The sequence below is a fragment of the Anguilla rostrata genome, chromosome 13 (genome assembly GCF_018555375.3).
Source record: "Anguilla rostrata isolate EN2019 chromosome 13, ASM1855537v3, whole genome shotgun sequence".
Classification (NCBI taxonomy): Eukaryota; Metazoa; Chordata; class Actinopteri; order Anguilliformes; family Anguillidae; genus Anguilla; species Anguilla rostrata.
In genome coordinates, this window is record NC_057945.1 from 25,024,452 (window position 1) to 25,096,540 (window position 72,089).

Sequence of the window (72,089 nt, forward strand, 5' to 3'; positions counted from 1 at the left end):
TTACTCAATTAGTTTTTTTTTTTTTTCATTAGCTTTTAATTCTTATTATTTTTTATTTTCTCATCATATTTCATAACAAATAGCAGGTCCTTTCACCTGCTGTGATGCAGTGCTGCTACATTGCATGACCATTGCAAGTCTGAAGCGTCTGTGCCCTTAACTCTTACATTTAGTCAGAGACCATTTACAGTGACATCATTACGCTCCATCAGTTGTAACACCTTCCCTAGAGGCCCTTCTAATAAAAACCTAACATCAAGGCTATGAAGGCTATGCACAGCCTAGGATTCCAGAGGGGCCTAAGAGGTGTTTGGTCAAGGTTAATGGTGTTTGGTCAATTCCATGGAATAGATTTATTCAGGAAAGGTCAGTTTTCAGCACAGAGGGCTACGACTCCTTCAGCTGTTGCCACTGACTTAGGAATCATTAGCACTGAGGCCCAGTGCAGTTCCATACATTTCAATTGTTTAAATCCTTTTATTTGTGTGATAGTTAACACAGCCCTCTCCCCAAAAATGGAGTAGTCCCTATCACATGAGAGCAATGCATCTGGTTAATCAGGTGCCTGCAGTCTGCCTACACTCACAGTACAGAGTGTGCAGTCTTCTAACACAAGGACTGCATTTTGGAATGAACATCTTACTTTTCTAATTGCCAAATCTTTTGAGACAGAACAATTCAGGCAGCACAGTATGCAGTCACAGCTCAAGGTAATTGAATTTACTAGACTTAAATTAAGCTTTTTTTAAGACCCTTGAGGGCTGGTTGTAAAATAATATTGTGCCACTTACGAACTTTCAGCCATTGCATGGTATTATCCAATTACAGGGTATAAGTCACCCTCTTATTTTTTTTCCCTTCCTTTCAAGAGGCTCGTCTGCCTCTACTGGAAACATTTCCCAAGACACAGCTCGGTCTCATCACAGACTGAATATCTTTCATCCAGCTGAAATGCTCTTCAAAGGACTCCCAATTAATTCATTTTAAGTTACTGATTACAATAGCACTTATAATAGCAAGTTTGCTGCTCAACTCTCAAGGTTCTATAGATTACAAATTCTAAGCTCTGGTGACAAGCTTTTTATGTTGGCACAGCAACTATAAATAAGTTATTAACTCATACTGTGCTGTTCAGCACACAAAATATTTATATCTTTGTGAACAAAATTTACATTACTTTGTTCAAATACAAAACCAAAATTTAATGTTCATGTAATTAAGTTAATGTAACTACGAATGTTACATTGGGCCAACATAAAAAATAAAAGTGTTTGTGGCATAAATAAACAAGGCATAGCAAAATTCTTCTTCTTTCTTCTATCCATCCATCCTTTTTTCCTTTTTCTATACAGTTTGCTCCTGGTCAAGATTGTGTGGGGCCTGGAGTGTTGTTTAATGTTTTTTTTTTTTTCAATTTCTTATGGAAAAAAGACTTCAATGTGGCATTGTACATTTGCAATAACAAATACATTTGACTTATTAATGGAAGCTTCGTAGACTGATGGGAAGCAAAAATGGTAGAATGAGTTTCAGGGGTCTGGCTGTAATTTTCCATTATTCATATGACCATTGATTGCCTTTTAAACCTGGCTGTGGTATGGCAGGTTTTTCTGAGCTGTGAAGCTGTGGATAACCTATAGACTCATTAACACCCCATGCTCAGCTATACACCATGAGTCACGGAGCCCAACAGGAGCACAGATCCTCTGACCTGCCAATACTGTCAGAGATCAATGACGTTTTTTCCCCTCTCTTGTGATTCCAGCAGACGTCAATCCAAACCTTACTCAAACCTTTCTAAGCCCCCCTCTGTTTATTCCTCCTGTCTGATTCTCTTCTTCCTGGTGGGCTAACATCTGAGCCTGAACAAGAGAGAGAATGTTTGGTTTGGTTTGACTCCCTGAAGAGTTGTTTGGGAAGGCCTTGTGGAAGCATTGCTTTATTCTTTCTTTCCTGAAACATCATATTTTAATTCTTTTGCTTGACTTCTCTCTCTGTTTTATAATACCTTTATTTTTCTTTCAGTTAAGATCAATTGTGCTTATGCTCATTTTATTCCCATATATTATCCACACTAGAGCAGTGCCATCAGAGGATAAGCCACCCAGCAGTCTCAGAATACATTTTGGGTGTTTAATTTTTTATAACTTGTTTACTTGTTTGTTTCATTTTTGGCAGTAACATTTATTCTTATTTTTTCTTAGCTCCAGGTTTGGAGTTGTCCATCCATTCATATTGCCGCAAAGCTCTCCATTAAATTGGAGGAGCACAAATAAGTAGCTACTCTCCTTTGATGTGAAGTCACTCCATTGGTGGAGTACATGGCAGACTGCAAGCATCCAGTCAACCAGAGAAGTGAGTCTTGATCAGTGAGACCTGCCTTCAGATTTAAACAGTCCTTTCCTAAGTAAAGCTATGGTCAATTATACACTAGTGTTCTATACGTGATCACTTCAAAAACAAATTGTTTTTTAGTTGGTAATTCATTCATTTATATGAAATGTAATATTTTTTGATAATGTGAGTCATTGCATGGAAAGGGGTTCAGGCTCAGAGGTCAAAATATGTTTTGCACCCGGTTGCTTTTATGCAGCATGAGCTAGCATAAGTCAATTTGAAAAGATTTCACACCCACTATGATTTTTCATTCTTCCTGTATTGAATTTCTCCACTGTTTCATCCATGCCATGCTATAATCACCCTCTCATTTTTTCCTATTTTTCTCACTTGAACATGGACATATTTTAAGCCAATGCTGCATATTTGTTTCAATGCAGCTTTTCATCTTATTTTCACCTTTAACATTGCACCACCATTGCTTAAATAAAATTTTTTTTAAGTCCTGTGGCTCAGCATTTTCAACCGCTATACAAGGTCACGAGGATGATTCGTTGCTTTTAGGAAATTAAAGTAAGTAAAAGATGAAGGAACAGGAACATTCCTCCATGTTATATGAATTTCTGTGGATTTACATAAATAAGCATGGCTATAGTTTCATTTGTGCCATGTTCATTTCCATAAATCGGTCAAAGGGAATAATCAAAGTAGAATAGATGATTTGTATGTGCAAAGGGTAGCCAGAGTATGTTGAATATACCTATCTCCATCTACAGAAATAACAGTCACACTTTGTAAAATTAGTCATACTTCAGTTAATCAGCAGAAGCACACACAGGTCTGTAGCATGATTCAGTTGAGGCAGGGTGGTATTATGCTCAATCCATGCAACACATGCAGACAATCTCTATTTTGGTCCATTGAGATAACTATGACACAGGAACAAGGTTTTTCTCGAAATGGAACAATTCATACTTATAGAATGGAACTTAAATGGATGGGCTGCTTTGTCTCTGTATGCCTGTGTAACATATTCTGCAGTAGATTTTAAGACCTGTCTGTGGTAATTCCTGACATCTTTCATTTACTGAAAAAAATCTTGTGACTGAATGTGCCTCTCACACATCATATGTGTCACATGTCCCTCCCGCATGTGATGCAAAGTCCTCCTGGCTGGCTGAAGAACTGCATTACATAATTGATCCCAGTCACTCTACAAGAGTGGCCAGTGGGTGCAGCTCTATCTCATCAACATTCATGCAGAAACAAGCCCACACTCTGACAGGAAGCAAGGTAATCGTTGTGGTCAGGCAAGTCTGGCCCCAGTGATTACAAACGCAGGGCTGGATGGGGCCTGCTGTGCCTCCTTGTGTTTATTGATGGAAAAGCATCAGGGTCAGTGGCAACAGTGGCTCTCACCTAACACATGGTGTCCTTCCTGCAACATGGTCATATACTACAGCAAGTTTTTCTGCAGTTCACTCTCCAGTTCAGGGGACCTCACCTCTAAATCCTTATTCTCTCCAGTTCAGGGACCTCTCCTGTAAATCCTTATTCTCTCCAGTTCAGGGGACCTCACCTGTAAATCCTTATTCTCTCCAGTTCAGGGACCTCACCTGTAAATCCTTATTATCTCCAGTTCAGGGGACCTCACCTGTAAATCCTTATTCTCTTCTGTTCAGGGGACCTCGCCTGTAAATCCTTATTTTCTCCAGTTCAGGGGCTTAACCTGTAAATCCTTATTCTCTACGGTTCAGGTAGCCTCACCTGTAAATCCTTATTCTCTCCAGTTCAGGGGCCTCATCTGTAAATCCTTATTCTCTCCAGTTCAGGGGACCTCACCTGTAAATCCTTATTCTCTCCAGTTCAGGGGCCTCACCTGTAAATCATTATTGTCTAGTTGTATGTCACTGACAACAATCACTGATGTCTGTTTGTGGTATCCACATTCATAGTCAATCTCTCCTTAAAATAACTATAGTTTTCTTAAATGTTTTAAATATAGTACTTGTATTATTCTGTTCACTCACTTGCATCATTACAGAAGAGGAAATTATGTAATTAGATGCTCTTTCTCTCTCTCTAGTTCTAGTGATGGATTAAAAAAAAAAAAAAACCTTGAACATTGCTGATGCAGGCCTGGTATTAACCTTTAGGTCATTTGGAGAAAAACTCAAACATTCAAACTCAAAGACAACAGCCCATATGACTCCAGAATAAAATAAAGAGAAAATATTGCTTTGTGAAGGAAAGGTATATTTTAAAACCCTTAGGCAATTTATTGCAACAGTACGAGCTCATCTAAATGCTGACTGTCCTGAAACAGTACAGGCAGATCTCTGTAAAAATATACTCACTGGTCTGCGGCAGAGACAACTTACTATGCAAATCTTTTGTTTCTTTGCTATGGATGCAGTCTGATGACACAAGTATGGTTGCAGATGATGTCCCATTTCACACAATGGGTCACCTCAGGAAGGTACAAAAGCCAAAAACATAAGAAGTCATGACAGACAGCTTTTTATATTGGTATATGTTTGTACCCAAAGTTCATGTTACATTTTATGTTTAATTGCAAAAAGACTCTAAGCTAAATTCTTCCAGCTCTATAAATAGATAGGGGTTTCAACCAAAAATGTACTATCAAGCATATTATGAAACATGCTACCATTATTGCGTGTGGGGAATTCAATTTGTCCACATTACATAATTTATTTAAGTGCGTCCAAGATCACTTGGTTCACAGGACTATGGAAATCATTAAACATGCAAGCTGAAAGGTTTGAATATCAGAATGTTCCATAGGACTATACATTCCCACATTTTTCTATATGTGTTTGTTTATTTATTACTTGACAGGTTGTATATTAGTGCACACCATACATCTCTGAACAAACGGTGTTTCATCTTGCAGTATGTAGGTATTTTATGTGCGGTATTGCTAATGGTACGGGATGTCAGTAGCTTTTCCAGAGCATTCAAACGAAAATAAGGCATGAACGACAGTAATGTAATACTTATCGAAGTGTGCAATGTGCTCAAGCCACTGATGAGATGGGGCTCAAGGGTCAGCCACAAGCAATAATCTTCCATTTGACTGGGGAGGGGGATCCCATCCCAATATGCACTCAAATAAATGTTCATGAAATGAAATGGAAAAACAGTGGCGTAAATCATGAATATAAAAGCAAGGCAGTTTTGCAAATGGCATGGGGACCAGCCCTTCGCCTTTTGCAGGAAGAGAGGTTTAATTTCCATGTCTCCCCAAGATTAAATGAGAACCCATAACCATAAGGGTCTTGTGGGAACAGATGCTAAATGACAATGAAGCCCTGCATGCGAATATTTCAGTCGGCACTGTGCGGTGCTTTCTGTTAGAATGCAATTTAGCAGAAAGCCTTCTTTACCCCCTGGAGTGGAGCTCTTATATCAAGAGAAGAAGCCCTGTGGTGTGCAGTGGTCTGGAAAAGCTGTACACACACATACACACACACACACACATGCTCACAGTACAGATGGACACACAAACACACACTTTCAGAAAATATTTTCTAAACTCTATAAGTGGGATTTACTGGAAAGCCTAAGTGAGAAAGTGCAGGAAGAATGCATGCTCTGACAGACGATCCTAATGCATTCTGCTCTGCTCCACTTGACTAAATTGCCAGGGTGTGAGACAGTTGGCCATGTCTGGCTGCTTAAGGGTCATGCTTAAGGTTTTGAAATCTCCATCTACAGACGCTCACCATAGCTGTGGAGGGGTGGGTATTTCTTTGGGATCAAACTTTAGACCTTTGCTAAATTCAATGCAACAATTTCCAACATGTAACATGGCAAGCTAAATGCACATAAGCCCCTAGCTGGGTGCACAGTGGAGCTAATCAACTAATCAGCATCACCATCTGGAGTGCACATATTCACATACGATAAATTGGCCCCACAATATACCATTCTCATGTCCATGGGGCACACTTCGCCTTGTGCAGGACATGGAGGTAAGCTCAGTGAAGCATGGAGTGGAGGGTGTGGGAACCAAATTAGAAGGACTGTAAGAAGTGCTTGAGATGATAGCAATAAAGAAACAACTAAACTCCACACATTTATGCACATTTTGAGGCTTGGTGCTATGCAGCCCATTGACAGCTTACTCACTTCACTTGCTAGTCAGAAACAAATTGGTATATTATTAGTTTTTTCTTTCAATATGAAATATATAAAATTACTTGTAAATTGTTCTCAACTGAAGTTAGTGGTGAATTTATTTGCCAGTATTTTCTTTCCCTATCAGAGGTCTACGACAATGTGCAACTGACTTATATAAACAGTGAGGTCATTGTACACCAAATACAAGAAGTTTTTATACATTTTGTTTTATGTTTTTACCTGCAGAAGTGCATTATGCATATATTATAATAATTTTTTTTTTCAATGTGAATGTGAACTTAGTTTAGTATCTGTTTTTAATGCATTTTTAATGCATGCTTTTTAATTATTTTGATATTGGTGGTGTTCTGATCTTCAGCCTTGCCCCAGTATGACGTCAAATAGCCTTTTTGGCTGATTTCTGCTTTAGCGAAAACTTTTTGCCCCCGATACTGTGAGAAAGATGCCACAAGTCCTTAAAATGACTCTGAGAAGCTACCAGCCAATAATAAAATGAGGTGAAGACTGATGGATGTAATGATGTCCTGTAGATGTAAATCTTCATCAGGCATTGGGCCTGGATCTCATTTCCCCATGACACTTGTAAATCCAGCCAAGAAAATTGGCTGAGAAACATTCTCATCTTGAGCAGTGTTTGTCAGCTATGGCATCTATAAGTGACCACAGGAATTGTTATGTTCTCTGGTATGGGACATAAGACATGACGAAGATGATATGAAGATAACTCCACATCAGCAATGCATGTTCAGTTCACAAGCACATGCAATGAATCAAACATGTGTGTCAAGGCTTAGCAGAACAGAATGGAAACTTCTCTTGAGTGGCAAGCTAATTTAACCTGTGCAGTCCTTTCAAAACACATTGGTAGTTCTGCGTAATGAATTTTGAATTGGTCAGTCACTCATTGGCAAAGCACATATCCCCTCTCCTTCCCCCACCTTGCACCTCTTTCTATTTTTGTCCACACGTTTTCTATCAGAGAAAGCGTTACATTGCATTTTGGCATTTAGCAGGCACTCTTTTCTTGACTTACAAAAAGCCAGCTGTGTGCATGACTCTCTGTGTGTGTGTGAGTGTGTGTGTGTGTGTGTGGTAGGGATTGAATTAAATGAACATAGCAAAACTTATTTTTGGCTGATAAATGCAACTGGAAATATATGTACCAGTGTCCTCACCATCATGTAAAATGCATAACCAGTTATTACTTTTTTTAATACTGGAAACAAAATATTTATTTAGATTGATCTTCGTGATTAGCATCTCCTGCATTAATAGCTTCATGTAATATTCAGGAGGCCATAAGAGCCAAGTCTCATTAAAGATGACTTACAGTAAGAACAGCGAGGGAATAAAGTCCAGCAGGCGGCTCCTGAGTGGCTCTGAATTCAGCGATGAATTTCCATGGGCCAGAATCACATCCTGACCTCGCATACAGGGGGCCCCACTGACAGATGCATCATTAGCCAAGCTGTAGCATTGCAGCAAAGAGGGTTTCAGTTGGAAGCATACTCTCAGGCTTGTTCTGCTATATATACTCCCCTGGCCCATCAGACCCCTCGCTGTCTGCCTGCTTAAATTGTACATTCCTGCAGCAAAGTGCCTGCCCAGCTAGGCTGGGGCATTGCAGGGTGAATTACAGCAGGCAGCTGGCTGCATGTGGTTCAGAGGATGTTGTAATGACTACACATTCTGGGATTTAGCCCTAGCAATTACCCACACAAATGCACATATTTACGTGACAACACAATTCATTCCTTCCTATAAGAAGTGTGGTGGGGCTCTTGTCTGTGGGCTGTGTGCGCCTTCCCACTGCTCAATGATAGGGGTAATGCTTGATCCACGTCTACCTACCTCCATGAGCACTAATTTAGCTGTACCTTGCACACGACTGAGCAAACCTGATGCTATTTCAGCTAAACTGCATGAAGTCGGATTCCAGCAGATACTAAATAACAGCTCAAAGACTACCAAACTGGCAATTTATTGCTTTGTTCACCATTGTAACCCTGCAGAGAAGCAGTGCCAAAAACTCTGTGTACATGCTAGCATGTGGTGTACCAAACTTATGATATAGCAGTGAGGGACAGGCCTATAATTATTGCTGGGCAGTTCAAACTGGGGAATTAAAATTGTGGATAAAAACAATTTTACTACCAGAGCCCAGCAGAATACTGATGTTTCCCTTTGGCACAAAGAGAGGCATAGGGCCCATTCAGACAGAAATAAAAAACATACCAAGTGAACAAAAAAAAAAAAAAATCACTAATAACTTATACAAAAGAAAATAACTTGTTGAAATCAAATAATTGTCGTATTATGAAATACATCAGTAGCGCAGACTTGCATTAAAAACATTTACTTGGAGCATAAACTGCAAGTATTTACAGTAAAGTGTAATGATCAAAGACTTAAATGACTCAACAACCGATTAAGCAAGTTAATTTTCCAATTCATGAAACATTATTTACAAATAAGAACCTTGTATAACTTCAACTTTGAAAATGTTTCCTAACTCTGAAAAGAGATCTACCTGTACATCAGAGAGACCCATTACATGGAAAATGGTACACACACACGCACATGCACATGCACGTGCACACACACAAACACACACACAAAATGACACGACTGCTTTTAGCAATTCAACAACATCTTCCATCTGTATTTCTGTGTTCCTTAAATTTACATCATAACACAGTGGTAACTAACCATGCTGTTCTGATCCTTAAAATGCAATGACCAGCTAAATCTTAATGTGCGGTATGTTTCTGTCACTTAGGAGCCACTAACTGACTCTGCACCGCTTATCACATGCCTCATGAGGGTCATTGAAAACCAGAATAACCAATGGGCAGGTGTTGCATATTGTCAGCAATAGGTGTGTTCTCACACAGTGCAAGCAATAGAAAAATGCAATACAAACACATGTAAATTAGCATAAAATGTCATTTCTATCATAGTAATAAAGGGATATGCGGGATTTGGTGTTTGCAATGCCTTTAAAAATGTACGGCACTTTACAGAACTTTAGTAGTCCTTTAATAACCAATAGTGTGGTATCTTTGCTCGAATAAACAAGTGATTATTTATCAGTAAGACCATATGCTCTGCATTCAGCCTTGATTCAGTTAAAATGATTCTGTGATGTTTGAAATATTTGAACTCAGGTTGCTCAGGGAGTCCAATATCTTGGCAACTGTTAGTACTGACTCACTGAAACAACCCCCAGAGAACTTTCTGCCAAATCACAGCCTGAAGGGGCTAAGTGTCTAAAAAACAGTCTGAAAAATAGAGGTGTAAAATCCAGGTTCATAAAGTAATAAAGTCCTCTCCAGTATTTTGTCCCAATCACCTGGATTTGCACAATTTGTCAACCAGGAAGTAGAACCACAGTAATTAGTGAAATCAGCTGACTGAGTTCATGGGTAAGAGAAACACACGGCAGGCCTTTTACTTTCTGAGCCTTGGACTTTCCACTTCTGCTGTAAACCCTTGAAAGACCGATGTTCCGCTCTGCCCTTCATTCGGGCCAGCTGCAGTCCTCTCTCCACCGCTCTGGTTCAGGGCCACTAATTGCCTTGGCACTCAGGCGGTGAGCACTGATGGTCCTGTGTTTACAAGATGAGCTTTCCAGTAGAAATTAGCACAGGCATAATCCAGAGGGACAGGTTCAGCCTTCAGTGCGAGTGTATGTCTATGTTGCTATGGGAGAACATGTCATCTCTGGGGGAGAGTTATGATTGAAAAGATGCTAAATCTGGCTTTTTTTTTTAGAGATGAAATGATTTATTTATTTATTTATTTTCCTGCTTGGAAATGGAAATGCCTTGGCTGTGTCCTTTTCACACTAAAATCTTGGAATTGATTTTGGTTTTTTGTAGCTAGCACATCTAAAAGTCACTAGAAGTTGCTAAAAGACATATATTAATTTGCATGTTATGATGTGATCACATATTCATTTACATATGAAAACATGTTAACTGCTTTGAATAGAATATCTAATTTCATGTTATATATTATGGCTGTATTATTTTATATATGTTGCTAGAATTGTTGCTAGGTTCTTTTTTGAAATAAAGTTGCTGAAGTGAAAAGTCACTAAATCAAGTGACAAAGTCACCAAGTTGGCTACAGTGCATTTGTCACGGATCCCGGCGCATTGGGTCAGACTGAATCACACTGAATTGTGATAAGGTTGCAGATTTGCATTCAGATATGTGTATTTCCATAAATAAACAACAATATTGGGATAAATAAATATAATTTTAGTCTTGCATTAATATTTATAAGACAAAGTGTTTTTAATGCACTTTGGCACAACATCAAACTTCATCTTCAGCTTCTTTTCACAGGAGCTGCCCATTCGTAGTTCATCAACCATTAAGCCTTCTGTCTCACCAGCTTCTGCAATTTATGATCCCCCATTTTTTCTGTAATGCTGCTCCCACATGACATAAGCACAATCATTCAGGCATGATGCTGTTTAATCAATAGCTTTTAATATTACTCTATTTCAAACTGTGCCTTAGAGACCCTCCTCCAATGCAGCTCAGTCAGCATGAATCTCTTTCCTCTTGCCAGGAGAGAGCCAAAAAAAAAAAAAAACTCTCTACCCTCTACCCCTGCCTCTTTCTTTTTTGGATACCTGTAAAATATTTATAGTGTATTTATAAATAATGCACAGTACATCTCCAGAGTCAAAAATGTTCTCCCAGATAAAGAAGAGAAGCCTCGCTCACTCTCTTCTCTGTACAGTGCAGAGGCCTTACGGCACTCTGTCAGGTATCCCACAGACTGACGGGCCAGTTTGACAGTACTTAGAACTTTCAGCTCAGCAAACCTGGATTCTGAATTCTTTCCCATAGCAAACTCCTAATAGTGATTTTACACATAAAGCCTGATTACCCTACAAACTACCCCTGAGCGTGACTGCAACTACAGTGGGGGAAATGGAGGTGTGTGCATCATCACTAAGCTCTGGCCTCCATCTGGAATACCTGATGTTCAGCACTACTGTACTGTATGCTTCTGTAATACAAAGATAGATTAATTGTTTGGCTAATATAAGTTTAATAGTGAGATTGAGACCACAAGAATGGCAGCCAACTAAATGGAAATAATGCAGGTGAAAGTCAGATTTATGGTTCGGTCATGGTTATGTGCTACAAACCTACACTGTAATTATGTGATATGTCTCACAAATAATGATGGACCAAATGGCAAACTGAGATTTCCATGTCATTAGATATTTCACTGAACGTGTATGGCTTTGCATAAATAATTTTGTATTGTATACATAACATCAACGAACAAAGTCTTCTCATCTTATGATTAAATTTAGCATTTTTACCAAGCTATGCATTGCAGAAAAAAAAACCCCAAAACAACAACGAGCGCTGCAATCGCATGCAACACAAGCAGAGCAGAGGCCCGCCTTTATCACGGGAGGAAATACAAGCCATCTCTGTTATCATTCACACGGCACAGAGCTGGCAAATCCCATTTTATTTTGAAATGGATTTTTAGAAAATGAATTTGAGTGGGTAGTTAACTCAAATGCCTAAAAAAGAGCAGTGTACGGCATTTCTTCTATCCATACGCTTAACCCTAACCATAAGGAGCTGGGCTCAAAGTCCATATCTTCTAGTAAAAGCAGAACACATCGTGTAAGATCTTCTACATTTCATCTTTTTAAAATATAAATTAGATTTGATCTTTGTGCATTGCTATGAAAAGCATGTGCAATATATTGTGACATTTCTCAGAAAAGCCGTACAGTAGCCAAGAGCCGGAACTGGACCCTGAGGCTATACTGTTAGGATGAGAGGGTGTGTGACTAGAATGGAATCTTACAGCGTGGTAGAACACAAGGCCTGTATCTCTGTCGCATGAGACGTTAAGCTCTGTCATTCTCTCCTGGGGTTAAGCACACCACAAATGCCTGATACTCTTCAGAACTGGGATGCAGTTAATGTTTGAAAGGTTTGAGTTTAGATTATGTATGTATTTATATTATATATGTTTTTTTAGTCTGCATGCCAAGACTATTCTTAGCCAAGATCACTTCTTGTTATTGTTTTAGTTTTTTTTTTTTCCAGCAAACTGATAACGTTTTTTTCAGAGTCTTTCATTACATCTTTTTGATTTTAGTATTTAAGAAAATACTTAAATATTTATTTGATGGGGTAAGGTCTTGATGAGTAGGACACAAAGAGGTCCTGATTCTTGCTCTTACAGTAAGTTATGAGTACCATTGGAGGTTAATTCTCCAACCCTTATATTTTTAATTGTTGAACATCTTTGGAACTACAGAGTAGTATGTTGAATATATTAAGAATTTGCTCTCTGAGTTTCACAACTCTGAGTGGACTCTAACATCATGGTGTTTAGGTATCGGCTCTGGGATAAACTGGGGAATATACTGACCTCTGGTGGGGAAAGGGAGCAAGGGATGTACCACTAAATGCAAGAGAAGCAGGCACAGAATTATATCATTTATGACAATGACTCAAAAGCTGACAATATTAAAATTGCTTTTATTTAGCTGATCCTTGAATTACTACAGTCTTACGCATGTAACTCCATTTATGCACAGGTCCATATGTGTTTGTGTGCACCTGTATATGTGCTTGGGTGTGGACAGCCATGTTTATATTTGTACCCAGCTTGGCAAAAGAAAATGCTTACATGACTAACCAGAGCAAGTCAATGAGCTAACACTTTTATTCTGAACCTAACATTTGACTATCCTTTCAGGTGTCACACAGTGTTCTCAGAGTCTTAAACACTGTGCCCGGTCTTGCTCAGAAGGCTGCTGGTTCCTAGCCACATGTAAGCACAGCAATAATAGCACATCACTGAACCCATAAAATGAGCTGAGAATGTGTGAGTGAGGAGTTTCTGTTGGTTTACCACATAATCCTTCAGCCACATGCCACAATAAGCGACCAAATAAATAAGAAAAAAATAAAAAATAAAGAAGGTCAACTCATTCAAACACTTCTTTTGCAAGAACAGCAGGGGCATAGCGAGGTGCCACAAATATAGTTTTCATATTTTTTAAATAAAAAGTCCATTCTTTTAGCATTCCATTCCTTGATTCAAAATATACAATCAAAATATTTAACTACACACATACATACACACACACACACACACACACATCATGAAAGTTCACACATTGATACAACCACATTTACAATAGACTGCTATATATATATATATATATATATATATATATATGCAATACAGGCCACAAATATTAGGCCACCAGTGGTCTTTAAATGACTTTGAGCAGAAAAGTATTCTGTTAGTATATGCTCATTTATTAAATAAATAAGCAAAGTATATGCATTTATTTTCAGTTTCTACCTATAATAATGCAAAAAGATGAGTTTTGCTTTAAAAATAATCTTAGGCATGACTTTCCTCAAAATAGCCTCCTTTGGCAATTAAACAAATTACTTGAAGTCTGTCCAATCATTTGTGTAAGTAAAGCCAAAGGAGAGTCATATCTAAGATTATGTTTTAAGTAAAACTCATATTTTTGTGCTATTGTAGACAGAAATAATAAAAAATATGTTTGTGTTTGTTATTCAATAAATGTGCACAAATCAACTGAATTCTTCTCTACATTAAGTTTTCTTTTTTTCTTCTTTTTAAAACCACAGATGGCTAATACCTTTGGCCTATACTATTTACACACAATTACGAGAGAACAACAGGTTTAAATAGTGCTTTGGCACATTTGCCAGTTGAGTCCTACCAAGGAATGAACTAGCAGACAGACTCATTCCTTCTGTGCCGGGGAAGCCCCTCCATGTAGTTTCTTCTACTAACATTACAGACAGCCTGGCTATAGCCTGACATAACCATAGGTTTCCCTGTCTGTTTTAAACCCCTTTATTCAGGAGACAGGAGGCTTTGCACCACCTTTAATGATGACCATGCTGTGTTAGATAGGTTGACCTTGGGGTGTTGATCAATTGACCTTTTAGACAGTGTCTGAGTCATAGTCGCACGGGTCGGAGGAGTCATACTCGTCTGCGGACTCTGTGAGGGCAGGGTAAGGGCGGGGTTGGTCCAGGTTGACGTAGGTGACCTTGAGGCTGATGTAGTGTTCCCCCTCCAGGTTGGACAGAATGGACAGGACCTCCGAGACCAGCGTGGCGAAAGAGGGCCTCAGCTCTGGCTCAGGGTCCCAGCACTGGAGCATGACAGCATATCTGCACAGCCAGAATAACCATCATCATCCAATCACACCGCCTACTGCTTTCACCAACACCAGCCAGGCTCAAGATAACATTAATGCTACTAATTGAAAAAAAAACAAAAAAAAAACATTGGTAGCCTTTCTGCATGGTGCCCTACAACTCCAGTGATCATGCAGCAGAATAGATCAGAAAATTCAGAAAGAAAAGCCAAGACGTGACTTTATAAAAGTATAAACAATGTATAATGCACTATGCAAATATGCCAGCTAACCAAGTCCATTTACTAAAGGACAAATTTACACTAAAGCAAAAGCTGTGGATTGGCCATGGTTGCCATGAACTGGGTTTAGCATTACAATTTCTCATTATGCCCTTCTACACTAATCCATCACCAAACACTTCCTGTTATCACAAATTTCCAATGTGTTGACTTTCGCTCTAAGGACACTTACGCGAGGCCATGTAAGACCCTAGGGTTTATCAGTAATGTCCATTTGTAGACACAGAGCAGGGCGTGCTGTCTTTTTGGCGTGTTCCTGACTGCAGCGTTAATGTAGTTACAGTTTTCTAGCTTCCAGGGTGCTCATTAACTCCTGCAGTGCAGTGCCAACGGATGGCCTGAACACCTGTGTTGGACACACACTAAAGCAGTGCAATCCACTAACCCTTTCATGCTTTATATAGATTATGGTCCCACAGAGAGGCTCATTTATAGTGCAAATGAGCACAACTGTGAGATGTGATTGTTCACTGCCTTTTGGACAGGTGAAATTTACAACAGGATTTCCATCAGTGCAAGATACCGTTATCACTAACACACACAACTGTAAGGAGCTTTATGTGGCCTCTTAAATTTTCTACCCCATAAACCACCTACTCATACTCTTAAGTATAGGTTTGGGAATGGGAAAATCAGAAGACAGACAGCAGGAATATTTAATTAATAAAAAGGCAGAGGTTCAAAAAAGGGAAAACCAGAGTAGGACAATCTGTAAAGGCACCAACCAAGAGAGGAAGCTGGGCTCTATAGTAGCAAATTCAAGCCTCAATTTGTTATGACCAGAGGTCACATGCGGTGAGTAACAGTGGTGGGACACAGTTACACTCAAACTCAACCATAAAAATACATGGTGCTCTATGTCTATCCATGTATTTTCTGGGTTTTACATTGTCTACGAACAGAGCCGACAGCATTTTAAATGTATGCAAATATCACTGGTAGAAAAAAAGTCAGTTAGGAAGTCTTACAGAGGATCTGGGCAGTATTGTGGCTGTGGGAGTCTTCGGCCCTTCATTAGGTAATGAGTGACGTCATAGGGGTCGACCTCTGGGTAGGGACTGGCTCCTCTGGTCAGCATCTCCCACATTAGGACCCCGAAGGACCACTACAGAAGGGCAATCAACAGCATCAGGCAGTTAAACGCAACTCAGGACACAGACAATTCCTACTGGCTGAATTCTGGCACATGGTTCAAATTAAATACACAAAATGTAGAAAATTTAAATGGTGCTGAACTGACTTTTAGGTTGCTTAATATTCTCCAGCAAGACACTAATGGAAATATCATATGGGTAGAAGCTATATAATCACTACAAACATAGGGGAAATATTCTTAACATGTTTATATACAGTATACTGAGTGTGTGTGTGTGTGTGTGGTGTGTGTGTGCGTGTGTGTGCGTGTGTGTGAAACTGGCCAAACAAATGAATTCCCCTTATTGCTGAAAAATATGCACTGCTGCTGCAAAACTTGTTAAGTAATGACAAACATGCTGCGGGGGTCTGATCATCCAAAACTGGTGATTACATATGATTACATATGGTTGGCAACTACCGCTGAGTTGGTGATATGCTGGGACAAACATCTTTGCCATTTGGCAAGCATGAAAAACTAAAGAGAACTATCCATGAAGGGTGTTACAATTGGATATTTGTGAGTAAATAATTCATAGCACTACAAAATGTTACAACTTTTGAGTGCACTCCTTGATGTACGGTCACAATCCACCTGACTATGTCAACAATGTGGAGCAGTAGCTACATTCTGGAAATGTAGGCAAGGTACAAGGTACAAGTTACACAAACATATCAGACGCCCAAGTGAAATTCTAGCAGCATAAGTGGCCTGCAGTATATGCAACATGTTTAAATCCAAAGGCCTACTCTAGCAACTGATGACAGGCCCCCCAAATGAAATATACAAATATATATGGCATGTACTTTTCTGATTGGACAGCATTATGAGTCCATATGATTTCAAGCGCATCAAAATGAAGGAGTTGGTTATTCCTGTCTATTCAAACACTCACCACATCAGACTTGGTGGTGAACTTTTGCGTCTGCAGGCTCTCGATGGCCATCCATTTGACGGGCAGCTTGGCCTTCCTGTGGTCCTGCACGCTGTAGTACTCCTTGTCAAAGATGTCCCGCGCCATGCCAAAGTCTGCCACTTTCACCGTGTATGACTCATCCAGCCTGCCAAAGCAGTCATCCACAGAGGATAATGCTCATTACCGAAGCTCCCAGCACCCAAAAAACAATTTCACAGTCAAGTCACATTAAGTCCCTGTCAGAAAACACAGCACGCGTTTTCCAAACCCTGTCATCTCCGGTGGGCTGTGGCACCTGGCTGTGCCAGTGGTTCTGTGGTTGTGTGTGGAAGCAGGGGCTGTACAGACGGACTGTAAGGAGACATTCCTTTCGAGAAATAAAGCAGAAGCAGCACCTGCTCTCTGTGCTCCATGGACAGAGGTACATGGGACTGACTCACATGCAGTTACGTGCTGCCAGGTCTCTGTGCACAAACTTCTTCTGCGCCAAGTACTCCATTCCCTTGGCCACCTGAAGCCCGAAGCCAATCAGGTCCTTCACTGTGGGATTCTGGCATATGAGGTCACACAGTAAGTTACATAGATTCATTTGTACCAATAAAAAGAAGATAAGAATAAATTAACACTGATGACAGGAACCAGGTGATATGTATGTATAACTGAAATGGATCAGCACTGCTGTGTTGGTGCTAAAAAAAATCCATAATTGGACACATTCTGCCACCAACTTATCACATGACCCAGTGGATTGCTCTGAAGTCTCTCTCACTATGTCTAATAATTAAAATGAGAATAGAGCCTGGCCAGTTCACAATATATATAGTCATATGGTACAAAATCAGATAAACTATAACTGATTGAAGGCAAGCACATTACCAGTCAGCTAAAAGCAAAATTAATTTGCCCAAGATAAGGATAACGTCATTATTATGAAAGGGCTACGGTAACCTACTGGAAAGGCCTTTGCTTCACTGCACCCCACGGTGCTTACTACCAAACTAACTGAGCTACACCCGCTGCACTCAGCCCCCCTTTGACTCTGCAGCAACCATGTTTTTTATGATTCTGATCAGGGTCACAGCACCAATGTAACGAGTTAGAGAACCGCCCAAGGTGAGATTTGATACCGGGAACCTCACTCCAAAGATGAACGTGTTACCCGTCAGCTAAAGGTGAAATCGCCCCTAGCTAAGAGGGGGTGACGTCCTTATTTATGTCGCCAGAGAGTGTTGTCACGGTAACCTGCTATAAGGCCTTCATTTTTATTGCACTTGACAGTGCTTACTAGCAAATTACCTGAATTACATCTGCTACACCAGTCTGTGTAACAGAGACAGGATGAAAATTTTAAAAAATTATCTGAGCTACAAAACATACAGGACCGAAAAATCCATATTAAATAAATTCTTTATCAAATGTTTTGAGAAACTGCTCACCCTATTCTCACAGCGGATGAAGTGACGCAGGTCCCCATGCTTCATGTAGGGCAGCACCACTAGAGGGAGCCCTTCCTGGGGCAGCAGTATCCCCAGTAGGGACAGTACATTAGTGTGGTGGAAACCCTTCATCAAGATGCCCTCTTTCAGAAACTGCTCCACCTCCTCCACATCTGTGATCCCTGAAAACAGGACACAAGCACATAAAAGGGGCTGTTTGTCTGCATCTGGACCTACTACTGGAGGATTGGCATCCATTTCACTCTATAGACAAAAGTCTTTTGATTGGCTAAAACACAGTGATTGACAGGATGTGAGCACACCACCCATTATGGGGCTGACATGGCTCTTTTCATTACAGCCCTACAGTTCTCCTCAGGAAGCAGATGAGTACATGTAAAGACAGATATTTTGGGTCCACATTTTTATATTAGTTCAGCATCTCAACTAGACCTATGTGGTGCTCTAGACAATATGTCATGCCTTTTTCTTTACATCAGCATGTGTTAAAAGAGCTACTCACTGTTTAAGGATTTGACCGCGCAGTGGATTTCTCTGTCATTGTGGTCCATAAGATAACCGTGATAAACTGTCCCAAAGTGACCTAAGTAGGCAAAAAAAGGCCAGTGGTTCAGTAACAGAACAGTAAACTCTTTGAGAAAGGAATCATCGTCTGGCAAATATGCCCACGAGATGCAGAGATGTTCATTCTAAAGGGTTAAAGAATGGCCACAAGTGGAATCCACACATGCATGTGTTTATATATGTATGTATTGTGGGAGAGAGGTGGCAGTAGGACCCCCACCTTTGCCGATGATTTTGTGGTGATGCACATTGAGCATCTCTGCAGGGATGAGCACGTCCTTCACCTCCTCCAGAAGCTCTGGCCGGAAGCTGGACATGGAGATCTTCTCCGGGGGCATAAGGGGGGTCAGAGTGCTGTCCAGGCTACCAGCGTAGGCCAGGCCGGGGAACACCACTGCACCCCCCCTGGCAGAAGTTAGGGGCAGGTCTGGGGGCGAGGTCAGGTGGGGTTACTCAGGGTCAGGTCACCTTTTTAAAACCACACTGTATAGCTCTGTCCATCTGTCATTCTTTCATTCTTTATTTCTCTCTATTTTATCAAAAAGTGATTCATTGGCAATACATAAACAGCAAATAATAAAAACGCAATACAGTACAATCACTAAATTATTTACTACGACAATAGAAAAAAATACTAGAATGAGTTTAGGTGTACTGTATCAAATGGATAAATAAAGTTATCACATTTGGATCGCAATCAAAGCAAACCTCTCTCCCTCTTCTCTCTCTCTCTGGCACAGAAAAATAATTCCTCTAGCAACCACCGCCTTTGTAACTTTATTGAGCAATAAGAACAAGTTTCTTCATGAAAATGTACTTTTGTAATTGCTTTGCTCCTTGCCTTCCATGCATTTACATTTCTGATTACCACTGGCTTTGGTCTATATTCTGGATTTGTCTGGGCTGTGATTGGCGGAATGACTGGCGGGCTCACCTCGTCTGTAGTCACCCACAGGAGATATGTCCGCATTGTTGTTAGCTTCAGTGTGATTACGAGGAAAATGAGACAAACGGTTCTCTGCCAAGGAGGCTGAAATTCCACAGGAGGTATACTAATTAGCCACTGGGACTGGATAGACCAAATGAACAGCATTCAAGACAATGTTTCCACTGGTACAGAGTAGGTGATAATTGTCTTTTCATTGAAATCGTGTGATGCTACCATTCAGCAACACAGCATTTCGCAGCGACACAAGTCATTGCCTATAGAGAGGTCATTGAACCAGCCAAAGGTAAGAACATAGCCCTGCCCGCACCTTTCTTCTTCTTTCTCAAGTGCTTCATCACAATGAAGGCCAGTACTGCACCAGCCACCAGTGCACCCAGAATGCCCAGCATGATGCCCACCATAGAGTGGTTACTGACAATGATCACCCGTCCGACGTCCTGCACCTGTCCATTTACGGAGATCTGGAGAAGGGGACACTCAGTCAGGACCCTGTTTATGTACTCACTGCAGTTAAGGTGTGTGTGTGCCTGTGTGCGTGTGTCTGCGAGTGTGTGTGTGTGTGTGTGTGTGTGTGTGGGTGTGTTTGTGTTTGTCTGAACTTGAAAATCATAAACGTACAACCGTATAAACCAATCACCCACACACACAGTCATCCATTGCTTTTTAGTCTAGTTGAGCCAGGGGCGAATCATTTACAATCTCACAGTGTTTATGTTGTCTGGAAAAGAAATCATTGCATAAACATTGCATCACTCTGGAATTCTGGGTTTGCTCAATCACATTCCTGGTAACCTCTAGATATACTGGTCTAAAGCCCAAGCTACTGGTGTAAAACATGGCACATGCTGGCATATCCCTACTGATTTTCTGTCTTCAGCAATGTTGGTGATTCAATTCCTATAGGGTCTTTGCATCCGAGAAAAAGTACTACTACTACTACTAATAATAATACTAATAATAATAATAATAATATAGTTGTTATTGTGGTTGTTGTTGGTCTTCTTCTTCTTATTATTATTATTATTATTATTATTATTATTATTATTATTAATTAATTAATTAATCTTATATATGAGAAACCCACTGTATAGAGGATGTCAACAATGAAAAACACAATAAGTTAGTAAAAAAAGTAGGAGTAAAAATATTTGCTAAACAGTTTCAAATGATTACGTTGATTTTTAAATCACTAAATAAGATGACATAATGAGTAACCATAAAACCAAGCCTCACCTTCACAGGTAAACCTTCACTGGGAAAGGTCAGGTTTTTGGGAATCCTACAGGTTATTTCATTGTCCAGGACTTTGGCATCACAGTCCACTCCTCCTATCGTCATGGTGATGGTCATACAGGAACTCACGAGGTTCAGCTTCTTGTGCTGTTAAAATTTAATATTAAAAAGCATCACAGCGGCACCAATGGCTCAAACCACAACCAAAGTGACCCCCTTGCTCAGCATATTTCAGGGCGATTGTGCTGTCACAGCTGGGTGCTGTGCCAAGCCGTTCCTCACAGTTTTTTTTATAGGTTTTGTTCTAAGGATTGCCAAATTCCCTGCAGATTCCACCTTTTCTATCAAGGCCTTAAATTATTTACTTCTACATCCGAGACACATTTCAACAGTCACGATGCCTTGTTGTTGCAATAGCAACATCCCAGTTTTACGTACATGTAGGGAAACTTCGTCCTGACCGGTGAACAGCCGCAGTACATGGCCCTCGTTTTCGAAAGGAATGGGTTCTGCATACGGGTGATATGAAAACTCTTTCTTCCAGAGCCCCTTAGCTCCGTCCATGTCAAAGGAGAGCTCCCCTTCCTCAGACTCATCCCTGTGGAATGAAGGGGCCAGGCACTCCCTGTGCGTGGGACTCGCCGTACCATTGCACTCCTGGAACAAGCAGGAAAACAGACAAACTTGGCAGGGTCCTCTAAGAACCAATCAAAGAGTGAAAGGCAGTGCCCTCAGTAGCTCTTACCCTCTGCACGGGCTTCAGGTGGTTCTCATTGGGCTTAAAGTGGACGATGGCCCTGTAGACTGAATCCAGATGCCTGCCTCTGATGGTGATCTTGGATCCTCTGGAGTTGACAGAGAAATGCTCAGTGTGATGGTTAATCAACAAATACAGACAAATAACACCACCCCGCCCTTTACAGCCAAGGGAATGGAATGCCCCAGAGGGCCCTGAAACACAGAACAGTGTCAGCTGAGTATATGGCAAGCCTTCCCAATAGACACTACTAATTACGGAGGAAGACCGTTGATCAAATAGGCTGCCACACCCAGAGTCAACAGCACTGCACAGAGGTGGGAAGCCCAACAGGATGTTTATTTTGCATTAGCAGTGTGCACATCTCACACCAAACGAATCCTCTGCACATTCCCTTGTCCTTCTCCAAAGAAAAGAATGCATTCATGTCTTGGCTAAGTTCTACACTGGGAGAGTGAGACCTTGTAAAACACGAAATGGGCAGACCTTTTTTTTTGCCCGATCAAAAGACTTAGCTCAGGGCATGACACTACGGGCTAGATTTACTAAAGGATTTTGACTGCTTTCCGGATGCATAAGCAGTTGCTACAAGGCCGCAATATCTATGTTGTGTTTACTAAAAGGTTGTAATGGGTGGAAGTACTTTTAGGATGTAATTTGTAGGGATTACGTCACTGCGACTTTCATTTTGACGCATAATTGAATGTGTTCATGCGTATGTATACCAGGAGTAAACCTGCTAAAACAGGGTGGAGATTGTTTACATAAGCTCAATTAAGTATTTCATCTAATTTATTAAAGCATGCATTAATTGCAACTCTGCAATCAAATCAGTTTCCTTTTTTGGCTGCATGGGGTAGAGACAAATGAATGCATCCCCTGATGCACAACACTCTAGAAAAGAGATGGGATTAAAATATGTTTCACATATTTTTACTAAATACTTCTAATTTATTTTCTGATAAATTGACGTATTTGACTGCGAAAACAGAACCAGTCTTGGTAAATCAATTGGTAATGTGTCAGTGTCTACAACCGCAACAGAGCCGCAATATTGTGAATGGCATTGCTGCTATTTCCTTAGTAAATCTGGCCATATGATTGGTTCATATAACTCATGGTAGCCCCAACCATTTTGGGTTAAGGTGGTTCATCTGTCCAGTACTGCTGAACCACTACCTCCTGAATAAAGCAAACATTTTCTCAGCCATGTGCACTTACCTGTCAAAGCTGCAGTCAGGGAGGACCTCGGTGATCTCTGGTGTCTCTTTGAAGTGGAATATCTTGGTGGAGAGACGGTGTTTATCAATATGCATCCTTAGAACAACATCTCTCACCTCGGACACGCGTGGAGACAGGCAGACAATGGACGAGATGTTTCCCTTCAAGACTGAAACACTGGAGGCACAGAGAGATATATTTAGAATCACAATACAGTAGTTGAAAGGTACATTGAACCAGTCTTTCTGGTCAACCTGAAACAGCTCTCTTTTTTGGACACTACAAGCAAAAACAGCAAATTGAACAAATATTTAAGCTGTAGAAAAATGTAAGTTTGCTAGAGACTCTTTAAGCTGTAATTCTTAGAGAGCAAATGGAAAAAGAAGCGTGAACAGCAATATAATATGCTGGTCAAACTATTGGTGTGTGTGTGTGTGTGTGTGTGTGCATGTGTGTGTGCATGTGTATGTGTGTGTAAGCCCTCATATAAATGTGGGGTTCATGCAGATAAGTATAGCTAAAACACGAATTAATTGGATGAACCAAGCATTCATGTACTATAAGGCACAAGGCATAGGACTTGACTGTTCATCAACAGACTGCAGATTCAAATCTGAATAGGCCCTTTACACCTAGCAACCTAATTATATGGAGACACATCTTTGCAAAAACAAAGTTATATGCACACACTATCTATGATCTAGGATGTTTTCTGTTACAATCTAGTTACAGTAGTGCAGACAAATGTAACAGAATTAGACTGAATCACATGGGGTTTCAATTTCAGGTGCATGAGACAGCCCATGTAAAATAGAGGGAAACACAAATATTACATTGTTCTAATCACTTTAGAAATAATCATTTCCACAACTAATGATTCTATGTGGATGAAGAGACCAGCTCTGTAGCACACGGTTTGACACCAGATCAATTCTTTTGTCAGCACACTTGTACCTATGCTGATCACAAACATCATTGCATTCTTTCTTTGTTAGAGTTTGTTTTCCATTCTCCATCAAAGCACTGCTAACAGAACAACCTTTGCAAACCGAATGCAGTAGATGCTCAGATAGACAGAAAGATAAATAAGACATCCACATGGACACAGGCACGTGGGCACTGTCTGTGCTCCTTCACCTTTTGATCAGACACGTAGCCTCACCCAGAGTGACTCCCCTGGTCTTCCCTGCGTTCAGGTGAGGCCCAGTCATGGTGATGAGGGTGCCCCCATCCCGGGGCCCATAGTCCGGATGGATCTTCACGATCTCCGGCACCTAGCAGGGGGAAAACAGACCATTAGAACTCACTAGCCATGGGTCCACCGTGCAACTTCCCCTTTTAAAAACTAACTACAGGAATATATAGGTATCTGGCCCTTTTTGTTATGACCTACTGTACATTGCACTGAATAATATTATTTATCCATTATTTCAGTACAATCCTGTGGTATAGGGTAGGGAACACTGCACCATTGGTCTGTAACAGTATAGACATCTACTTAAATGGGGACATTACCACAAAAGTGAAGCCCTGAATCTGAGCTTTCCCGTCGATGGAATAGCGGCCCTCCACCTTCCCTTCATGCACCTCTGCTACGATATCGACGGGCTGAAGGAGTTCCTTTGCGCCCGTGTGAATCTCACACACCAAGCTAGGGGACATCAGAACATACATTTAACCCAAATCCCCAAATCTTACAATTTAACACAAAGGTCTGTATTTTAACACAAATACCCTCCATTTCTTACCCCTTATCTTTAATCTAGTCACATCCCCTACATCCCAAAATGTAAAGGTAAATTTAAATCTTACTTTAATTTGCTAATACTAATTTTGATTAATAATACTATTAATGTGTTATTTATAATTTTATAATTTTGGCACACACAGCTATACTGCTAATGCTGCAATGTTTACATGTGCAAAACAAACATGGCTAGCATTCCAGGGCCAATGGTAGTACTATCAGAACAGGGAGAAACTTATAACTAACACTATTGAAATAAGCAAATTGCTAAGACCATTAACACCTGAATATTGTTATTATGAGGAATATTAATTTCATAACCAAATAGCAGGCTGTTACTTACTGTGTGCTGTTGCTCTTCTCTGGCATCACAGTGCAAGTGGTCTGTCCCACTCTCACCTTGTGGGTTTTGGGACTGATGACGGGCCGCAGAGGTGACTGGAATTCCCAACCACACAGGGTCAACTCTGTCTGACCATCAGGGGGCGCTGTCTTGGGGAAGAACTGTGCCAATCGAGAGATAATATTCAGTGGTCATTATTAGCTGTGGTAATAACAGCTGCTCTGCAAACCACTTCTTACCCTTTTTCTTTTAAACAATGATAGGGCAGGTATGGAATTAAAATGTTAAGAAGTCTAAGTTAGTGCATTATACAGTATTCCAAGAAATATCTGTTGAAAGGTTAATTAAATAATTATTGAAGGTCGTTTGCCCAACATTGCAGAAAAACCAAAAAATAACTAGAAGCAAGATACACTTAAATTCAAGTGCTTGAGAAGTAGTACTCATCAGCTAGATGTAAGGATCAATTCACAAGAGGGTGACTGTGAATTGTGAATTCTGTGACTTCTTATGCAGAAAGTGGTCAATGTGTGCAACAGCCTGCCAGGTCACATAGTAGAGGCAAAACCTCTGGGGATTTTCAAGACCAGGCTTGATAAAGTGTTAGATACTATCTGGCCTGCAGGTAATCGGAGCACTAGATACAATTCAGTCAGGAAAATGGTGAGCATTGTTGGGCTGAATGACATGGAGCACCCAATGATAAGAGAAGAATAAGGACAATATCACTGAGGAAGGAAGGCAGCTGGACAGGAAATTGCAGATTTTAAGCAAGAAATGACTGCAGAAAACAAATTGTGGCCTTAGGGACAGTACTGAGTTCTGAGGTGAGCTAGGAAAAATAGATTCCTACAGCTTTAATGCACACTTTCACAATTAGGCAACAAAACACGAAGTTTCAGGCCAGGTTTCAATCAGTATTTGTACTTAACTTTGACAAAATAACACAAACATGAATTTAGTTTTGATTCAACATTGAGCACAAAAAGTCCCATAATCATTGTCTATACTGCAGAAGGGCTTTCCCTTCATGGATTAAGGACCTCACCTCAGTGATGCTGGGTGGACAGGACTCGTTCCTCCACCGGCCCCCGCACTCACCCTCCCAGGAGCAAACCCCTCCACACCACCCACACCCCATGAACCTGGGAGCTCTCAGGCACATGGCACAGGTCAGGAAATGCCGACAGCCTGGCCCCTTCTGTGGCACAAGGATCATCTAGAGACAAGAAAAGGTACTGTTACAGTTGTGGCCAGCAAAAGATGGTTTTCCCTTTCATAGCTGGGCTCCTTCTGAGATTTCTTCCCACAAGGAAGTTTTTTCTTGCCACTGTTTGAGTTCAGTCTTTCTACCCACTGCAGAGTTTGTTTACCTCACTAGTTTCTTTTTTTTTTTGTGAGGGGGTGTCAGGTGTCAGGTGTATTGTGCTTTTTTCCCCACTTTCCTGTAGACCATCTGTGACAGTGTTCATGTAAAACTCATTATACAAATTTAATCAAACTGGACTGAATTGAATGGTGGCTGCATTATTGTTCATATTGTTTGTTCAGCAGTACAGCAGGCATACCACATCATTAAAACCCCCCAGGACTAGAATGTACTCTTATCAAACTAGTGCTAACAATTCCATCCTGACTGCCAGGCATGAGTGTTACAATACCAGTAACAATAAAATGAATGATATAGAAAAAAATAGTCCATATCTTATAATAATAGAGATTTAGAAGATATTGATGAAGATGACTATTCTTATTCCCTGTATTATAATTGTAATGTATGGAGTTAAGGATAAAAGCATTCAAAGACAGAAGAAACCATTTTGCATGCCTTTGAATGTGACATACAAATCACCTAAATTTTCAAACCATTGACATTAAAACTTAAAATACTGCTTAAATACTATATAAAGGATATTGAAATGATAGGAATAAAAACATGTAAAGGAACAAGTAATGAAACATCATTTAAGGAGTTAGTTTGTTGATGAGATGCATTTCTCTCTGCCCGTGATGTACTGCCAGATGTATTAATATTGTTAGCTCTGTGGTAAAAACCCCTCCATAACCACCATATATGAAAAGTAAGATAATATGAGAAAGTTGGAAAAAGGACAAAAATTTCATACTGCCCAGCTTAAACTGTTTTCATTATGACAGTTATAGATAATGGAGTTACCTTGTTTCCAACTACAAAGAGTAAGGATTCTGCTGAGTACACAGAGGCAATGGAGGACACTCTCTGGTTCTCCACCAGGGAGTAATTAGCAAAGATGATGGGGCTGGATCTTCTGAGGACCAGCTGCCAACAAAAACAAACAATCATTAAAGATGGATCCCATTACCCGTGGCTTGCAAGCACACACCCTATACTGTCTGTAATATGGCTGTGCTTTGCTGCAAATCTCCAAAAGCCTGCTGGAGATCATGCTGTACAAGAACCGCACCAGAACTTAATTAAGTGAAATGACGGGGCACTTTTGCCCCCAGCTTCAGAAATATACTGACACAGCTTCATTGGGATAAGTGATAAGCCAGTATAGAATGTAAGGCTATACTACCAAGCAAACACAAATATTTTGCGTGAGGAGCAGTGTACACTGCTGCTCCTGCTGAACATATAAAACTAGCTCTCTATTTCAGTGCAGTGCTTGTCGGATGTTTCAGCTTGTTAACAAGAACCATGCAATATGTTGCAAATACATTAGGTACACGTCCTGTTAGTTGAGTATAGTGGAAATGGTGAGCTGAAAATGGTTAAATTCTAGTGTGTGCACTGGGTAAAAAAAGAACTCCCTCTAAATATTGTGGTCCCACAATTAATGGTGTTAACAGTTCAACTTTTTTATGTTCCATACTTTTTGCTTAAGAGTTCGGTAATTAACTTATTATAAAACAGAGTGAGTAAGTTCTTGGCATTGATTTCATTCCTTTCCTGTGTTGTACCTGCAGCAGACGCCCCTTAGAGGTCCCTATGTGCGCCACAGTCTTGTTCTCAATAGTGGTGACCAGCAGGGAGGTCAGGAGGACGTTGCGCATCTGCCTGTTGAAAAGGTCGACTCTGTAGTAGGGCTGGGACACCATGGTTGGCTGGTCCTTGCACGTGGCATCGTTTTCCATGCTCTTCTCGTTGACACAGAAGTGAAGATTACAAAAATAAATAAATAAATAAGCAAAGTGGGCAGTAATTTGAGCATAATGCAAGACTAGAGAGCAGAGAGCACCTCAGGCCCTTAAGGACCACAGCATTCACACAGCCCAGGCTAATAGGAAATGTTGAAGATTCCACAGCATTACCATGCATTCAAAATTCAATTAAAATAACCATAAAGCACATCAAGCATCAGTGATAAATCCAGATCCAGGATATTGTCAGGTTTATGCTCCAGATCTAAATTATAAATAATTATTTATCTAAAATTGCAATGAATATAAATCACTTCAAATTCATGGCAAGTCAATGCACACAATTTTCAATGGCCCCCACAGGACAGGTCTGTGATTGCCCAAAGCACCATACTGTTTGCCATTTTAACAAGCACTGAGGCATACAGGAAATTTCCACAGGATCTTAAGCAATTCTACATTTAGAATGAATGTGCCATTAAGCTAATATACCTTGGGATGTAACAACAGCCTCCACATCCCTTGACAGGCCTAACCCATATGGCAGGATATTTTTCTTTGGTATTTCAGTAGGGTTTATGTTTTCATCAGTGGGTACATGTTGATGTTTTCCCACATTGCTACATCTTAGACAGTGATCACACCAAACTGCCCTTTAAAAAAAAAACATCCTACTATGTCAACACAATAACAGATATAAATATTGCAGGGCCCTGTCATTATGTTCTCTGTCAGTCACCACCCTATTACAAGTAGATACTTGTGTTACTCTAATACCGAATGAGATATTTTCATCATAAATTTGACGAGATATTTTCCTGTACCATAGCTCAGAATGAGCAGCTCCCTGCTTTGCCAGTCTCACTCAGATATAATAGCAAACAGGTACCAGTACGTAATCTGCTTTACACATTATGCTGTATGCTGTAAGGTGAAACTGCATTTGTGAAATTGACACTCAAAAATAACGCCAAGCCGGTCTATGCCTTTTAGGGAGATATTCTTTCTGAGCCTAAAATTAGTCTAAAATAAGTCTGGTTATCCGTTTTTCCTGATATCTTAAATTGCACTTGACTCACACTGCTAACCTTTGATACGCCTAAATAGGTAACATGGTCTTGTTCACATCATCAATACTTTAGGGCTGTACCCTAGTTCTGCCAATAACTGATACATTTTGCAACAAACATCACAATGTTTTCTTTTGGCCTCAACACTCATTTATCTTTAAGTGAAGAGCAACTGCAACCATTTTCTGGGGTCAGCGACATTTTAGCAGTATGCATGAATAATAATAAAAAATTAGAAATTTGGGATGGATTACACAAGCACAATTCAGGTGGGTGAGGGGAAACATGGCTTCTGAGGTGTTTTTCTCCAGCTCGATGAACCTTCACTCTAAATGCTGTGCAAAGTGATTAAAAGCAAGCATTTATGAGGATGCTCAATCCATGGCTAATTCTGTTGTAGTGCTTTTAGTACCACTCTTCCGAGAAGAGATAAATCAATGAAACTTCTCAAACCCACGCCTCTGCACGCACACACACTCAGAGCTATCAGCAACCTGTGTCATGAGAGCCTGTTACGAAACTACAATGACATGACATAACAGTCATCAAATTGTTTTATTGTTTTAAGAATCACAATTTCACATGTAAATTTAACATTATTTAACAAAAAACAAAACACGAGTCTTGAAACAGCATACTAGGTTACAGTACCCTTTTCCACTCTCATTTTATGAGTGGTATTATTTTCATAGTTCACATGTGTACTCTTCACATGTTGGGTGTTCACATGTGGTTTTTGAACACATGATTTTTTTTTGTAAGGGCAGTCTGTATCCAGCCTCTCATTTGAGGCAAGGGTTCACCTGATCCTAATACAGCACTCCCAAAACTGAGCAAATATTTCAGACACCCACCCACCATGAGCATTAAGCTGAAAACAGATAGATACTGTATGACTGTTCATCCCTTAATTATATGCTGTAACTGCACAAAAATTACATAGCATAGCTTTTCTTTCAGATACCTGGGAATATGCTTATATATGGTGTCAGGAAAAAAAAAAATCTAAGGGAAAGATAATGGGATTGAGCCAGTGTGTTGCTGCTTGGCACCTGCGATGCTGTTCCAGCTTTTGTTTGTGATGGATGATAATAATCCTGCTTCCTGGAACTGTACAATTGGAGAGTTAAGGGTGTATGTTTGTAGGCTTGGTGGGATGGCCATTAGTGGCCTCATATTATCAGCTGTATCCATTGTGTTCGTAGAGTGCCTGGGGGATTAGCTGGTCAACATCACCAAATCTCCACAACCCTGGTATTCTGAGACCGAAATAGACGCAACTTTATTACCAGCTTCCTGCCGGAACCGGGGGCAGGTTCTCTTATTAAAAGGTGGTGAACAGGACACTGATGCAGTGTTACCGTTACTGGGTTCACTCTACTGGAATACCAAATTTAGACCTTTCGTAGAAATCGCTAACAAACTATATAGTGTTAAGACTATATTTTTACTATAGCCAATGTAGATATGCATGAAAAAACACAGCGCGGGATATTTACTTTTAGTCACCTGTAAATGTTGTTTTAACTTTTTTGCAATACTAGAAAGATAAGATTACTGATGGACACACATACACACACACACACACACACACAATTATCCCATTTCTAAAAGCGGAGAAGAAAACAGTTATGGTCCAAGCGGTCTTGCTTTACTGAAAAAATCCCCACCATTAGAAAGAACACAGTGACAATATATCTGAGCAGCAACATAAAATTGATCATTTTTATGGTGTGATATGTACCATAAAGCAAACAAAATATTGTCTTATAACATCAAATTAAAACAATGACAACATTTAAACTCTGTGTTGATGGCTATGGATCAACATAACCGGCTGCATAAATAAATTGTGATTATTTTGGAAAGGGACATCTGGAAGAAGCTTGGTGAGAGCAAAATGGACATATGCTGATGAATGAATTAATGGAAGCTGTGAATGTTGATTGAGCTTCACTCACTGGTGTCAATAACAGTAATCAGAGCAATGTTTTAAAGTCATTCTTAATGAATGTTATACCACAGACATAATGATGGGAAGAGGCAATTATAGCGTCTCTTCTTTCAATTGCATTCACTGGTCACATTATGAAATGGAATAATGCCATTACGCTTAGGCAATAAAGCACTGCAATAGGCAGCTTAATGGATGGCATGAAGTTTCATGTTTATTTATTTTCATGCCTCCTCCCATTTTTCTCCACAATTTGGAATGCTCAGTCCTGCACATGCTGCAACACTCAACACAACCTCTGTTGTCGATTTGAAAGTGTTCAGGCAAGCACGTACGCAAGTCAGGCTTGCATAGACTGAGGCAGAAGAAAACACTTCATGAGCAGTTCAACAGATGAGCATGCCTGGGTCTGATCAATCAGTGGGTGTGCACTGACACTGCCATCACGGCCGACAGAAACTCACAGCACTGACATCTGGAAACCAAATACAGAACATGGTGCCCATCCATGCACCAGAACAGTGCCTTAACTAGAGGAGCCACACAACAACCCCCTTATTTTTGGTTTTTCATCTTAAAAGACCCTTGAAGCATTCTTTGATACATGTACATATTTTTCCTTCAAACAATACACTGAAAAACTTGGCTCAGGTGAGTGTGTTTCCATGGCTTCTATCCCTGTGTGAGTGAGGAAGGAAAGACTCATCAAACGAAACAGAATGGCAGGGAGGAAAACCCAAGTCACAACCCCAGATCATAGCTGACTGATAGCCCCCAAGAGAAGCAAGCCTCAGCTTAATCTATGGTCAAATAAGCTTGTAGGAAGTGGGCATGAGATACACAGGAAGCAGGAAGTAACCCGCTCTGGCTCCGTGCTGTGATTGGGATGAGTCTGAGTACTACATCCAGAGTCACCAGCCAGCAGTATTTGTACTGTCTGTGACAGTGGACTCAAAGGAACAAGGCTGAAGTAGAAACCGTAAAGAGGTCAGTTCTCTGCTGCAGGCAAAAGAGCTCCAAATGCAAGAAGTGTTAGTGGAAACCAGCAACAAATTTGACCTCACCTCATGATCTTACAGATAAGAAACATGATGAAATAAAATGCAATGGATCATGTCTGATATCTGGACATATTCAGTGACGTAAACTAAAATTCCCTAATCCCAAGACAAAAATCCACAGTGTGGATGGTTATCATGTCTATTTCAAACGCAGAAGGCTAAAGCCCCAATGGAACAAATTCTTGGCTGCAGTGCAGTGTTTCCCAGGCAACAACATTACCAACATACTTACGTCAGTGGCTTACTAGAGGGAATGTACTGCTCAGTCATGCGCAAATCAAATCTCATCAATGATTCTGCACCACTCAATAATATAAGTGACCATAAGCAAGAGAATGCCCACCCGCCCCAGCACACACACAAACACACACACACACAGGAGGACTACTTTGTTGGGTATCCATAGAAAAAAGTATTTTGAGAGAACGGGAATAAGAATCTTTGTCACCCAGTGCTAGGGAGTAAGTAAAAATTGATGTGATAAAAAAAATCATACAAACATATGAAAGGAACAGAGAAGAAATTATAAGAAATAAAAATATATAAGAGCTCATCTGCTAAAAATATAAAGAGCATAATGTGATACACTTTTTTTGTTATCTAATGGGCAGTCATTTGTAGAAGTAGTTTGGAAACTTTGGCTGTTAACAGAAGGTTGTACAGCTAAAGCAGATTCTGGGGGCTTTGCTAATGTCCTCTTATGCAATGCATTGTTTACTGTAAATATGGAAGATATTTCAGTTGTACTGAATAACAACAACCACAACCATATTATTTTAACTGTAGATGTAATCAATTTTTATCATATTTTGAGTTTTGTCAATGAGTATATCATAGTCCTTCTTCATACTCTAGTCTTAAATATTAAACTCAGTTGTATGTTGTGATGGCACATTATGTGTACAGTATATCAACGTATGTTATTATGTCTTGGAATGCCAATCATATTGCAGTGTATATTTAATTAGACTCACTTAGCAGATGTTCTTACCCAGGGCGATTTAGCCTATAGGGTAAGTACATTCTATACATTCTGTACACACTATAAGTACATTCACCTGATTAATACGAGCAATACCTGGCTATCAACATTTCTGAACTAGAACCAAAGTATACATTTGAAATATATACCCATAACAAACTTCAAGCCAAAAAACTGACTATACTGCAACTATACTTGATTGATTGTTTTACACATCAGGGATAAAAATGAAAGCTAATTCAAAGACTTCTCTCAATATTCTTTATCTCATAAAATGAGAACTCTTTTGGTCAACTCAACCTTCTTCTAAACTCACTGAAAGATTAAGTGTAGTAAAACACCCTAGAACCAGGAGTTGGGTTCCATTTGGATGGTGCCCATTAAACCTTCCGCTTGGCAAACAAAATAACTATTGTTATTATACTATAATCAATGATGTCATGTATATCCATCTTTGCATGCTTAATGCAACTGAGAATTTTTTAGTTATGTGACACAATCATGCATCTGATGAAGATGTTATTCTGTGCCAGGTGATTAAAAAACAGTATTCCCCACCTCACAAAAAGTAGATTATATTTAAAATGCACCTTCCTTTAAATCTCATAGTATTTTTTTTTAACAGAACACCAAGTGAGCACTAGGCCCCTTTCAAAATTCTGTTTCCTTTCTCTAGTTCTGCTTAACAATGAATAATTATCATTGAAGGGGGTAAAGTTTTTTCCCATGGAAGGTAACAACATGTTATTTTAAAAGGAATATAATTTCACCAAAAATAGAAAACTTTATCCTCTCTTGCACCTGTGCATTATTAAAGCAAAATAATTATCTGAGAGAATTCAGCATTCAGGAGAAAAAAGCATTGGTAAAAGCATTACAGGTCAAGGCAAAAAGAGCACTTCAAAATCATTATTAGGCTAAAGGGATTGTGTAGAACAATGATATCCTCTAAGCACTCCTGAACAATTTAGGAAATGGGAGCATGAGACAGTGAGGCAGGGAATGTTGCACAAAGGGAGTTTAAGATGACTCAGCAGCAGTAATGCCTTCTGGGAAGCATATCTATATTGCCAACCTGATTATGAAGCTGACTGAGGCTTGGCTTGATTAAAACCTAGATGGAATAGCTGGGAAAATCAGATTGTTGTTTGAGGTTGCTTTGGTTAGCCAGTAGAAACATCTATTGGACCAAACAGAAATTACTATGCCCCAGTGCAGTCACTGGGACTTTTTTCGGATAAGACGTTGCTTTTGGTCATTAAAGTGCACTGGAGGTTTGCCGTACGTTATGGCAGGAGCACACTAGTGAATTGAGGGGCACAACTGGTAATTCCAATGAGGAGGAAAACTACTATTTTGCTTGAAATACACACAGAAGCAATTTTCACCATAATTTCATCTGCTGCTGAGAGAACAGAAAGTTAGATGGACAGAAAAGTGTCCATGCTGTGTATTAAAGTTTATAGTGATAACTAACACCTTGGATTTACTTTTTCATAAAAAGATTCCCCTCATAAATCAGCCAAGCCTGCATTCCACTGCTAATCGTGTCTCTGTGAGTGAGCCAAGAGAGGATTTCAGCAAACACTACATCACGCCTGGCTGCTGTATGAATCCTGGATAAGGTAGCACAAGTGACATAACTCATCGATGACATGGCTTACATAAAACATCATTCATCGCATACTCCTCATTACACTTTGTCACCACCTCATAGGTAAAATGATTTATGTGTACACAAATATTAGATTCACACAAATATAATCTAAAGTAAAATCTGTTTTTTCTAAAACTGCAGCAGTACTGTTTAATTCCTGGGCAAGATATTGCCATTATGCCCATTCATAATTCAACTTGAACTGAATTAATTTTGCGCTGTAAAACAAATCATTTAAAATAAATATGCACAACATTTCAAATGGTAGGCCAGCCTACTTTATAAACTTACAATTTCACACTTAAGGCTAATCATATCATGGGTATCATGGCTATACCATTCCATTACAACACTTAAGACGACAATGATAACAGCCACATGGTCATTTTAGTTTGTGCTAAATGAAAGGCACATAAGTTTCAATGGAAACACTTCACTGGGGGAGAGTAATCATTTACCATCCCACATATAGTTAGCAAAGGCATTGTCTTATATACTCGTATGGTTGCTGCATATTTCAGTCACAGCAGCTGCAGTGAAATGCTCAGACTTGCAAACTTTACACTAATTGCCATCCCTGCATGACATTGCTTGCTCCCTTTGCAAAAAACACTTTTTAAATATAATCAAACATTAGTCTTGCTTCACCATCTGGTCTGAGTGTTTTGCAACCTACAACATCCACAATTTTAACCGTACTTGTACCATTTGTAATTATTGTACTTCCTGAACAGTATATTTGCATTAAGTTTTTTTTTTCATTCATTGGTGAATTGATGTTTAGGCTATGATTAAACTGAGTAAAATACAGTTCCAGTGTCAGTGTGAGGCTAAGGCTGGGGTGAGACAGGGTGTGAGTGGGTTAACAGCCGGGCCTGTGTTGGGCTTACCTCGTGGGGACAGTTTTCACACGGCCGGAAGTAGCAGAGCCCCCTGGACAGCTGCTCTGGACCGGACTTGCAGCACGCGTCAACACCCTCATCGATGGCCTTATTTACATTGGCCACGGGGAACGCGCAAAGGGCGGAGTCATGGTCGGGCTTCCCAGAGTCGTCAGTCACTGCGAAAACGCCGTACAGGATGTCTTCGTTCTCCTCGGCGCCCAACTCCTCCGCCAGCTCCTTCCCAGCCTTTCCAAAGTGCGCAGCCTGCAGCACGTTGTACACCACATCCCTCCAGTCCTCCTCCCTCCTCCTCCTCCTCCTGCGCTTGGGTTCAAAGCGGCACTCCAGCACCACCTCACGGTACCGCCGTATATCCCACTCGTTACGCGGGAGCCGACCCAGTCGCGTTTGGAAGGCGGAGGAATCCTGATTCGGACTCTCCCTCTGAACAGACAGGAAGTATACGTAGTCCTTTGTGAAGAAGCTGTAGATGTAATCGATGCGGTACGACCCGCGCAAGCCCGGCAGCACAGTGAGGCCCTGGACGTCGGTGTGGAACCCGTTTTCAGTTGACAGTGGCCGACGCACCGATATCGACTTCCTGCCATACTTCTGGGCCACACTATCATTGACGGTTGCCGCTACAAAGAAGTAAACTGTCTGTCCCTCCTCCACCATGGTCACCTTAGTGCCCAGGGGGCTGGCCAGGCAGTCCGGACAGTTAGTCGGGGAGTTGAATTCCTTCCTAAATAAACATTTGGAGGAGGAGGGTGGCCCTTTCTCCTCAAGTTGGTGGAAAGAGCAGACGCCATACTGAGAGCTTCCGCAAGTGTACAAATACATGAAATACGAGTCAAACAGCAAGACCTCATTGTCTGTGTTCTCCAGTGTGCCAGGAGCCCTTTCAATATCACACAGGTCACAGACCCTGCATTCAGGACTACCCACGGGACCTGTCCTCAGCACCCATTTCTTACCCAGAGTACCGTTTACTGCCTCGATAACATTCTGCGAGGCCACATAGACCTCATGGTAGTACGGATTAGTCACAATGTTCTGTATGAGGTCGCGTGCCTGAAAGAAGGGCAGCTTGTAGGGCACTGAGAAATCCACAGCTCTGGGGGGGCTCGCGGGGCAGGAGGTGAGAGCGAGAGCGGCAAAAGTCTGCATCCAGACACATGTCACCAGCAGGGCGGCGCTGTGGACCATCTCCACTACAGGGGCAGGAAGATGAACACACGGATGTCTTCTGTTACCTACCAGACAGACGTTCCCTCCGGATCATCTTGAGAGGACCGGCAGGAGCTTAATGGAAAAATATGAATGTCAGAATGACTTATTTAAAAACTATCTTAAAAAGAAGGAATCCACTTTGCAGTAGCAGCAACAGTGACAGGCTAACATGAGTTATTCTGATAGACAAATATCAGTCTGGTTCATTTACAGGTATATACTGTATGTGGATTATGCTGTGAAATAAGGTAATAGTATTATGTTATCATTATGTTATGATCCATTAAAAGCTACTACATTCCAAAATAAAACATGCTACGTAATAATAACAGTAATATGAATCTATGGTGGTAATACAATATGTTATACTTCATAATCAAATCGCATGGGAAAGCTTCTGTTCATAATACAATAGGAATGTAACTAAAAGCTTTTGTGTCTGGATCAGACTACAATCAAGATTCAAGACTGTGTGCTCATGGAGACCATGTATGACAGGATCCTGAGTCATAGTTAATAAGCAGTGTTACTGGCTAGAACATGTTCTAACTCTGTTGGAGATCAGAAGCTCATAGCTACTGTATAACACTAACATATGAATTTATTGTTTCAAACACCTCAGTGAGTGTGAAGCATACATAGACAATACATGACAAATAGTAATGGTTAAGAATATTGTATTGTATAGTAAACTAATAATATGTAAATATGATCAGTAGCAGCACTGAACAACAATATATCCTCTGGTCAATCAGTTGCATCTGTCTACTGAAGAAGACACACACACACACACACACACACACACACACACACACACACACGCACACACACACTCTTTGGCAGCAGAGCGACATCTTGTTTCAAAGCAAATTTGAATGACTAACTGTTCCAACTTTGCTCTTTCTGAGTTGGAAAGGTTGTTGATTAATAAAACTTGCACCATAAAGTAAACTTGTTAGAGTTTAATGTATTCAAATTACAAAGCCTCATGCAAAAAAGCATGAAGCTGAAATTATGATTTGATTTTTCATATCAGTTCTCTCTTTGGAGTTTTTGCCACATATGCTGAAGGAATGTTAATCAAATAATGATAAATAATTATAACAAAAAAACAAAACCATGAACATAATCAAAATGGTGCCTCTGTTTCCATTTATGCAAGGATTGCTGGTCATCAGGGTTAGGTACAATTATATTTCAGTTAGTTGGTGCTATCAATTTAAAAGTATTAAATTATTCTTTTTAAAATACCCATAATTATTTTTCAATCAATACATTGAATTTAAACCAATTTCCCAAATTTTCTGAATTAAAATTAATTGATAGATATGATATGGCAATAATCCAGATCTGTTAATCTCCATGAAACAACATCCATGGCTTTTGTCACAGGGATTTCACAGTGGAGGGTTCTACTATATATAACCTACTTGGTGCTGAATTTGTTAAAATTAAGCTTTCCAAGTTTTGTAGTAGTAATAGTATGAGCAGAACTTTATGTATTTGCAGTCAAGCTGTTATCATTACCCCAACTGCACTTCAAGAAGTGATAAAACAATTTAATTACATACCAAACGCCTTGCTTATTTGTTTGTTTATTATACACACTTTTTTTCATTCAAAAAACAATGTGTAAACATGCCTTTTCTTTTATAATGCCCAAAGTACTTAGCATGTGAGCCAGAACTCTGGGTCAATGATTAACAGAAAAATCACAGTTTGGCCATCAGACCAGGCCTGGACCTCTCCACTTTGCATTCTTGTCACACTCCGACGTGCCTTTTGAAGTAAAATATCCGTACGGACTAATGGTTGTACAATATGCACCTTCTAAAGCAACAGATGAGCTGATGATTATTCAAATACATGACATGGAATTTTCATGGTTGAATTTTATTTTTATGTGGGTGAGGGGAATGGGTTGTGGTCAGACAAATGCATGCAGTCATGCAAAGTTTATTCTGAATAAAAACATATGTTTTTCAGTCCTGAGAAATGAACTGCATGGCAGTATTTGTAATCATTTAAAGATTAATACTTCCACTGTGACACTTGTCAAATGTTAATGTGTATGGCTCTACCTAGAAATGACTCAGGCCAAGGGCTAACCATTGTGGAACATGACCATACATATTAATTGTAGGAACATGCTTTTTTCAGGTACCTGGTTAGTAAATCCAAGGTCAGACAAGTTTCCATTCTCTCTCATGGTGACAGAACTGTGCTTAGAATATAACTGTCATTCCTCATTTATCCCAGTGATGAAATTTCTTGTTGAGTATATCTTGTTTGTGTATTATTACAGCTTATTGTTATCATAAGGAACAACAAAATCTAATTAATTAATTCGTTTTGAGTGAAAAATTTGTCAGTGTTCACGAAAATGAATCAACCGTCAGAACTGCAGTAAATGGAAAACATATGTCTCGCTCACAATAAACACCAGCTGTGAATCATGGTTGCTGTTTGGGGTGGCAAGTCAAGGACATGTCCTATATACTACACTGTACTCTGCTACAAACACACACACACACATTTTTTTTTTTTTTTTGGCGGTTGGAGGGAAACGTTTAGAAAAAGGTCTCTAAGATTTCAGTCTCAACACCATTCTTTCAGTGCCCTTAAATAGAAATGGATAAACTGATAAACTGGAAAGGTGAGTTCATGGCACGTCTATGGTCTAAAATAAACCTGCTGAAGTCTGTATTGTCATATTGGCAATCTACCACAAGGACATGCTGCCAAGTACCATCCACATGTACTTGGATTGCAGTGCCCCAGGAAATGTTCAAGTCCTCAAGTGTCTGCAAGCATAATGTCCTGTCAAAGGTTCCAACATAACTTTAAGGGCATTATTGTCACTCATAGGAAGCACCCCACCCCACACAAAAATTGCTTTGATTTATTTGCCCTTTTAAATACTACATGTCTTCAAATGTCCCGTGCACAATATCCATGAAATCAAATGCAGTCATGCCACACTAATGCTCCTGTTTTATTCCTGTTATTCAAGTCGATATTTTTACTACACATTTCAGAAAAACACATACGATTTCGTAGTTTGTCAGTTTCCAGACGTCATTAATATTGTTTGTATTAATATGGGGGAAAAGACTAATTAGCACCCCCTCCAGGATTCATTTACCGGACATACATTTACCAATAGGAAAAGTATCTCCTGACAAGCTCAGGCATATTTTATTTATTAATATCGTGTTGTAAAATGCATAATTCAGAAATAACTATTAGGTTTTCAGAAATATAACGCGGTCTAATAACTTTCCACAAATACATACGCAGCATAATTCCTGCAACCCCTTTATAAATCAGCAGCCTAATCTGGCAGTTACGTATTCAAGTCCTAAAGCGAGCTGTACAGTAGCCAACTGGACATAATTATTTTGTACATTCCATGACAACATAATCCACATAGGTACAAATAAAGAATAACTAATGAATCATGAAACTGCACTCTTCAATACTACACCTCATAGAAATGCAGATGGATTTTACAGATATGGACTAACACAGAACGCGTGTTTTTTTTTTTTTTTCTTTTTTTTTTTGTTTCAGCCCGACGACAAATTGAAAAGAAATGTTTGTCAACGGTCTGGTTGCGTTTCGAGTACGTACCTGTATGAGAGAGGTAAATGAGCCCTGGCGCACGGATGGTTCACTGCATGGCAAACTTTTCAAAGTTATCCAACGGAGAGGCTCCAGTAAATATTGTTAGCCTTTGTATCGGATATTTGCTTGTTGATACCGCATGTGGATATTTTCAATCCCAGACTTTTATAATAATGCGTTAATGTGTAAGGTAATCTCTTTATTGATTTGTTTAGCAATTTTAAAAAGATGAACCGTACCCAGTGGAACGTTTTGGTCACAAACTGGTTCGTAGCGCTCTACGCATCGATGAACACTTGCTCCTCCCTTCCAAGGGGATGCACGAGATTACACAATTCTGTACAGACAGCTATCCCATCATATCTTAAATTTATGTCGGAACTTCCTGAATAAACAAAGAAAGAACAAAGAAAGTGCAAATGAAATGAGGGCGGGAAACTGCAGTTTTCGCTTTTTGTGTTTAGCAGAAGTGAAGCATTTGTATTATGATTTAACGATCGCGTCATAATGAGCGACTCGCGAAGAGGTTTCATTTATCATACCACGTCATTTCTAATATGTGGCACATCACTACCGCGTGTACAGCAAAGATGACCTGAATTAAAAAATTACTCTGTACTTTAAGTTTTCAAGGAAGAACGAAAATTTAAATTCCGCAGGTTGCTAGACGTCCTTTTCAGTTATGAAGAATAAACTGCAGTTATTTAAACCTGAACGTTGAACCCAGATGTTTCATGCCCACCTGCTCCAAACATCCTCATGTCATAACATGAAGGTTTGTTAAGAAACACCAAAGCCTTACCAACTGCTTGAACAAGTCACGGAGTTCTACTGTAATACTGCCCCTGCATCCTGTCCTGTAGGCTATGCTTCAGGCTTCCTGTGAGTGACAAAAATTAGAGATCTACAAATTAATTAATATGCTCGGCTGAATAAAACAAGTTTATTTGCAATAATATATTTGTTGCATTTAACATAACTATTTGAATCCATTTTTGCTAAATGACTTGTAACACTTGCAAAACAGAGGTAATAAATCATTTAAATTCCAGTCAGATGGTCCTCAGAGAATTATTTCAAGGTGGTGAGACTGAGAGAATGGCCTTTGGACAAGGTATTTTACTTCCAGAGAACGCTCAATCGGTGTTAAGGTAAAGTGTCCGAAATCTGGACTTCCTATGGATTTTGGATGTTGGGCTGAAGTCTGCAACTGCAGCATAAAAGAAAAAAGAACAAGACCGTTCACTGTACATAAGCAGATACCTTAGGAAACATGATGAAATTAAAGCATTTGTCAGATATCATTGATAGAACACTGATTCCGCTCAACCAGCCAATCCTCTCACAGTAAAATAAATACACTGTTGGTTTAGGTCTGCAACAATTCCGACAGAATTAAACCAGCAATAAAGACAACGTTCAGCAGAACTCTGTATGCACGTGCATACAAGCTTGTTCACACTGCCCACAAGTCACGTAGCAATAGCCAATATTGTCAGTACAGTATGAATAGCACAATAATATTAGTTCAGCTTTGAAAATCTAGTATTTTTTGAAATATGACAATTGAAATACAGTAAAATTATTTTTCAGCATTTCAGCATCAAAATTATGCAATAAGATTTTTTGCTACGTGTATGTAGTTAAATATTGACAAAGGTGAAACCACAGCCTGTGTAGAAGGTAATGTTCTGTTGTACAGTAACAAGTTATTGCACCATAGTTAACCAATGAAGTTACTGCACATAGCAATGGCCTCACTTATATCACAATAAACTTCCATTCATTAAAGTACCAAGCAGTGCACTCTTTGTGACAAAGTGAGAAATACACTAAAACCTTTAATAAAATTCAAAATAAAAACTAAAAATAAAGAAAGGCAATGTATTCATATTTCAAGTTTACTTAATGTGTGTTTGTGTGTACTTTTAAAAAAAAAAAGTGGTGCAATGACAGAAAAGAAAAAACAAATTACTCACAATTACCTGTTTAATAATTTTATTCATATTATTAAGACCTCAAGAACAGTCCTTGATGCTTGATCCCAGAAATAACCATAAACTGCCCCGATGCAGAGGTGGTCACACAGGGATGTACAGAGCACTCGCAGTGTGTAACAGTATCAGTGGTCCCAGGTGTAACTGGAAGCAGCTTAGGGTATTTTCCCATTAGTGGCTTCCACTCAGGATAGTCATAAACTTCTAGTACGACCTGGAATGGCTCACACTGACATGGGTCACTGGTGCTACTGCCATATCTGCTCCTGTCCACACACTTACAGCTTTACGACAGTCCGAAGTCGCGCAGTAACCTCAACTTAAGCACAAGCTTCCGCTGTAACTGCTGTCTGAGTGCCCAGCTGAAGTGAATTAGTTGAGACATAAAGGGAGATAAAGAAAGGATAAACCAATAAAGCAAAATGACTAATTTATTACTCCATAAAATTATGAAGTGCCTTGTTTCAAAATAAAACAAAAGGCTTGTTGCTGAGTGCTGTAACAACTGCAGAGAAATTGAGATTAATGTTTGCAGTGAGACATACAGATAGTTACTGGTCTGCTGAGCTGAATGGGAAAGGGGGCAGATGTACTGTATAGTAATAAATAACAATCTTGCTTGTATGCGTCGACTATGGAGGCTAGTCCATGATGGAAATACACGTGCAAATTTTAAAGGGCCCCATTTAACCCCTTGATAACAAGACACACACTCAGCAACAGAAAAATGTAAGTAACAAATTACATAATCGGAAATTAAGAAAAAACAACACACTTTTCATGTCCTCTCTAAAAGCATAAAATAAAACCAAGCCTGGAATGGAGAGGCACATAAAGTGTGTACATAGTAAAAAGGTTAATAAAGTTTCCATCACAGTTGTAAAGGTCCTGGTGTGATGAAATTCTCAGTTATTGTTCTGAAGTAGTTACATTCTTTGGAACATATTCATAAGCACACTACTTGGTCCTCCTGATGCATTTCCAGCAAGTTTTTAAAACTGCTCCCCATGGTGCCCGTTTGTTTGCTTTACTTTATTTTTTCTCACTAAAATAACCAACAGGGGTATTTCTGATATGTTCACATGGCAACTTGTTACAGTGACAGGTCTCTACTTATAGGCAAAAAATGTTTGGAACTCCAAATGCAAGCACAGCAGTGAGAAATTAAACTACTATGCATCATGACAAATTTTCAATATTGTTATTCTTGTTATATATTATTTCTATCATTTTAATTTAAACATTAGCAACGCATCTCTCCCATACTAGATACCCTGATCACTGCAGAAGCCGAGATGGTTCACTATTAGCTAGGAAGCAGATTAAATGTAAACACTGAACCCAGCCACTGACCGCAGGCTGCAACCCTGACCCACGGTCAGCCGTGATTGAGTCAGCACATGCAACCCCACCGACCATTAAAAGCCACGAATGTACATGAGCAGCAGGTGTGAAATTAAGCCACAATCTACAGGGCCTACGCTTTTGACCTCAGCCCCAGTTCTGAATAATAGGGCTCTGATGGGTTTTGCTCAAGGCTGTGGTTTCGCGGCTTTAACAGCAGTGGGTGTGCATGACAGCCTGTGCATTTCCTGACATGGTGGAGGGCGGTGCGGAGCTCAATACGTCTGCGGGCTGAGGATGAAGAGACGGTCTTCCTCTTTCCTGATCCACTTCAGCAGCTTATTGATGGCGGATATAGCCAGAGCCTTCGTCCCCAGGGGACTGAAGCACAGGTAGAGCTCAAAGCCACTCGTTACCTGGGGGGGGGGGGAAGAGCAATCAATGCTGGTTTAGCCTTCTAAGAAAACCTAAATTCAATTATGAGGGTCCAGTACACATTGCCCATATGTATGCACTTCCTCAACAGGTGGTCATCCACCTTTTAAAGGGATCATTTATACACATGAATAAACAGGCCCGTCCAAAGCATTTGCTTGGTAAGAAAACCCATTTTAAAAGTGTGGCAAGCGCTCAAGAATGAAAAAGGAGCTGTTGATCACAAAGGATTGGATTCACCCAGGAGTTCGGTCACTTGCCCTTCTCAGCGCAATGAGCTTACCCAGGACAATAGGTTCTCCCTCTCTGCACAGTGGTAGATGAAACGTAGCGGGCGTGTCGGGTGGTGCATGCGACTGTGCAAGTACTGGTACAGTCCCATGAGCCTCTCCTGCTCCTCCTCGGACTGGTATGGAATGGGAATCTCAGGACTGTCAATCAAGAGGAAAGAGAAGGAAGTCAGAGGAAAAGCATGCAAAACAGGGGAAAAAACTACAGATAAAAATAATATGGAAAAATGTGGAAAAATACATGCACATATCCTCAAGAGAGGGAGGGACCCGGAGAGGGAAAGGGAGAGAGAAAGAGAGAGAGAGGAAAAAAAGAGAGGGAGAGAGAGCATAAACACTCACCTGGTGTAAAGTCCAGAGCTCTTGGACTTGTACACAAAGTGCCGCAGTTCTGGGATGCCCACCTGGGACACGGGGTAGCTGGGGGCCAGCAGCGCCTCCTGCAGGGCCTGGTAGGTGCTGCGGCGGCGGAGGCGCTCCAGGAAGCGGCGCTTGCAGTCAGACAGTGTGAAGAAGTCCTCCCGGTCGGTGGAGATGAGGATGAGGCACAGGTCCAAGGCGGGCTCCAGGTAGGAGATGTGGGCGTGGAAGAAGCCGGCGGTGTTGAACTTGGGCAGGCAGATGGGCGTCCAGCCCTCGCCCTCGCGGAAGGAGGAGGACGAGCCCACCAGGTTATACAGCAGGTGCAGGTCCATGTGGTGCAGGTACTGGTCCTTCTTGCGCACCAGCGTCACCAGCCTGCTGCCCGCCAGCAGGATGGAGAACACCAGGTTCTTGGCCTTGGCGGCCTGCAGGCTGGAGGACACCACGTCGCGCAGGGAGCTGGGCAGCGGGACGCAGGTGACCGCGCTCAGGAAGAGGCCCGGGTCGCAGTCCAGGAGCCTGAGCAGGTTGTCCGTCAGGTGCTCGGAGCCGGCCAGCAGGCGCCGGAGGTCGTAGTTCTGCTTGATCTGGAAAACGTGGTTGAGCTGGGTGAGCGTGAGGAGGCTGATGATCTGGTAGTAGATGTACAGCAGCTCGCGGGTCAGCTCCCGCTCCGACTGCCGGGTTCGAGACACGCCCACCAGAACCAGGGGACTCTTGCGCAGGAACACCACTTTGTAACCCTCTGCAAGAAAAGGTAGGAAAACTTAAGGCCACCAAAAAAATGTTAAACACCCAGGGAAGGGTTCTGGAAATGCTAAGCAGGCCTAAAAACCATAAATATTTATTTTCAGCTCAGGCTGAGTCCCATTATTCAAGTGAAATTTTCATGAAGAAAAGCATTCTTCATCTACAATGGTCTTCCGTGCCCATTGTCCTGGTTTTTATTAACTGAACATAAATAACTGAAAAGTGAAACCAAAGAAAACAGAAGCTACTGGCCAGGGAGAAAAAAAGAAGGGCAGCTGGTTTTCTGATTTCAGTTTGAGGCAGTTCCTTTTTCAATCTTTCAGAAAATATGTGAGTAGGCTCACACAGTAAATTGGCAGCAAATGATCACATCACCCTCTAGAGACTATAAGATCTATGTTTACCCAGCAACTGCACACCAAATATGCACTTTCTTCAAGAAGCTGGAGACAAAGAGAAGCCTGGAATAATACTGGTGCTCTGACTGTGACCCCCAGGAACTGAAGCTTCTCAGCCTTGGGGAATGCTCTGTCATCTGTTTTGAGAGCTGAAGGATGCAATCAGCATATTTCACTTCATTCAAGGCAACCTACTGCTGCAGATAATTAAACGAAACTGAGGGTTTACACCTTCTGCTTATCAGCCAAAATATCAAATTAAATTCCTTTCACGCCATAAAACAAAATGGACTTTCCAAGGCCAGTACTAATAGTCATTTGTTCCCTTCTCTTCATGCTAGTACTAACTCCCAACAGTCTATTCAGCTAGCTCTTTGTCACAAGATGAGAGGTTAGTACAGCATACCGTTTATACTGGCACACTGAGGCAGACAGAGATGACCTCCTTTATTATAGTACAAGGCCCACCCACCCCAACCCATCTGCATCTGTCTGGAAGCCATCTGCTCCACAGACCCACCCCTCACCTGCATGGATGGAGCGGATGACGTTTTTCCCCGCCTCCACAAAGGAGACCAGCGCCGTCATGACGCCCATGGTGCTGGAGAGCGCCTCCTCCGTGCCGTAGCGGGAGTAGATGGGCTTCCCCGCTTCGCTCAGCACAAACACGTGCTTCCGGTGCCTCCGCCAGGCCTCGCTGTTCACGTCCTCCTCCTTCGCCCTGCCCCCACCTGACTGAACCTCCTCTTGCTCCTGCTCCTCCTCGCCTGGTTGCCCCTGCATCTTCTCATTTTCTTCTCCTTCGGTCCTGGGCTTCTCCACCTCCGGGCCTCTTTCGGACCTGTCCCCGCCCTCCGGCACCTGCACCTCCTCCTCTTGCTCCTGCTCCCCATCTGCTGTCAGGTCCTCAAATGACTGTGCATGTACAAACATGGCGCTGTCTTGTCCGGCTCCTGGAGAAGAGGACGAGAAACAATCATAATATAAAAGAACCCAATCTAACACACAGGAACCCTGACAGAATCCAGACACAACACTGACAGAACACTACCAATGTGTTTTCAACCATTTCACTGACAGTCTTTCCTGTAATGCTGTGAAAGACATGGCAGCAGCTTGCTGTACAGTATGCTGTTGATTATGATGTCACGTGCCTACCAATTTTTTGGCAGCATTACATTATGAATGGAGGAAGCAGCCCTAGAAATGACTGTGTTGTATACTCGCTAATAAGAATAGCTTTTATGAGAAATGAAAGGTGGTAATAATATTTTACTGCCAGAGAGCAAAGAGACAAGAAAGGAGGTCACAACCACTAAACTGCCACTTCAATTCACTGCAGTTTTGTATCTTCAGGAATGGGCAATATATCCCTGTAAAATGCAGCCTCAAATAAGACATCTATAATCATATAACTATTGGATGACAGGCTTCTCCGGGCCAGCTACCACAAGGGGAAAAGATACAAACACAGCTGGGTCACTGTGCCTTCTTTTCATGACTCAGATCTGTTGGCTGAAGCATTTGGCAGGGTTATGGTGGCTCACGGTTATTCTGTTTCCGCCCACTGAGTGAGGGAGCGAAGAGCAGTGACATCCAATTATATTACTCACGTCCAGAAATATTCCTGGCCTGACTTTTGCATCCTGTTTTTACAAATAATTTAAATGACATTAATCAGCCATGTTGGAGATCCCTTTAGCAGGCAAGTCAGCCTAAGAATACAATAATTATGAAATATATGGTGTTTTGCATGTGTCAGGGTCTCTAGCATCTACTACAGCACAAATGAGAAAGTGCCAAAACCGTTTCTGGCAAAAGCTTGTTGAGCCGAGAACACACAGGAACCATGTCAACTGGGAAAAACCCAACGGTAATGACAGAGTGCATTCCTGAGGATGAAAATTCAAACCACAGTGGACAACTACTGAGCAGCTTAAATGGACCAAGATGCCCAACACCAGGCTGCGTCTCCTCTGAAGCTTTTGAAAATCATTCCTATTCACAGCCTTTGTCATTCAATGCGTGGTCATTACTAACCACAGTCTCCTTCGCAATTCCTCCAGCATCTTATCAGCTAGCGTTCACGTCATTAAAATCAGCCCTGCCACTTCCTGCCCCTCCAGCAGAGATGTGTCATGGCTCACCATGCGTAATAAGTAATACATAATGGCCTTATCTAAAGTACACTGGCTAAAAATAAGCCATTTAATGTCAACTTAGTTAAGAAATTACATTTGAAAACACCAATCTGGTCAGAAATATATAGCCCAAGTCACAAAATGTGTGTGTGTGTGTGTCTGTCTGTCTATCTGTCTGGTTTACAGGACAATGCATCAAGGCTCAATATGAATGAGGTTTACACTGAACGGGGCTGACTGCAATCAAGCCTGGCTGTGATCAATCAGCTGAATCTATCAATCAAATTTGGTCAATTGGCAGATTGAGTAACTAACTAATAACTTTTTCACATGGGTGATATGGGTGTTTGATAGCTTTTTTCATTAAATAAAAGAAATAATAATTTTAAAATGTGTTTTCAGTTTACTCGGTTTCCCTTTGTTTAATAATACATTCTGTCTAAAGACCTGAAACCATTCGGTGTGACAATTACGTAATAAAAGAGGAACTCAGTAAGGGGAAGTGCTTTTTCACAGCACAGTACAATAGCACTCAGATTTGTCTTAATTGAAATATGTCATATTTGGAATAAGGCCTTTTTTTAGGATATTTAATCAGAATGTGCTGTTCACATGAGCCATATCATATTCAGGATATGGTCTCATTCAGAATAATATCTAAATACGAGTGTGCATATAAAAGTACCCATTGGTGAATTACTATTTCCTGCAAAGAGGGGGTATATGTTCATCTTTAAAAAATCTGATATATATTCTTTATGAAAAATAGCAAAACAATTTTAAACAAAATTAAATATGAAATCAACACAGACAATGTACTTCTGAGCAGTGGCAAGCTGAAGTAAGGGCTGCAGAAACAAGCTTGCTTTGTCAGTTGAACACTATGAGCTAACATAGAGATTCTGCTCTTCAGTTACTGAAAAGATGACAGAAAACAGTACTCACAATCTGGGATTTAGACTTACTTTTGCAATAATAAGTGGTTTTGCAAATTCCCACTGCAAAATTCTATTAGCATATTGGGATTTTTTCTTTTGTGAGTTGTCAGTTAGATTAATCTCAGCTGCTGCTTTCCAGTCTGTATACTTACAAGGCAGCAACACTTGTTTCATTTCAGCCTCATTAATGGAAGTTCTGTTTGTAAGTTTCCATAAACGCTGGAGGGCAAGATTGTAGATCTTGTGAGGGAATTTAGGGAGAGACATTGACGTCACAGGATCAGCACAAGTCTGAAGTGTATGAATTTGCCTTCTGCTTACTTACCCGCAGCTGTGCTGTGCTGTGCTTGTTCAGCTTTGCATAGCTATGGCAACAGACTGTCTGACTACAGCTCGCGTGCCAGTACCACAGCATTGACAATGAGAGCCTCACAGTGTAGAACGCCTAACGAGTCACAGCTAGCCACTCACTGGATGAGACCTCAATTGAAGAGAGGTCAGATAAGGAGAACATCTTTTTTGTATAATTCCAGAGCAACAGGACATTCACAAAGGAAAGCAAAAAAAAAAAAAACACTAAAATTATAAGGACCTTAATACCACATGCACATGAATATTAATACAAAATGACAAACATGTCAAAACTGAAAACACGTCAAGCCTTCATTACATAACTGGTCAAATATATATAAATTATCGGATTAAGGGCAAATAATCAGCCAAGCTAAGCAGTTTATATTCAACAGTTCTATACATTAGTATACATCTTGCAGTAGATTATTAACATGAAGACCTTTTCTCAATGGTACAGCAGCAGTGGTTCATTTGAAATTCGATCAAGCACTCTCCACAACCCCAACCATAAATTGTTACTCTTGAAGTGGCAGAGAAGTCTTTAAATCATTCCATGATTCACATGGAATGATGGAAATATGGAACAAAAATGATGGAAATAATAATATAATACAGACATGATTATATTAGGCTATATTTTATTTATGAGTCCATTTGCATATAGGCCACACAAATCGCTGTACAGAGAAGGCTAAAAGTAGCAACAAAAGATATATTTTATAGACTAGCCATTTCTGACAAATGTAGGCATTGCACTTCCTTAAATGCAATAACCTTATATTGCACACACTACACTGTAATGGAAGTAAGCATGCATGATAAGTAATGGCACCTTACTGCTCATAAAGCTTTCATGTATACCTTGTCTTGAAACATCAACGCCCAGACACTTCTGGGCTCAGCACCACCAACACCTCAGTGAACCTCATACATTTCTGTTGATTTTGAATTTTAGGAAGGTCACTAAAAAACCCACCTGGTTCCGTCCCTTCCACCAGACCTGGCGTAGGACTGTCCGACCTGTCACGGCGCAGACGGTCAACAGGGGCTAGGTTGCCGTTCTCTAACGGCACACTGTTATTGTGCACGTCGGCCTCCATCCCTGTATCTGGCTTCAGAGGCAAACACCTGGAGGAACAAAAACATGTAGGTAGGTCTACCGGTAATGTTAACCTTCGCAGAGGTCTGAATGCACAGAAATGGCTCGCCTGTCTTCTAGCGCCAAGAGAACGTAACTTAGTGAAATTATAGTCATGAATCTCGAGTTGGACAGCTAGTTAGCTAATTAACGTTGTGGCAAGACAGTAAGGTGGGTTACTTTATATTATTCTACTTCAGAGGTAACGTCAATGTTATAAAACATAGACTATATAGAAAGCAACTAACGTTAGTAAATTAACGTTATACTATGCAACGCTACTGCTCACTGTAACTTACTGGGTGATTTGTAGCCATGCCACTAGCATTAATCGCCAATGGTCATTGGAGAAAACGCTAAATAGACGGTTTGATATTATCCATTATAGAGCACGTTTGGTGGCCACATTACGAGCTAACGTACTGGTTATGACAAGTTCAAATTTCTCGCTATTTAACGCTAGACTATATGCTGTGCCCGTGAAGAAAATATGTCCGCTAACTAGATATGTAGCTACGTAGCTAATACTAGATGAAGTTTGCTCGCAAGTGAATCAAGTCCCGTGCCAAGCGTCGTTAGCTTGCTAGCTAACCACATTTAGGCAACGGATTTACGTTTGTTCTTTGCAGGAATGCATTTGGGGAAAAAACATTTCTACGATGATTTTTAAGGAATCAATAATAACTCTTCGTTGCAGCACAATTTAATTTTGTTTACGAACCTTTCAATGATCCAAGCTAAAGAATAGCATGCTCTGATTGTTTTTTCTTGCCCTGGTTGCGAAAGGAACTCCAGTCCTGTCACGGAGGTCACCTCCGTGAAATGAAGAATGCATGGAATTGTGGGACGTAGAGTTTTCTCACTACATTTTATCCTTGTCACACTCACTAGTTGAGGCTCGTGTTCGTTCTCTTCTTGCATTACTTGTCTTGGAAATTCTCGGTTGAGCTTGAATACATGATGAGTTCTTGCTTAAACTTTTTGTGCTGTATACATCTTAATAAATATAGCAGGCACTTCTGTGAAAGTTCCTACATATTAGAACCGCAGCCATCCAATATGAGATGCAATTACCTAGACAAAGTTCAAGGTGCCCAGACAGGGAACTATGTCCACTTTTGGCTTGCTGTGATTCAACATTAACATGCTCGTGGTTAACATGCTTTTTTCAAGCAGGACCTTGTTTAGTCTCACTTTTATTTTTATTTTTACAGTCTCTAATTCACATTCAAACCAAATACTGCTGTACTTCCACGACACGTGGAACAGTTGTTGTCGGTGGAGTTAGTTTGGTCAGAAAATAGGCAACTTTGCGTCTCTCATTTCCCTCAGTCTCCAAGAAACAAATTTTGGTTCCTCCAAGCCACCATAGTTGTTACGCGTTGTGTAAAATGGGCGGAGAAAGACTACCTTTTGAACAAAGCGCGGCATAGTAAAAGCTCTAAGCAAAGCAGCTAGTACAAATTTTGTAGCTAGTTATTAGCGCATAATTTACTGTATTAATGTGGGAAGCCATGAAGGGGGGGTTTGATGTTCAAAGTTAAAACCCAAGGCGTAATCTGTGCGTAAATCATAACATTTCCGATTGTAGTCTATAACGTTTGCCAGTAAGATTTGGTGATGTAACGCACCATTAGCTAGCTAGCTAACTAACTTGTTAAATTAGCAAGATTGTGCATTATTCATTTGATAACTAGTTAGCCAGTTAAATGTTTCGCACTGTTTATCTTCCATTTCCCCGATCAGGTATGTTCGCGAACAATGCCAATTCGAGCCTGCTGTACAATCTGTTCGGATTTCTTCGATCACTCTAAAGATGTGGCAGCCATTCACTGTGGCCATACCTTCCATTATGAATGGTAAGTCTTACGTTACAAATCGAATGCTTTGACATGCCTGAAATTAGCTCGTTTGATGTATCGGTGTTATACAATTCACTTGTGGCTTACTTGTTTACATTCTGGACAGATTAGATGGCGAAGTAAATCTATCGTTGTTTCCTTCGCAGCACTTTCGACACAAGAAATATGTTAAGCGCTTTCTTAAAATGTATTCTTACTGTGAAGAGTGCCTGACTCGCAACCATAGAAATGTGTTACAGTTTTCAGGAAGTTACAGATTATGGGCCATAGACTAGGCTATGCAATACATTTGACTGTATAGTCAAGGTAACGCTGTAACTTAACAAATTACTTTTAATGGCTGTTATAATGTAACTTTTAAAAGTGGCTTTCCTCAGCACTGCTTCTAACACACAACGTCCCTCTTTCTTTGTTCAGTTGACAGTTGCCATATTGGACATATGACAAGTTAAAAATATTAGAACCAACTTATTTGCTTCCTTAATTGATTGAGTATAGTAATCTTTCCTCACAGTTTGTTGTTGACACCTCAAAGGTCCCTCAAGTTCACATTGTAGGCAGGGTAATGCTTTGTGCAAATACAAGAATGACTAGGCTGTGTATGGCCAGCTATGTAGTGATAATTTAAATGTCCATATTGCTAAATGTTATTTTATTGCAGTCTTCTCCAGTGGTTCCAGACAGCCCCGAATAAGACCTGTCCACAGTGCAGAAAACAGGTATTGGAGTGACTTTATTATTCTTTTACATTTTAGAGTGTTGGCTGTGCACCTATGTTGTACTGATCCAGTATGCACACCTGTATGTGTGGTATTCTTTTGTGATCCCCGAACTCCCATCCATAGGTCAGCACCAGACATATCATCAGTAAGCTGTTCTTTGACTTGGGCGGGGAGGGGGAGAGTACGGCTGTGGATCCAGAGAGTTTACAGGTACCTTTTTAAAGTGGCTTTTCATTTTTTTTAACATTCAAGTTGATCAAGGGAACTGTTTGTTGTGGCAAGAACCTTAAATCTGCTGTATGGCAGCTGTGCTCCCGAAAGCTATGAAAACAAACCTTGTGATATATTTTGTAGGCTATATCTATTGTCTACATGTGTGTGTAGGACTCACACCTGTCAGTCAGGATAGTGTCGCTAGTTATAGCTTTGGTGAAACAGTGCTCTAACTAGTGGCGCTATCCTGATTGACAGGGCTTGGCCTTTTGGGAATGTTTTATATTGCTATGTTGTAGAGTGAGAAACCAGGGTTTAATTCCTATATCCAGCATACCAACAATTTGCATCATTGAAAGCCTAATAATTTTGTCATTTCTGTTTGTCTTGTTTTTCAGAATGAACTTTATAGAATTAAAGTGCAGCTTAGTGACAAAGGTAAGACAAAAGTACTGCTTGTAACAAGTTTACCTTTAATAGTCATGGTTGAAAGTATGCTGTACCCCGAGTTGCCTTTCAGAAGTACTACTGAGGGAGTGCAGTGTCTGTGTGTGTTTACCTTCATTCTCTGTTTCAGAGAGAGACTGGCAGGTACAGCATAAGATGATTAAGACCTTGAAGCAGACTGTGGACAGCCAGAGAGTGGACCTGGAGAGTGTGATGAAGGAGGTCACAGAAAAGGATATAATCTGCTCAGCATTGCGGGTAACCACTACCACCTGGCATCTCAGGTCGCATGCTGCTACCTAGTGCAATTCACAACATGCTCTTTCTTTCTGCTATATTGTAACAATGGGCATTTACGCCAGAAAGATGTCATATTCGTGTGTTTTTGGACTTGATGTTTGTATGTGTGTTCTCTGTACCTTGCAGAAACAGATGAAGTACATGGAGAACCAGCATGGTGAGATGCAGTCTGCTAAGGAAGAGGCCCAGCGCCTGAGAACCAAGTTGAAGACCTACGAGAGGTACAGATACTTTTAGTTTGTTTGTTTTTTTTTTTAACTGAACACATGTATTTTAATGAATTAATTTATTTAACCAGGTACGTCTCATTGAGATTAAAATCTCTTTTTCGTGAGAGACCCGGCCAGGAAGGCAGCATAAAACAGTTACAACAATATTTTAAATCTAGACAACATAAAAAGCCAAACGTTCTGTCACATACTGTGTACATTCACAAGAATTGTGAGGTGTGGCCTTGAAAAATTACTTTATTACTATTATTATTATTAATATTATTATGATGATTCTGTTACTGACCCATTGGAGATCGCTTTAACACATTATAATCCATACTAATATATTTGAAGATTTGTATGGTAGTACGATGTGAACTTGTATGGTGTAATTTGAGCAATCCTGATCCTGTAGTCCCGTAACTTCACATGTCAGTCGTGCGGACACGTGCTTGAGGCTCACAGAAATGCTGCAGTCTTGTGATTGTGTGGTCTGTCATTATTATGACTGTTTTGTCACTGACCTGTGTGTGTCCAGTCTGAACCTGGTTCTACAGGGCCATCGCGATGAGGTGGAGGCTATGATCACAGACATGGGGGTGGGCCATTCTGCTGTGGAGCAGCTCTCCATCTACTGCATCTCTCTCAAGAAGTGAGTGATTCATGCCCTGCTCCACCATTGCTATCCCAGAGGTGGGCCGAGATGCCCGCTTTCTCCTGATTTGCTAATGCGTTTTCACCTTCAATTCACTTCCTCTGTTCAGATGCTCTTGATATCCTTTCACCAAGCCCTGTACGACAATGAATATTTTGTGTATACTTGCCTTTTTCTCTTTGGTAATGTAAGATGTTGGGTTTCTCATGATTGTGTCATTTTTCTTTGTTCTCTTCAGGGAGTATGAGAACCTGAAAGCCAGCCACAGGTCCTCCAGTGAGATGGGTGAGAAGCTCAGGAGGGAACTCTTTGCATCTAACAGCAAGGTAATTTGCTCACGTCTGTTAAAGGCTGTTATGGCAGTCCTCTGGCTAGAGTATGTTTGAATGCATAGCTCAAGAAAGGGGATGTTTCAGTTAATAGATACAGACTCACCGGTGTAGAATCTCTCTGTCACATGTTAGTATAGGTACAACTTCTCAGTGTTTAGAGTGGTGCTGGCTCTGTTTGTGTTAGAAGATTGTATGTGCTCACCGACCGTGCTCTGTAGTTACAGAAAGCTACCGCGGATATGAATAGGATGAAAGAGGACATGAAGGCCATGCAGGAGGACCTGAGGAACTCTGACAAAGAGATCACTGTGAGCCCTTCTAATCAAGAGCTCCCAAAGCATCCGCATGTGGACATTTATTTTTACTCAGTTCATTTAACATTTGGAACAGCTCCAATCCTTGTACAGAATGTAAACTGTACATCACTGTGTAATTTAAAAGAAAAAAATAATGATTTTTGATATATTTATACTTTAACATTTTTCAGACCCGGCAAAAGGTTGTTGTTATTGATAGACCTGTCTCTATTGAACGTAGCAAATTCCAGTCACTGTGTAAATATTCCCATTTTCTGCCTTTCCCAGAGAGTTTGTACATTGTTTGAAAGTGTCGTATGGTTGTTTGCTGTTTCCTGTCAGAGTCTGAAGAAGAAGGTGGAGATCTTGCAGAAAACTCTGAGCACACCCACTCGCACCAACGAGGCACTTAGCAGGCTGGTCTTCGAGAGGTCTGTGGCATTTTTAATACAGTCTCTCCACCATAAGCAGCTCTGTACTGCATTAAAAGGGGGTATAGATACCAGATAATAAATTTTAGCTAAATATTACAGAGTAATATTATTTGTATTTTTTTCTACATACTTAATGGCACAGGTAAACATTGCCATATCCCAGAAAGTACCGTTTGTTCAGGCAAGTAGGTTTCTTACTAGCTTTCCTGACTGGGCAAGTGTGAAACAACCTTATATGTGAAATCTGGTGACGCTTTATATAAACGAGGGTGCAGTAGTTGTGGCATTTCCCAATGAGAAACTGGGTAGTGTTAAGGACTGTATTTGGATTTAGAATTCTGAGGCGCAGTACTGAATGCTCTTGGTGATTTTGGTGTGTGATGATATTTGTAAGCAGTACTGAGTTCACTCATTGGTAGCTTTTTGATAGAGCTGATCAATAGCCAGTGCTCTCATTGGATGTCGCTAACATGCTAATTGTGCTTATTTCTGGGCAGCCCTGCCCCTATGGAGCTGAAACAGCCTCGACTGCACCAGCCTGAGGGGAGCGGGGACATCGACCTCAACGTGACCTTCGACGTTTCCACCCCTGAACTGCCGGACAAAAAGGCCGGGCACGTCCCTTCCAAGAAGATGCGGCTGGACCCTGCGGAGTGAGTGTCCTTTCAGAGTCTCTCCTCCCCTCTGAGGAGTTTGCCGCATTCCTTGCGGATTGAGTTTGATTTTGTCTGTCTCCTCCAGCTTCTCATCTTCAGCGCACACTGACCGCTCCTCTGCAGGAAGCAAGGTACAGAGTTACTCTGAATCCGGGGAATAAAGCACTGGGCAAAGAATGCTAGAATATCCTAAATTAAAAACTATTATTATTGCATTTTTATTAAATCCGCCTTCAAATTTGTTTAATCTTTCATTATTTATTCTTGATCTTAATCCTGGAGTTCTGGATCTCTCATCTCATGATATATGATAAATTTTATTTTTGACAATTTACTCTAAAGTCAGCAAATTCTTGGACTTTGCGCTCTGTGATTGTAATTGTGTGTGTCTGTCTGTCTGTCTCTCTGCAGAACCGTGCCCCAGAAGAGGACATCACCATGCAGCCCTTCCTGCGCAACTCCATCCTCTTCAGGAAGAAGAATTTTGGAAGCATGCTAGACCCCCAGCGGACCAGACTAGGAGCTGTGAGTCACGCTTCCTTAGCTTTCCTCCTCCTGAGACTGCAGGATTGGGTACTTCTCATCAGGACCTACCTCTGTCTCCCTCTCCCTGTCCCCTGTGCTGGTTCTCCATGCCATTGGCCCTAGTAATTCCTGGAATCTTTCAGGTGAGAACCGGCTACGATGGTCTGGGAGGAAGAACCAAATTCATCCAGCCTGTATCCTTATCTGTGACTGTGGCGTTATACACCATTGAACTACTTCACCTGTGCAGCAATGTGCTACAGCTGGTAGGGGATTGGTCACATAAAGGATCAATTCCAGGGTAAGTACCCAGCTGGGATGGAATATCAGTGAACATGGTGCTTAACCTGAATGGCTAAATACGCTTCTGCAGTTACACAAAATACTGAAAAATAACACCTGAAATGTCTTGATGAATTAAAACGGCTGCTTTCAGTTTTGGTACTTTCGATATAATCATATGAGGAACTGTAGAACTGTGTCTTAATTGGTTCATCTGTGAATTTTAAATGGGGAAATCCTGAGTGGATTTTGTAGGAGGTTGTCCCTGCTTTGAATGCTGTGTCATCTGTATTACCCTCATTTCTGGGGAGAGGGCGGTCTCTGTTTTCCTTGACTCCGCCCCTCCTCCAGTCCCCTATGTCGGATATCCGCCCTCTGGTGATGAAGGGCAAGAGGAAGGTCTCACGGCCACCAGGTGGCAAGCTGCCTGGCTGTGCCACCACCTTGGACAGCTTCCTGGACCCTCAGCCTATCAACGCCAAGTCTTCACCAGCAGTGCTAGGGGACAAATCCTAAACAGTCCTGACAAGGGACAGCCCACTTTAGTGAGGCAGCAAAATAACTAATGGGGAAAATCTTGGCTTCCAGCAGTTGCCACTAGAGGTTGCTCTTTAGCCACGCACGGTTCCATGGAGATCCGTGTTCTTCCTGTAGCAATTGTAAGGGGCGAAGCGAACGAGTGGGGCTTACCCTTAGTTTCTGTGCACTTGGTGTTTGTCTTTTTTGTTGTAGCTGGAGCGTGTTCTTTCTTTAACCGAAAACGATACTCTCCCACAACAGTAAATCCAGGCACCCGTAACTAGTGTGTCCGTTACGGGCGTTAGAGTGATCGGTTGGGGAGGAGGGAGAGATCGTTTTGATCTGCCGTCAACACGTAAAAATATTTTTTAATACTTTGTGTGGTCAGGCATTGTGGTCTGTCTTATTTTATATTGCTGCGTGCAGTATTAGTGAGTCAGTGTGCAGGCAAGGTTTGCTGGTAGTGTGCTCCGTCACAATATTTCCAGGTTGTATCATCATAGTTCATTTCAACCGAAGAGCAAATGTAACTGTTTTTATCTGTGTCTGAATGTGTGATGGCTTGGGCCAACAGGGCGTTTATGCTCTACTGTAGATAACAAAGGTTATTTATTTTCGATTTACAAGAATGAGTTTTCCAGTTCATTTTAATTGGCATCTGTCCCTGTCAGAAGTCTTGTCTTTATATGTGTGAATTTGAAGATGTGTATGGTCCTTCATAAAATAAACAAAAATTTCTAGTCCTTTGTATGGTGTGCTTAGTCTGAGTTGTGGGTGTGTATCTGTTAGCAGTGCGCATCCATTTTGATGTAGAAGTTTATGTTCATGAAAATCCTTTAAACAGGTTCACCCAGGGGATCTTGTCATGGACTCCCTCAAAGCTTGACTATTGGAGAGGAGACCTACGGAGGGCATTGTATGTAAAGCAATGGCAGTGAAGTACAGCATTTCATTGTGACTGTATTTATATGTTCAGTGGCCAGTAGAGGAGGCCATCTGCACAGTTATATTCACTGAAAGTTGCACATCTGGTCAGACTTCAGATGGCAACTTATGTTGCTAATGAGACAGGAAATGGTTCTGAGTCAGGTGGTATTTCCTGTTGATGTTTTGGTCCAGGGTGGTACTAGTCATTTCTGCAATGATGGTTTGTTATTTTGAGTTTCTATTGATTATCACTATATCTCATATCCTTGCTCATTATGACAGTTGTAAGTTAAGACCATCATTCCAAGCAGTCTTGTAATAGCTAGAGCTTAAATATTTAGTGGTCCTCTTTGGGCAAGGTCTCAGCCAAACCAAAAGGCAAAACTTATAAAGCCACAGCATTTGTGCCATGGCATTCACTTGTTTTAAACTCTTATTAAAAATGTCTTTCCCAAGTCTGCAGTATTGAGGGTGTGTATGCTTCTGCACACTTCTTAAGCATCGATGCATGAACTAAGAAAATGCGCCCGTTGCCCAAAATATGTACAGCCCTCTGGATGCATCTTAAACACCTCGTCTATTTTTAAATTGTGCTTTTTGTGCCCAGCAGAGCAGCCATGTTGTCTCTGTTGATAGTGTAGTCGTTATCTCGATTGACAACTTGCAAAATGTTTGCATGCGTATGAAACTGACTTGTGTTCAGTTGGAGGCTTCTCTAGAATTTCCCTGATGGATTGCAATGTAGGAGAGGGTAGGCCACATGAATGGATTCCAGTCTAAAGGGAAATCTCACAGTTTTTATTTGGTTTCTCTGGGGCCAAACATCACAGCAAGGATAGATAGCCCTGGAGAATGGAGCACTGTTATGGATTCCAGTGTACTCTGCTGCTGTACTGTGCCAGCAGAATACATAATGTTGAGGAAAGAATCGTCAGGCTGCACCCTCTGCGTTATATTAGCCAGTTAAGTTGGATGGGTCAAAGGTTATTGATAATGGTCAGCTGGGCAGCATTTCCCTCATGTCTCAGGTTGTAAAGAGTGACCATTACTGCGCCTGTGGTTCATTTACAGTGGACACTGACCCATGACTTAGCTAAATTACAGAGGCCTGAGTTTTATGGCCATGTCTGCTGGCCACGTGTGTTGTTTTTGGAAAGTAAAAGCCTCCAATAGTTTTATGGGCTAATTGCACTCCTTCCTGTCCTTGCAACAGCTCCTTGTTGCCTTGTATAAAATTTCCTGTGTATTAATTGCACCATATGTCTCATTCAAATTCATGGTGGTGAAATTAAATTTCTAAGGATGTTATCATGGATGTGAATTAAGTACACGATTAAGGAGCGCCCAGCACGCAGCGGATAGTCATGACCTGCCGGGACAGGCAGGAAATGGGACTCTGCTGCGGTGCAGACGGTGTCTGCTGGCTGCAGGGCACTGGAGGCTGGCTGACTTTGGGGGATGCGGCACCAGGGGAGTCAGTCATCTGGGGGGCCATGGTGGAGCCGAGGGTCCCGCTGTCCAAGTGACTCCAGTCCTGCTCACATCACTCCTTTGATGTCCCATGGAGGATGGGTTTTTGGAAGGACACCTTTTTCATGCTTTGAATTTTTTCCTCTGTACTTAAATTCAAAGAGCTTCATTGTCATGAAAGTAATTAAATGATATCGCCAAAGTGGTAGAGTTGATATGCTTGAGTGAATACAATTCTGCTTTTGATTGGTTAAAACTGGTGTGATGTAGGGATAATTTAGTTACTCAGATCCTATTTGTGACATGCCATGACATACTGTATCCTGCCACAATTGGGGCAGTTATTTCCTCAGCTAATGTTTCCAGCAGGGAGGAAAATCTCATGATGGAGGAAAAAGTGCTGTTTCTGTTTCTACCTTGCATATCATACAGTGACCGCATTCCTCTCTGGACTTGTTAGTGACTTGTCCCTTTTGAACAGGCATTTCACTCTGGGGCACAGCTGGTTTCGAGGACTCATGCTTTTGTGGAAAATGTATATTTTTAAAAAAATGATTATTCTGACCATGCTCTCTGTACTAATAGACAAAGTATTTCATTCTGGTGCAGAAGGCTTCAGTAACACTGAAATGCCATTTGCGATAAGGAACACTATCATGACAAGACAGGCAACTATTTGCCGATATAATCCTTCAAGTTATTCGTTTGTATTATCTGGTAGAGTAATCACATCAAACTGAAAACACATGGAAAGCCTTTTCATGTAGGCCTGCAGGGTGCCTTGCCTTCAGATACAGTATGAAATGAGAGGTTAGAGATTCAGGTTGAGCACACAGAGTTTCAGAGTGGTCAAATATTCTTGTCTACCCAGTGGGCTGCTGGGAGGAATTCATCTGATGTATAGACTTCTAGTTTTATGAGGATCTTCTTGAAGGCTTACCTCAGGGACCAGAGAGACCCACCTGCATGAAAGATAACAGTATGATCAAATCATCTCTACCCACCCTGTATATTCCCCTTGAGAAGACTACTGGAAATTCTCATCTCGTGTTGTTGAGACTTGTCATGTGACTCTTGCTTTTTCGAGATTTAATTCAGCATTTCTCTTAACAGCTGAGATGGCTCCAGAATGTGTTGTGATTAATTTTCCTATCATTGTAGCATGAGAGGGACTATCACACTACAATGGCTAGCTCTCTATGTTGTCTTTTACTTCGTTATCCTGAAAAAAAACTCTTGGAGTGTTTCTTTAAGATAAGGCTCTTCACAGTCAGGCATTTGAATAATGTTTGTTCTTGGTGTTCATACTTGAGACAAGGACAGCATATTCCATTTATTATGAATGGTTGTTGGGTCTTTTGTCAAGAATAAGTCTATTATTTTGATCTCTCACCTTGAACTCTAACACTGAAATGAATAGCCTAAAACCTACCACCCCTGTACACTGCCATGTAGTCTGTTCCTCTCATACTGCACTGCACCCAAGTCCCACGCACTGTCCTGCTCCATATCACTCTCATACTGCAGTGTAGCCATCCATTACCCACTCCTCATCATCCCATTGTTTAAACACAGGTCCGTGTGCTAGAGGACATAAGTTGTCATTATTGTGCTCGCTGTGTGCTGCTAACCAAGGATCCGTGTCTCATAGCTTCTTCAAACTCATGTTTGTGCAAAGATACCTCGTGGGCTGCAGTGTGAAAAGAAGCAGATGGAGACATGAAGTGCTTCAGTTGAGAGTGTATGCCTGTCCCACATTGGTTTCGCAGACTGCAATATGAGCACAGCTGTATACAATTGGGCATTCCTAATTATGGAGAGAACTCCATGCAGTGTTATCTATGATGCTGGGTTCTGGCTGGCTTGGTCCTTACATGCTGGAAGAAGACCAGATGCTCCTTTTTTTTATCCTAAGGGGGCAATGTATGTTTTATGTGGGAGCTCAGTGACTACGTACTACAGCTGGAACATCCGGGGGGGGGGGGGGAGTGTTAAAAACAAAAGAAAAACACTGACCACGAAGGGTAACTATGGAAAAGGTCTGTATTTACATGGGCACATGGACCCTGATATCGGCTGCTCTGTCTTTTCACCTGGGGTACCATGGCAACAGCAAAAATGTCCTCTACTTAACTGTGACTTTCCAAATGGATTGGGCTTGTGATGTGTTGTGTCCATATTTAGTGATGAAGTAGGAAAACTCCCCATCTGCTCACATCGGCCCTCCAGTTTGATTCATGGCCTATAATTGTTTTTGTAAATGTAATACATCTTCACAAGATTAAGTTTTAGCCCCTTAAAAGGCATCTGAGAGTGTGCTTACAGGGGAGTCGGGATACAGGGACATTCAGTCCCCCAGGCTCATCTAATGTTTCCAAATGTTTCCCAGGGAAAACATGGCTGTCTTGCAGACACATCCAGGCTGTGCTTTTACGCAAAATTATTGTCCCTTATCTCATTCCATGATAATGCTGAACCCCCTCCATTGCTCATCCCATTACTCTCCAAAAACCATACTTTGTTCCATGGTCAACCAGGCAAATAAATTAGTCAGTCTTCATTTTTTATGTTGCCATTGCAGTCACAATATTTTCTCGAGGGAATGAAAAGCCAATTGAGCTGAACTGGGAAATGATTTTTGCCTTATAGGTCTCCCATAAAGGACAGCTCATTAGTTTTCATTGTCCTGTGGAAATGCCATTGTTGTAATTCTGTTCTCCCAATTAGTAAGCCAGTTCTCAAAAAAAAATGTGCAAGGATTATTTATGACAATGGAAATATGTATGTTTGGGGGGGTGGGGGAAATGCAGCTTCCTGTAATGAGCTGTGGCTGATGGGGACATATACCTTGAAGCTATCAGCTCAAGCAGTGTTGCTGTTTTCCAGACTCATGGCTGTGGCCTGCTGCTTCCTGTTTAGGGTCCTCTGAGTGTAAACATCTGCAGCTGATTTTTTTTTTTGCTTTTGGTACAGCACTGTTTAAAAAAAGGGCTGCGGTGTTTACAGTGGCCCTACCGGGGAATGTCTGAACCCAAGCAGGAACCAGAGGGGGTGTGTGACACAGTCCAGGGTGCCGTACCCATGACCCCAGCAAACCAAACCCTAAAAAGGATGAAAAGATATGATACTTTTATTAAATATTTTACATATTAATAATATTAATATTTTTAACAAATGTAAAAAAATAAATAAAACATTTTAGTTGAATATAAATAATTAAATCTATCAATTAATAAAAATAAAAGCAAAAATTACATGTACAGTGCACATATTTGTTCCTGCATGAAATCCAGGGAAACCCTTTAGCAGTAGAACAAATGTCTTAAATATTTTAGCATTCTGTTCAAACTGGGAACTTTAAGTCTCACGTGGCAATAATGTGTGGAGCTGACTGAGATTGTGTGTCCCACTGTAATCTCAGAAAAGGGTAGCGGTCCACATCCTGCTGAGGGCTATATTTAAAATCACAAGCCATTTTCTGGCAATGGAGATGAAAACTCCTGCCATTGAATAATTGTTCTAATCTCGATAACATTTTGTCTTTGTGTGTAAATGTATGTAATCTTTCAGCTCTGTGACATAAATGTACTAATTCTGTTCTTTTCACTCAAAACCATAGGATGTCTTTCATAAGCAATTATAGTTATCTTGTATCAGATCCATCAAGAGGCATATGATGAACATGAATGTGTCAATTACATATTTGCATTTTGGACTAATTCCATTTTCATTTTATATGAAGGTTTACAAAATCAAAGACTCCACATATGAAGTACGCTCTGAATAGTCTGCATTTGTGAAGTTTGGAAATGACGACTCTTGGGCACCTCTTTTCCATTGCCTGTGTTTTTTCACTCATGAGAAGTCATTTTATTTTAGGGTGGAGCAATAAGAGACCACAGCCATTAGAGCAGTTTGTGTTACAACATTTCACCCTTCTCTATTAATGATAGATGTATCTTTAATGTGGTAATTTCTGTTTCACTAGCACAGACAGTATGTTACTGTGTGATGGGTCTCTCTTGTTCTGTTTGTCAGGAGGGTCACGAGACACTAACAGTGACCTCCTCCTTTCAGCTCAGGGAAACTGTCTCACAGGAGGGTATTTTACAGTAGAATATCCTTTCTACTCACAGAAGCTGTCCCACAGGAGGGTATGTTACAGTAGAATATCCTTTCTACTGACAGAAGCTGTCTCACAGGAGAGGGGATTACAGAATTACTCTTTCAGGTCTAAGGCATGTCCATGTCACAGGGGAGAAGATCATTCTGAGGGTTATGCCTTTATAGGAAACCACCCCACCTTTCAGATAAATGTAAAGTCTGTCTGAACATACAAAATGTCAGTTTGAATTGTCGCGCCACTGCTGCACCCTTCTAATATTGCCCCACCATGATTCAAGTTCAGACCTGACAGCGATGTGACACTGCAGGAAGTGGGACAATGCCGGCGTTTACAGGAATCTCTCTGACTGATCAGGACACTGAAAGTTATCAGCACAGCTGTCATACTTTTTTTGTCAAATTAACCGTCCTTTTATTGCCCTTATGTTCTTAGTGTAAGGCTGGATTACTCAGACCAGTAAGTCAAGTCCACCTCCGCACCCATTTCATTGTAATGCTACCTCAGGAACAAGGCCGGTTTATGCATGGTTACTGCAGTTATACTGTATATAATATTACTCCCAATTTACCATGACTGCTGAGTGTATAGGTTCATCCACTGTGGCAATTCATTGTTATATAGATTATGCATGCTGAATTATAAAGCCTAATTTACAGTGCTTAGTTATCCTGTACGGTATATAGCTGCAGTGCTGTTGTGTTTTCAGAGGGTCTTGCAGAATTTCTATTGAACAGTCAACTAAAATGTGATTGGATGGACACAAAAAAAGGCATGAAAAAGCAAATGGCTGGCTCATCAAACCATTGCTGTACCTGGGTACTTGAGCATGTGACGATTATATATGGTCCATTTACACCTCCCCCTCACACAACCTATCTAGCTGCTGCAGACCATCTGGCCAGGCCAGAGTAGAGAATTCCTTTAAGAAGCATGCAGTTTCCTGAAGTAGCCCTGTCGCCACTCCTTCACCATCTTTACCTCACCGTTCTCTCAGCTGCCCATCTCTTTGAAGTCATGTGCCCACGCAGAGCCATCAGGACTTGGAGAAAGTCCCATTGTGCCCATGTCCCCCTAGGCACTGCCTCTGACTCTGGACCAATGAGAGATAGTGAGGAGTGAGTGAAAGGGGATGAGGGGGTGAGGTCAGTGGTGGTCCCCAGGATATGGGTGGGGCATTGGAGCGGTGGGGGGTGGGTTGGGTCAAACCCCCTGGGGACATACAGTACTCCTTACCTATTGGGCCTACTCTGTGATTGATAGCCTGTATTGCAATGAAATTCCAAAGGTGTCCGGTTGCCCACATGAGTTTCCATTCTTGCCCCCTGGCACCTCATAATGACAGTTACCTCCTGAGCCTTAGGAGGTCTGTGTCACTGAAGTATAACTTCACATTATTTGCCTACAAAAATGTAAGCAAAAGCCATGCTGTGCTATAATGCTCTGATAAAAATTTCATCAATAAAAATGTCCCTGGGTATTCAGTTTTTGAAGATTAGCTTGCACCTGTGAAATTGTCATTGAATACTTTGAGGTTGAAAGTCCATTTTCATTTTCTGTTTATGTGTTTGATAAAAATTTGTTTTTTGTTATTCAGATTATAACCTCTAAAATGGAAGCAAAGGGGGCTGCTCAGATAAAGCACTAGCTTGCAGTGTAACAATGCACACTGAGTGCATGGAATCTTGACCGTGCAACACCCATAGCAACATCTATAGCAGCATCAAGGATGATCAGGTGACAGCAATACCCTCGTCTGACTGTGCAGCTTGCCTGGTGTACTGCAAAGCGAAAAGAGAAGCAGCAACACAGGGCAGAGGATATTGCAGCACTGGAATAGGCTTATGGGCATACGGTAACTGGGGAAAAAATACATAATTGAGACATTGTTCAAAAAAGGACAAACGGAAGTGACAGCAAAATCAAAGTCATACCTTTGCAAAAACCTAAACTTTTGGAAGCATCCCTTTTAAAGTTCCCATGTAAATGTATTTGTTGCAGACCAATCCATTAAGTTCAATAATGGCAATATTATCACAGACAACTGACCACAAATTGAGAATGTGGCAACATTATCCAGAAGCCTTTGAGACAATGTCCACGTAAGGCTTTACTGAGGCCAGCTGTAGCATGCGGTTGCACGAGACACATTTGCTCAAGAAAGTTTTGGAGTTTAGCCACAGACCTTTGCAGTGAAATCCTGACAAATATCTGAGTAAATACAGGAGAGCAACCAAGGCCATAATTTACAACTTATAGCCTGAAGAAATTGCTGCGGTCTGATCCAGTCCAAGTTTGCATCCACTCAAGTAATAAATCCTCTCAGAGGAGGTGGAAGCTGCTGACAGAAGGACTGTCTCTGACTTTAAATCGTTTATCCTTCCCCTATTCCTGTCTGGCTCTTCCCTCTATCTGCCTGTGTTTGTCTACCCACCCACACCTGCTCACACACCTGCCCTGCAGGCACACACTTCAGCAGGGTGGAGCAGCAGACCCCTCTCATTTATCTGTTATCAGAATGACTCACAGCACTTTACCTGTCCTTGGGGCGTGTGTAGAGGTTGCAGAGTGTCCAGAGAGATGAATTGGGGTGAGATTCTGTGTTCTTACGCTGAGCACGACAGTTGTTGAAGTGAGCAGGGAGTATAAGAGTATGGGGTTTATCTGGGGAGTCGTTTGTACGTCTGTGTTTATTATGGTGTGTGTGTGTGTGTGTGCGTGTGTGCATGCATGCATGTTCGTGTGTGTGTGTGTACATGCGTGCATGCATGTGTGTGTATGTGCTTTTGTGTGTGTGCGTGCGCACGTGTGCGTGCATGTATGCGTGTGTATGTGTGTGTGCAAATGTGCCCTTTGCGTGTCTGAGTAGGCTGGGCTGGCAGGGGTGGGGCTAGGGAGGTTAGCAGACAGATACCTCCTGCGTCAGGGTTTCGCTCACTGTGTCTGAGCTTGTCTGGGGAAAACCACCACCTGCCTTTTTTATTTTCTGGCTTTAGTATCAGGCTTTCTGTTTTTTTTGTTTTGTTTTTTTTTGTTCAGGGGCAGGGCCATGCTTGAACATCATTCATTTGTATAGTGACCTATTTTCCTATTGGAACCCCATACACCCCATGCAAGGTATGCATACAGGCTGCCTGTTTATTGAGAAGAGACCCCCAGTTGCACAGACATGCTTGACACCTTCCCTGACCCTGTGCACACTGCTGGACATCAGCACCTGAGGCCTGCCAGTATTCCAGTGTAGCCTTCAGGACAACCATTTGTAATGGGGAACAAAATGTGGCATATTTACTTTCCTGTTTAAAACAAGTGTCAGCAACAGTAAGGTGAAGCTAACCACATCATTATCCAGCTATACTGTAAATTCCATTTTGTGGTAATGTGATGTATGTCTGACCAAAAAACCAAGTGATGTGTAGCGAAGTCGCCCTCCTCATAGAAGCAGTTATTCTAAATATGGGAGTCGTCCAATGATCATGGTCTCTGTAGATGTGTTACATGTCCATGTGTCACGGTGTAAAAATAAGCTAACAAACTTTTAAGATATTATTTTAGGCTGCATGAGAAAACATTTAAATCCTCAACAGTCAACGCCTTTGACCTTCAAAGTGGTGAATGCATTTTGTTTGATATTAATCCATGTCTATTTTGTGAACTCTTTCAAACTGGCAACTCTTACAGTGACCAATGGCATATTTTGCAATATGCAGTACATATGTATGCTGTACATGTGTGGGTGCGTGTGTTTCGTATGTACATGGGTACTTGTATTTCATGTACTCTATTGTGTATGTGTATCGTATATTTGTGCTCTATATAGTGTGCATAATATATGGTGAATATACAGGGTATAGTACATATATGCATGCGTACAGTTCATTTGTGTATGTGCCCCCTGTCATCTGTAAATTACGTATGTAGTGCGTAGTGCATATATGCATGTGTGTGTTTGTGTGTGTGCCCTCTATGGTGTGTATAGCACATATGTAACTATGTTATCTGTGCTGAGTGTGGAAGTGTGTCCTACAGATATCAGTGCAGTAGAGGTGGGAGTGAGTGCTAATGGGAGAGAGGAGTCCATGTCTCCTTGAGAGAGGTAATAACTTCCCCTCCACCTGGTCCCCCCCACTATTAAACTTTTAAACCCGGTCTGTCTGCGGGCAGACGGTCGGCTGGCGCTGGGCCAGCGGTGGGCCGTCTGTCTGACCCCCAGGTCTGGCACCCATCAGCGCACAGCGGAAACGGGGCCTGAGCTTCACATTAAGCACACAGGAAACGCAGTCTGAACTCTGCTAACCCGGCTCCCTGGAGGACAGCCAGCCCGAGCCTCCGCAACACAGCTGACAGCTCACCCACCACAGCATGCTCGCCTCCACCACCGCCCAGAGTCATCCTCCACCCCTACCCCACCCGAGAACAGCTTTACAGGGCTTCATATGTACTGTCAACACTGCACACGTGTATAGGAAAATAGCCCCATCACACCCTGTGCAGCCTCCACTTCCATGCCATTATTGCCCCTCACTTACATTTAAAATTTGAATCACAGGTTTTTACATAAACCAACCACTGATATTTTCACATAGCAATGTCTATGGTTTATAATGAATGCTTTTTGGCAAAGAGATACAATGCATGGAATGTATTGGTTTTCAAAGTTGTACTTAAATCTTCACAACTTTGAAAAGTTTTTTTTTTTTAGTTTCCAAACTAAAACAGTAGGGGAGGAAGAAGTTTGATTTTTTATTTGAAGATGTGAACCATGCATTATTTATTTTTCTGAAGATTGTTTTGCATGCACCCACCCTCCCCCTCACACACACATACACACACACCAGCTATCAACCAGCCCATGTGAAAAACATGTCACCGCGTGACAGTTGCCATGGCTGCACAGTGACATGTAGAGTAAATATTCATAGAAATATGTCTTATTGAAGAAATAGGGTGATCTATTACACTCCTGCAGAATGGGGGATTATTTTTGAGAGATGCTTATGCATGGCCCAGTTGCTTGTTTCTGAGTAACTACAGTCATTATTTATCTGGACTTTTTCAGGTCCAAACGAGACATTCAATTTCATCCTGTCTCATCTTTGGAACCTAATCTTTTTTCATTAGTTCAATCACATCCAAATAATCTGGATGCATTAATGCTGCAAAAAAATGTTTAAATTCATTGAATTTAGTTTAATTATTAATTTGGCAACTGCAGAGTTTCCACAATGATAGAAAGTTGAGGTCTGTCTCACTGAAAATATGTAATATCTGGTTGTCATTGTTATCTCTGTCCAAATGATGATTTCTAATACACTACATTTTCTTTTATCGAATTTTGATTAAACTGGGCCATCAGTCCTAAAGAAAAGCCTCCCCTGTGTAACTTGAGCCAAAGAGTAAAAGTAAAGGTTGTTCATCTTCTGAAAGACACACCAGAGACTTCATAACTGCTCACATACTGAGTTATTAAATAACAGCTATGCCCCGAGGAACACTGCATTTCTTGCGGCAGCCTCCTGTCACAACCCGTGTTTATGTCTGCATCTTTAAAGCCCACTCAGGGCAAATTGTTTCAGACGGCTGCCTTCAGGGAGGGAAGGGCAAAGGTGGAACTTGAAACTTAAAGTTAGGTCTCACGTCAGCAATTTAAGCCCAATAGTCACAGTCTGATGCTGTGAGCAGATTTAGACGTGGTGAGAAAGGGTTGCTGACCAATACCCTGAGCCTGGTTTGCACTCTCTCTTTTTTTACGGCACTGTCTTTTTGGTTGTTGTTTTTTGCGCATGTCTCACAGTGCTTGAAGGAGGTGAGACTACTCTCTCCAAAGATCTTGCCCCATCTGGATCCACCGAGATGATAAAAGATAAGGATAATGAGAAAACGAGTGCAGCCAGTGGAAAAATAGAAGAGACAGGAGAAAGGAATCAGAGACACATTGAAGGAATAATTGATACAATGGCCAAAGTGAAAGACATGAAGAAAGATTTAGTGATGTTCTGTTTTTTTGGGGGGGGTGTGCTTAAGGGTGAGCAAGTATTTGCTTTTAGAATGTTTTCATACTAGATTACATAATCCTGTTTGTTGTAATGCTAGTAAAGCTCATTTGAATTTAATTGTGAAAGGCAGTGAGGAAGAACAAGGAAAATAAGGGCTGAAAGAGAGAGAGTGAGAGAGAAAGAGACAGAGACAGAGAGATGGTAAGTTTGTGGAGCTCTTGACATGGTAAACTTGCAAGAGGACTGCAGTGTTGTCAGTTAATGTTCAGCTAGTCTGTTTGTCATCGCCACCTTCATCATCCCAGACAGGCTCTGCTCTCGCTTCATCTCATCTGGTCACCGTATGTTTTCCTAATCTAGCACATATCTTTTCACTCCCTGAAATCCATTTTTATCACAGTACCATGTTCTTCACATGTATCCAGGGTAAATCACTAATGCCAGCCAGAGCATTTCTTTTTTTTTTTTTTTCATTCCCATTTGCTGGTCATTCCCCAGTTTGGAATTCCATTTTTAATGATTTACTACACCATTCATTTGGTGAATAGACTTGGAGCTAGCCAATACCTGTTCTCACTCCCACAGCTGAGCCACAGTGCTGCTGTACCAGAGCACTGTGCACCTCACACAGGTACACCAATCGACCAGAGATGTTACTATTGGGAAATAAGGTGGAATAAAAGCTGCTGAAAAAGCCCTCTTTTCCTGGTTGAGGTTATGGGCAGTTATTCCTCTACTGGAAGATAATTTCTACCATGTTAAATACTCACACATTTCTGGTGCAGGTGAAATGCAATGAGAGTCTCTGTGTCTGGCTTTGTGGAATAATGCTCAAGGGGAGCTTTACCTGGGTATTACTTTTGAGAGAGAGAGAGAGAGAGAGGGGGGGGTGCAATATGATGCAGATGAAGCAGAGAGAAAGCCCACGATATTATCCCTCTCCCATGCAGGTGTCTAAATAATTCCTGTCATATGTTCAGCTTTAACCAATGTGTAACCCCACTCCCTCTCTTTCACTATCCCCTCAATGATTAGAGAATGAGATGAGATGGGGAGTGCAACC

General features: G+C 41.1%; 3 protein-coding genes across 3 annotated transcripts; 1 reads left to right on the forward strand and 2 right to left on the reverse strand.

Moving 5' to 3' along the window:
• Positions 1-13,017: 13,017 nt before the first annotated feature.
• mst1rb (macrophage stimulating 1 receptor b) lies at positions 13,018-41,308 on the reverse strand. The gene is made up of 21 exons (XM_064306653.1): positions 40,914-41,308; positions 36,054-37,352; positions 28,260-28,436; positions 27,493-27,615; positions 26,365-26,535; positions 25,317-25,477; positions 24,742-24,877; positions 24,364-24,500; positions 23,227-23,403; positions 21,994-22,093; positions 21,687-21,905; positions 21,249-21,395; positions 20,323-20,476; positions 20,001-20,096; positions 19,287-19,493; positions 19,005-19,085; positions 18,482-18,663; positions 17,486-17,595; positions 17,025-17,190; positions 15,963-16,099; positions 13,018-14,726 (listed from the first exon to the last, which is right to left on the reverse strand). The coding sequence occupies exons 2-21, from the start codon at positions 37,254-37,256 to the stop codon at positions 14,495-14,497; spliced, it is 4,116 nt and encodes a 1,371-aa protein (XP_064162723.1). The 5' UTR covers positions 37,257-37,352; positions 40,914-41,308; the 3' UTR covers positions 13,018-14,494.
• Positions 41,309-42,888: 1,580 nt separating this feature from the next.
• Positions 42,889-52,078, reverse strand: mon1a (MON1 secretory trafficking family member A). The gene is made up of 6 exons (XM_064306654.1): positions 51,777-52,078; positions 50,894-51,045; positions 47,012-47,437; positions 45,316-46,081; positions 44,967-45,114; positions 42,889-44,664 (listed from the first exon to the last, which is right to left on the reverse strand). Exons 1-6 carry the CDS (start codon positions 51,974-51,976, stop codon positions 44,524-44,526), a joined length of 1,833 nt encoding a protein of 610 aa, XP_064162724.1. The 5' UTR covers positions 51,977-52,078; the 3' UTR covers positions 42,889-44,523.
• A 345-nt stretch (positions 52,079-52,423) lies between these two features.
• traip (TRAF-interacting protein) lies at positions 52,424-59,253 on the forward strand. Its single transcript, XM_064306655.1, has 16 exons — positions 52,424-52,616; positions 52,802-52,914; positions 53,579-53,636; positions 53,763-53,849; positions 54,251-54,290; positions 54,430-54,557; positions 54,726-54,820; positions 55,350-55,463; positions 55,705-55,792; positions 56,017-56,106; positions 56,437-56,525; positions 57,026-57,181; positions 57,270-57,315; positions 57,596-57,709; positions 57,853-57,903; positions 58,343-59,253. Exons 2-16 carry the CDS (start codon positions 52,817-52,819, stop codon positions 58,505-58,507), a joined length of 1,419 nt encoding a protein of 472 aa, XP_064162725.1. The 5' UTR covers positions 52,424-52,616; positions 52,802-52,816; the 3' UTR covers positions 58,508-59,253.
• The last annotated feature ends 12,836 nt before the right edge of the window (positions 59,254-72,089 follow it).

Excerpts from the sequence above, each read along its gene's own strand:
- mst1rb (XM_064306653.1), bottom strand. The coding sequence starts at position 37,256 with ATGGTCCACAGCGCCGCCCTGCTGGTGACATGTGTCTGGATGCAGACT. Across the intron at positions 19,494-20,000 it reads TGTGGGTGACTACAGACGAG|ACCTGCCCCTAACTTCTGCC; the intron begins GTGAGCCCGCCA and ends CCTCGCCCCCAG. Across the intron at positions 16,100-17,024 it reads TCACCACCAAGTCTGATGTG|TGGTCCTTCGGGGTCCTAAT; the intron begins GTGAGTGTTTGA and ends GCCCTTCTGTAG.
- mon1a (XM_064306654.1), bottom strand. The coding sequence starts at position 51,976 with ATGCAAGAAGAGAACGAACACGAGCCTCAACTAGTGAGTGTGACAAGG. Across the intron at positions 47,438-50,893 it reads GGTGGAAGGGACGGAACCAG|GAGCCGGACAAGACAGCGCC; the intron begins GTGGGTTTTTTA and ends CCTCTTCTCCAG. Across the intron at positions 46,082-47,011 it reads CATCCGCTCCATCCATGCAG|AGGGTTACAAAGTGGTGTTC; the intron begins GTGAGGGGTGGG and ends CTTTTCTTGCAG.
- traip (XM_064306655.1), top strand. The coding sequence starts at position 52,817 with ATGCCAATTCGAGCCTGCTGTACAATCTGTTCGGATTTCTTCGATCAC. Across the intron at positions 54,558-54,725 it reads TAATCTGCTCAGCATTGCGG|AAACAGATGAAGTACATGGA; the intron begins GTAACCACTACC and ends TGTACCTTGCAG. Across the intron at positions 55,793-56,016 it reads TCTTTGCATCTAACAGCAAG|TTACAGAAAGCTACCGCGGA; the intron begins GTAATTTGCTCA and ends CGTGCTCTGTAG.